This window comes from Psammomys obesus, unplaced genomic scaffold (assembly GCF_907164565.1).
Source record: "Psammomys obesus unplaced genomic scaffold, mPsaObe1.curated_primary_1811, whole genome shotgun sequence".
In the NCBI taxonomy this organism is placed as follows: domain Eukaryota; kingdom Metazoa; phylum Chordata; class Mammalia; order Rodentia; family Muridae; genus Psammomys; species Psammomys obesus.
The window spans coordinates 4,641,458-4,713,546 of record NW_026585580.1 but is presented as its reverse complement, the minus strand read 5'-3'; positions in this window follow the sequence as shown (position 1 = coordinate 4,713,546).

Here is a 72,089-nt window from a genome sequence, read left to right as displayed (position 1 = left end):
AGTTCCCTTCCCTCTACTCTTCCCAATTCCTCTTCACTTCCCCTTCCCCTCCAACCCAGATCTACTCCCTTTCTATTGCTTTTTTAAAAAATAGTAGAGTTCTACGAGATAACAACTAAACATGACAAAAAAAAAAAAAAAAAACTTTTACACCTTAAATCTGAAGAATTCATAGTCTCAACCGAAGTCTGTCTTAAAAGTTTTCTTTTTTTTTTTTTTTCTTTTTTCTTTTTTTTTCTTTTTGGCATGGTAAGAAAATGAAAATTAGGTAAAGAATTTGAGAAATAAGTGCAGTCCATATCTGCACTTGTACCTGTGTGTGTGTGTGTGTGTCTGTGTGTGTGTGTGTGTGTGTGTGTGTGTATAAAGAAGGTTTTAAAATCCATTTTATTCTTTAATTCTTTGGAATTGCACATTTTCTTCTCACAGAGAGAAATCACTACTGTGGCGATGAGCACAGTTCTTCAGGAAAGAGCCATGGGTAGCAAAATGTGTCACGTAATCGTATTAGAGCCACTTCCTTCATAAGCAAAAACTGTCATGACAACTTAGAAATCAAAAGCCTACAATGTATCATACTTTACGGAAGCTTGAGGCAAACAGCCGGATGATGTGTATCATATCAATACCAGTGACTCAGAGTTGACTATATGTTTTCATAAAGAACTAGTAATTGAAGACAAAACACTGTGGCCGCATGATGGATGGTTGAGAGGGTGTATATGGTAAGATGCTAAGTGTCAGCTGGGAGTGTAGAATGAAGAATTCTACAGCAATATCTGTTCCCTCCATAGAGAACATTTGGTACAGGGGATGATCATGAGTATATATGGGGAGGTTATAGAGAAGGCTTCAATACAGGCAGACACAAGCCTCGTCTCAAAAATCTCCCACAAAACTGGACTGTGAAAACAATTTTGTCATGGAATCTTTACTTTGACAACCCATCTTTCTTCCTTCATAGTTTTTACTGGGAAAATCAAATATCAAGGACCAGCAATTCTCCATTAACTCTAAGTCCCATGAGCTATTATAAGACATAGCCTTTGTTTCCAAAATCAGTGTAAAGATGAAGACAACAAATGACAAAGTACATCCCAAGGTATTGGGATGTTAAAATGAGCTTCAGAAACTGATACCTGCTTACTAAGCACAATCTATGCCCAAGTTTCTATTTTTAATACATCTCTTCCCAGTGTTCCCCAAAGTAAGTTGGCATGCTAAGTTTGTGTATGCCCAACACTATTTTGTTACATCTCTTTTTTGATTCTTCAGATGAAGTCTCTTGATTCGTTCTTTATATATTATAGCTCCCTTAAGCAAGTAAACACAGAGCACACAAACTAATTCTGAGGAATCCAGTCTAGACAATTTTTTTTAATTTATATATTTACTTTACATCCTGATTACAGCCCCCTCCTTCCTCTCCTCCTGGTCGCTGCTTACCACCCTCTTCTCTCTATTTCCCCATCTCTTGTCATCAGAAAAGCCCTCCCCCATGCCTACCAAACCCACCCCAGCACATCAAGTTGCATCAGAAGTCCTCATCCATACAGCCAGGCAAGGCAGCCAGGAGAGGGCAAAAAGATTTAAAGCAGGCAATAGAGTCCATTCTGTAGACAGCATCCGCTCAACTAACTAGGAGACCCACAGGAAGATCAAAATGCCCATCGGTTACATATGTGTATGGGGCATAGGTCCAGGCCATGCATGCTCTTTGGTTGCTGCTCCTGTCTCTGTAAAGCCTCCATGGGACTAGGTTAGTTGACTCTGCTGGTCTTCTTGCAGCATTCTTGTCTCCTCTGAGTCCCTCTCTTCTTCCCTTCCACTCTACTACAGGACACCTTGCGCTCTGCCTGATGTTTGGCTGTGAGACTCAGCATCTTATTTGATCGGGTGCTGGCAGAGGTGGTGGGTGGAGTAGAGTGGGGCTATCAGGGAATGATAAAGTTAGGGTCCTGTCTGTAGACATAGCAGAATATTGCTAATGGTGTCAGGGGTTTGGTCTCTCCCATGGGGTGGGTGTCAGGTTAAGCCAGGCATTGCTTAGGCATTCCCTCAGTCTCTGTCTTTATATCTGCACATCTTGTAGGTAGGGTACAATCTTAAGTTACCTTTCCTATCATGGATAACCAATTTTTAAACACGGGTCTTTGGGATTTCTGTTGTTTGTACCTGAGAAAGGAAAATGATATAACATCCCACCACTATCAACTGACACATGCTGGGAAAGGGGATATCTGTTTTCTCCAGTGGAATTTTACTGTGTAAATCAACCACACTGCAGGGTAGCCACCATGCCCAGGAGTAGCTGGCCAACACAAAACAGACTTTTAGTATTTTTTGAGTAAAAGGGTGAACTTTTTGTTGCTTTTGTTTTGGGCCTTTCTTTGTTTGTTCCTTTATTGCTTTTGTCTTACTGGGTTGTTTTGTTTGTTTTTATTTATATTTTTGTATTTTTTTGATATAAAGACAACATAGGTTGGGTGGATAGTAATGAAGAGAATCTGGGAGAAGGGGAGAAGAAAACATGATCAAAATATATTCTATAAAAATTAAATTCAAAGATAGAAAAATTTAAAGAGATAATGATACAGGATTTTTTAGGACTATTTATGTTTGGTTACTTTTTTTTTTTTAATTTCTGTAATTGTTAAGTAGAGCTCAGGTACATACAACAGAAGTTTCCATGGTCAGATGTGTTCATTAGATAGATAGATAGATAGATAGATAGATAGATAGATAGATAGATAGATAGATGATACAGAAAGAGAGAGAGAGAGAGAGAGATAAAACTCAATGTTGTATGGAACGGATTCCTTGGAAGTAGTTACTATAATCTCTATGTAGTTACTTAAGGAAAGTATAGTATTATGGTATATAAATAGTAGCTTCTTATCCTGGTGGTGGTGGTGCATACCTTTAATCCCAGCACTCAGGAGGCAGAGGCAGGTGGATCTTTGAGTTTGAGGCTGGTATGGTCTTCAGAGTGACAGCCAAGGCTACACATAGAAACCATGTCTCAAATTAAAATAATAATAATAATAATAATAATAATAATAATAAATAAAAGCTTCTTGGTTAAGATATCACCTTGTGTCCACTCTACACTCTCTGTACTAGGACCTCATCTGGTTTGAACCTGTGCAGGTCTTGTGCATTCCGCCACAGTGAGTTTTTATGTGACTTCATCAGTCCTGTTGAGTCTAGAAAACACTATTTCTTTGGAGTCATCCCTTACCTCTTGCTCTTTCACTCTGTCTCCTCTTTTGCATAGATTTCTGAGCCTTGAGGGAAGAGGGTAGTTAAAGATATCTCATTTAAAACTGAGTATTCCAGGTCTCATCAGGACTGACTGCAATGTCCTCCTCTGTGGTCTGGCAAGGCTGCTCCTCCCTTGGGGAGCAGGTGATCAAAAAGCCAGCCACTGAGTTCATGTCAGAGACAGTCCCTGTTCCCCTTAATGGGAAACCCACTTAGATACTGAGCTGCCATGGGCTATATCTGAGCAGAGGTTCTAGGTTATATCCATGAATGGATATTGGTTGGAGTATGAGTCTCACAGAAGAGGACATTACAGCCAGTCCTGATGAGACCTGATAAGCTAGGGTCAGATGGAAAGGGAGGAGAACCTCTCCTATCAGTGGACTTAGAGAGGTGCAGGGAGGAGATGAGGGAGGGAGCGTGAGATTGGGAGGGAATGAGAGAGGGTCTACAGCTGGGATACAAAGCGAATAAAATGTAAATAATGTAAAAAATAAAAATTTAATAAAAAACAGTATTCCAAAATTTCTCTTCTCTGTCTGTACATTGTTGTAACATTACATTATTATTATTATTATTATTATTATTGTTGTTGTTGTTGTTATTTTACAATTTATCCATTTGGTATCCCAATTGTAGCCCCCTCCCTCATCCCCTCCTGGTTCCATCCTCCCTCCCTCTTCACCTCTATCCCTCTTCCCTAGTCCCCTGATAGAGTTCTGGATACGATCAAGTGTATTATCTGTTCTTATCAGTGTAACATTATCTTAAATGCCACTTTCTATACTTCATAAATGACTAATTAATTTTCTTGCTTATGTACACCAACATGCAAGTATTGGGGCACATTAAATGAGCAGTAAGTTTGTGCAAGTATCACACACCTGTGGTACTTTTTAAATCGATCTGTGCTTTTCAGAGCCAACCATGGAAACTATGTTCAAGTAATTATCCAATTGCTTCCCTCCTCCAACCAACTTTAGTTGCTGAGAAACTAGTGCTACCTTGCAGATCTGTAAAACATACACTTCCACTATTAAAACCCTCTTATTTATTAATTTTCAGTAGCAAGGTTTTTTGCAAAATTGAGCATTTTGGTTTATATATGAGCATAATAAAATTATTCTTCTTTGTTCTTTGGATACAAATCATTGCTTGTAAGCTTGTTTGTCGATTTATTTTTAACAGATTGCTAAAAGAAGTCATGATAAGTAATATACTATTTAAGATCTTTGCATGTCTAATTCTTATAATTGGTGTCTTCATTAACATCTTAAATGGAATATAGAATGAGCTCAGTGTCCTCTCAATTTCTTTTCTTGTTTCCTTTGAAAGATTAAGGCAGTCTAAGCTTTCACAGTATTACACATAATCTAATAGCTGTATTTATTAGTTATGTAATTTTCTATTAGGGTATCTATTTTAATATTGTTTCATTTTTGATCTGTTAAGCTTCCTTTAAGGTGTGTACTAGCAGTTAAAAAACTTATGAACACATATTTCTACACACACATTTCTTTTCTAATTAAATATCAAAACTAATTGTAAAGCAAAGGTGGGTTTGTGTACATATATTACAGGTTGATTTTATTTTTTCAACTTTAGGAAAACTTCTTTTTATACATAAAACATTTTAAGGTTAGGAAGTATGCTTTGGGTCCATGAACACTTATCAATAAAGTGATGTTAATTTCATCATGCCCTTTCTCAAAACAGTGGTAATGTGTTTAGAGTTTCTGAACTTTATACCTTCTCTACAGACACAGAAAATACTTTGACTTAAAAACTTATGTGATAGGTTGGGTTATTCTATGAACTCATATTATAATAGAACTAAACAATTAGCGTGTTTGGGATACAAAATTAGAAACTATTTTCTTATATCATTAGATACTATGATACAAAAATTTCTTCTCATTGCATGCATTTTATTTTGACTTCATGAATTCTAAAGAAGACTGCTTAACATATAGTTATTTAAAGTATTCAATTTTAATATTACGACTTTACATTTCTGCCAAACATAAGCCACAAATAAAGAAAATCAAATAACAGCTTTATAGGGTCAAAAATAGAAAATAAAAAATAACATTATAAAAATGGTTCTTCAGACATTCAGTCAAATGAATCTGACAGTCTTTTAATATGTTCATTTAGTTTTCAAATATATTATAAATCAATTTTCCTTTAAAGTGTACAACTACATAAAATAAACATCAAAACAGATAATACATAATAATAATAATAATCAAAAAAGAGTTAGCATACATTATAAATTATAAAGATATGTTTCATATTTTATTATGTAAGTATAATTATAAACATACTTTGGTTGTAGGTTTTTACTAAACTTAGGAAATAGTGATAACTAGGTAATAAAACACTGGAAAATTTTATAAAACTTTTCCAATAAAATACTAAAGAAGTAGCAATATTTACCACTTCTTACACTCCCACCATAATTAAAATACTATAAATAAAAGAACAAATTCATATTCTTTCAGAATAACTAGTAAACTTGAACTAGGAGGCGTATTCAGCAGATGTACATGATGTGATGCAGTAGACACGGTGTAGCTGAGGACTCCATAGCCACACTGACCAGGAAAATGAAGTTTGGGTCTGTGACTGTCCCATGGGAATACAATTAATAAGCTTAGTAATGTTAGAAATAGTGAATGATAGGCGAGGTTTGGGGATTGGGGCATTTTTGAAGACCCTGAAGTTAGAAATGCTGCACTTTGGAATTGCTTCCTCTGTAAATCAATAAGGGAAATATCTAAACAACAAATTCATGAGCTTCACCTCACATATAAATGCTACCCCCAGACATTTACAGAATTTTCTCTCCTTGCTTTTCCTATTACACTATTGTACATGAAGCAAATCACTGAAACTAGAAGAATGGCACCCAAGAGATGACTTAGCAATGTCACCATCAAAGGAGGGCTGACTGAAGAACAATTAACAACTATTCCCACCTACAGGCAAGCGATAGTGGGGCAAGAAAACCCAAAGATATAAGCTTGGAATTCAAATGAGTTAAATTTACTCTGGGATTTCAAATCAAACCACCACTAACAATAACAACCAATACAATACCTGACACCAGAGAGATGGAACTGTCTTCTCCTCTGTATTTCTACAACCTAGGAAGCTGCCACAGAGGGCCTCTGAAAGTCTCTGCCCTGCAGACTACCAAAGCAGACGCTGAGACTTATGGCCAACTGTTGGGCAGAGTGCATGGAATCTTACGTAAGAAGTGGGAAATAGTAAGATCTGGAGAGGACAGGAACCCCACAAAGAGAGCAACAGAACCAGAAAATTTGAACACAGGGGTCTTCCCAGAGACTCATACTCCAACCAAGTACCAGACATGGAGATAACCTAGAACCCCTGCACAGATGTACCTCATGGCAGTTTAGTGTCCAAGAGGGTTACATACTAATGGGAAGAGGGACTGCCTCTGACATAATCTGATTGGCCTGCTCTTTGATCACCTCCCCCTGAGGGGGGAGCAGCCTTACCAGGACACAGAAGACAACAATGCACCCACTCCTGATGTGATCTGATAGACTAAGATCAGAAGGAAGGAGAGGAGGACCTCCCTTATCAGTGGACCTGGGAAGGGGCATGCGTGAAGAAGGGAGAGAGGAGGGTGGGATTGGGAGGAGAGGAGGGAGGGGTTTATGGGGGTATACAAAGTGAATAAAGTATAATTAATAAAATAAAATAAAAATTTATAAAAAGAATTCACTAACACCAAAAAAAAAAAAGATACAAAAATGCTTTACCATAAAGACACTTCTTTTTACACATTGTAGTGAACTTTTGAGGGGCCTTGCCCTCATGACTCATCTCTAACTCTGTCCTATCCTAACTCTAACCTCTATTTCTTCCAACTATGACCTCGGGCAGCTTTTCTTCAATAAAAACATGGCCATTCATGTCTCACTTGATGTAAGAAACCTGTCTACCAAAGAAAACACCTGTGTGTCTGTATATGTCGATTTCTTCCAGTGCTTTGCACTTGTTCAATGTTTTTAGGAAAAAAAAATTTCAACAACAAAGCATTCTGTGTGAAATCAGCAATGCTGTGATTTAAGTGTAGAATGCACTGATACACCCCTCTCTCTCTTTCTCTCTCTCATACACACACAAACAAAAGTGCGCACATGCGGTTTCATGTGCCAGATGCATCAATTTCCATACTAATGATATATGCATAGGTTATGACTCCTTTGGAAGGTAAGGCAAGAAAGAGATCACTAGAAGCATCATTACATGGTTATACTTGGTTCCCAGTGCCTTTGTCCGCACCCACGTCTACCCTCAGGTGAGCAACATGTTTTTTTCATGTGCTTCAACAGTAATGTGCACCGTGTCTCAGGTAAGTTCCTAGCTACGGGCAGAAACCTCTGAAAGACTGAGATAAAATAGATTTCTTTAAAATTGTTTTATCAGATATTCTGGTCACACCTATGTAAAAGTAACTAACATAGACATGAAACTGTACAGCTGAATGAGTACACTGTAATTATAGGACAATTACAGTATGAAATCATAGTCAAAGTGGTGTGGACCTGTGTGAAGTAAAACCTTTCATAGGACTTAAATAAATATTTAGGCTCTTCTCATAATTGCACCAGAATGCTCAAGACTTTCTTATTACTCTCTAATCACCAACATAAACAGTGCCTGAATCTGCACAGGAAAATATTTTTAATGACGATAATAATGACTAAACATGTACAAGTCTGTGAGGTTGAAGGTTGAAAAGTCACTGCCTGACATGACACCATTTCCTATCTTGGTTTTTATCCCAAAGATAACAATATATCTAGGAACACCAACAGTACAGGATCTAAGATCAGCAATCAATAAATGGGACCTCATGAAACTGAAAAGCTGTAAAGCAAAGGACACTGTCATCAGAAAAAAATGACATCCTACAGACTGGGAAAGGATCTTCGCCAACCCTGTAGCTGACAGAGGACTAATATCCAGAATAAATAAAGAACTCAAGAAGTTAAAAAGCAACAAATCAAGTAATCCAATTTAAAAATGGGGAACAGAGATAAACAGAGAATTCTCAATAGAGGAATATTGAATGGCAGAAAAACACTTAAAGAAACGCTCAACGTCTTTAGTCACCAGGGAAATGAAAATCAAAACGACCATAAGATTTCACCTTACATGATCAAAATGGCTAAGATCAAAAACTCAAGTGACAACACATGCTGTAGAAGTTGTGGAGAAAGGGAAACCCTCCTCCATTGCTGGTAGTAATGTAAACTTGTACAACCACTTTGGAAATTAATCTGGGGCTTTCTCAGACAATTAGGAATAGCACTTCCCCAAGATCCAGCTATACCACTCTTAGGCATATATCCAAAGGATGCTCAACCATGTGCACAACAAGGACATTTGCTCAACCATGTTTGTAGCAGCTTTATCCCTAATAGCCAAAACCTGGAAACAACCCAGATGTCCCTTAGTTGAAGAATGGATACAGAAATTGTGGTGCTTTTACACAATGGAATACTACTCAGCAATTAAAAACAAGGAAATCTGAAAATTTGCAGGCAAATGGTGGGATCTAGAAAAGATCATCCTGAGTGAGGTATCCAAGAAGCAGAAGGATACACATGGTATATATTCACTTATAAGTGGATACTAAACCTATAAGATAGGATAAACATACTAAAATCTGTACACCTAAAGAAGATAAACAAAAAAAAAAAAAAAGGACCCAGGATAAGATGATCAATCTTCACTAAGAAAGACAAATGGAATGGACATTGGAAATAGGAGAAAACAAGTAACAGGACAGGAGCCTACCACAGAGGGCACCTGAAAGACTCTACCTAGCAGGGTATCAAAGCAAGATGCTGAGACTCATAACCAAACCTTGGGCAGAGTGCAGGGAATCATATGAAAGAAGAGGGAGTTAGTATGACCTGGAAGGGACAGGAGATCCACAAGGACCAAATATATCTGGGCACAGGGGTCTTTTCTGAGACTATTTCTCCAACCAAGGACCATGCATGGATATAACCTAGAACCCCTGCACAAATGTAGCCCATGGCAGCTCAGTATCCAAGTGGGTTCCCTAGTTCTGGGAACAGGGACTGTCCCTGACATGAACTTAATGGCTGGCTCTTTGACCTCTCCCTCAGCCCTGAGGGAGGAGCAGCCTTGCCAGGCCACAGAAGAGGACATTGCAGCCAGTCCTGAAGAGACCTGATAAGCTAGGGTCAGATGAAAGGGGAGGAGCACCTCCCCCATCAGCGGACTTAGAGAGGTGCAGAAAGAAGATTATGGAGGGAGGGCAGGACTGGGAGTGAATGAGGGAGGGGCTATAGCTGGGATACAAAGTGAATAAACTCTAACTAATATAAGAAAATAAATATTTAATAAAAAAGTTAGAATCATATGATTGTATATCAAAATAGAAACTCTCTTACAGAAATTTGAATGAAGAAAAGATATTTTCCGTATATGTTAATAAGAAATAATATTGTATTTATCTGTATCATAACCTGAAAGAGATTATTTCAAGTCATCTCAGACTAAAACAGAAGATGATTTTTGGCAGGAACCTTTCCTTATATTATATAGCACAGATATGATTCCTAATTTAAAATTTCAAAATATCTATTAACATTTTTCTAATTCCCAGTTTTCTTAAATTTAAAATGAAGTGCTTAAAAAGAAGATAAAATTGATATAAACTTTATTGGCTATTTTAAAATTAGACTTTACAGTTTAGAAATGTTAAAGTGATCAAAATTAATTTAAAACAGAAAAAAACATTTAAGCAACCATCCAAAAGAGATCTTATATTTTGTGTAAAATTTTTACAGTATAGAAAAGAATATACGCATCCATACACACATGCATCCATACATACAGACACTGACATATAGACACCTACACACCCAGACACGTACATACACATGTGCAGATATTCACATAAATACACATACACACACAATACTGTTAAGTATTGGAGATTAATGATACACATGAAAATGATTATACATTCACAAGTGGGAAATAATCAGATATAAAAAAAAATGAGAAAGAGCCAAGAGAGGAAAAAATTCTTTCAAGGATCATCCTACAAGCATTTTAAGTAATACTGATTAATATTATATTGAGACTATACCTAAAACATTCCTAGTTTTAATCATATCATGTAGTCATTTAAAAGCATAAGGTTTTTCCTGCTCAGTTTCCAAGTGGGTTTCCTAGTAAGGGGTACAGGGGCTCTCTCTGACATGAACTCAGTGGCTGGTTCTCTGATCACCTACCCCTGGGGAGTGCAGCCTTGTCAGGCCACAGAGGAAGTTGAATCAGCCAGCCTTGATGAGACCTGATAAGCTAGGGTCAGATATAAGGAGAGGAGAACCTCCCCTATCAGGGGACTAGGGAAAGGGCATAGTGGGAGAAGAGGGAGGTGGGTGCACCTGGGAGGAGAAAAGGGAGGGGGCTTCAGAGTGAACACAAAGTGAATACATTGTAATAAATAAATTAATTAAATTGAATTATAAAGAACATAAAATAAAGTATAAGTCTTTATGTGCTAGTACAGTTCATTTTGCTAAAAAGAGGTCACTGATCTCTCATTAAGCATTGGTTGTTGGTATATTGTTTGAATAAATTTTTATGTCAAGAACTTTAAAGCAGAATTAATAATATTAACCCTGGTAATGTAATTGTGTATAAACTCAAAATTACACACACAATTGTGCATATTGAACAAATAGTAATTATTATTAATGGCATTAGTTATGCTCTATAATGTTCCTCTTCTTCTCTTGAGTGCTCACAGTAATTTGTGACAGAGTTGCAGAGCTTTGTGTACACTCTTCAGTATCTTAGAAGAGGAGGTTAAAAGGGTAAGATTAGTCACACTGCTTTTTAAATCAATGGTTATTATGATAAGAGGTAGTGTTTTGGTAGTGAAATTACTGAAGAGTTATAAAATGGCAGTAACAAACAATTAAAAAATTTTAAAATTTTGATTGGTCAAGACATTGAATTGAGAATTTAAATAAATCATACTGAGCAGGTAAGCTGTATATTGACATTAGAAAATGAAAAACTTAATTAGAATTGTGAAGGTAACCATGAAATGAAGGACAAAATGTCAGACTTTTTCCGCTTGGAAAAAAAGAAAATCTGAAATCGAACATTTGAAATGTCTGATTACAGGAGGACGGGGCAGCTGCCAATACAAACACCTATTGCTCTGCAGTGTTTCAGTGACGGCTCTGGGGGACAACACCTGCCGCAGAAGTGGAGAAGCTGAAGTGCCACCGCCCTTGAACAAACAAAAAGAACTACCCTGCCACGGTTTTCAGAGAGAATTAATGAATGAAATTATGCTGAAACACAGCAAATAAGACTCTGGAACATAAGTGAAGTTACAAAATTAGAGCATTTTTAAAACAGTGTTAAGCATGAAATGATGGCTGCACCTGTTTTCAGAATTCAGATTAACCACAGTCTCTCGGTAATAGCCATATTGGCTTTGAGCATTGAAGAGGAGAAGGAAGCGTATTTTCTGGTTGATATTTTCTTAGAAATATTTTTCTTGACTACATCCCATCTACATGGACAAAGTCATTCTTTTGGAGTGGATTTTTTATAAGAATTTGTGTGATGTTTATTATATTTGGGATTCTAAAAATGACTTTGATGTTATAGATAAAAAGAGGGTGGTTCTAATGTGAAATGCATCAAATTATAGAAATATGTAGCAACCACTCTTGAAATGTTTCTCAAATCATAGTCTCACCACTGAAAAGCACATGCATGCAGTGAGAAAGCCAACATATAGGTATATGCCTATTCAAAATCAGAACAGATTTCTGTTGGCATAAGAAAAGTAATGTATTATCTTGTCATATTTCAATAAATATACCACAGAGATTATATTTTTCATGACTTTAGGCTATAGTTTATACTTTGCTTTTGTCTATTTTGTCTATTTGTTTCACATACTCCTGGCTATTCTGGAACTCTCCCACATCTGAGATTGGCCATGAATTTCTGATCTTCCTATAATACCTCTCATGTGTTGGGATAACAGGACCATCTTATTGGCCCTGTGCTTTGTAGAACACGTTACATTAATGTGTAACTAGGGGTCATGAGGAACCTACCTAGGCTGGTGGGTTGTCTCAGCCCAACAACCCAGACAGTGTAAGAAGAAAACTAACATGAGTTGTCTCTTACCTCCACACTCAAGTTGTGGTTTACACACACACACACACACACACACGCACACACTCAGAGAGAGCAAAAAAAATTGCATTAAAACTCTGTTTTTCTAGTCTATCTACACTGTGGAAAGCAGGCTGATGGGAAAAAGTATTAGTGAAACTTCCTTTCTCTCCTTCAGCTTTTAGCAATTTCATTCTAATTTGAAAGTTCCACAAATGGTAGAGACAGGCAGTCGGTGCACATATCCTGCAGATGGGACTGTAGCCATGGCAATCAAGTATGACTTATAAATAATTGATTTTTCAAATTTGAGTGAGGCAGTCCACCCAGGAAGGATGGGCTGAGCTACCACTGCGGCAGGAGGTTTGTACTTCTCCTCCTACCAGAGACATTTTTCCCTGTGCCTCACTCCACTTTACCTTTAGGTTCCTAAGAAAGCCAGCGAAGCAGTCACCAGAGAGCCAGCTTGACTCCATGATAGTTTTAGAAACAAACTAAATTTGCTGGCCCACAAGCACCCAGAGAGTCAGACTAATCATTAAATATTTGGAATATTTTGTTGCTTTGCATAATTTTTTTTCTCCTAATAGATTAATTTGTTTGACAAAACATTTATCACTAGCTTATTTAGCCAGACCTCCTTTTAGTCACTGAGGGGTGCTGTGGGGAGTAAAACAGAAAACCAACAATTTTTAAAAGCTAATGCTGTGCCAAGAGGTCTGTTTAATATCTTGGGCCATGTAAGTTCAGACAATAATAAACCATCAAAAACATAAAATTAACTAAAGGAGTACATAGATACCCACAGTTCATGCCTAAGTGTGGAGACTAAAGTAAAAACAAATCCCTGAGTAGAGTTCATGTTCTTAAATGTTCTTAGAGGTGCGGCAACGTATTGTCAGCATGTTGAGGTAATGGCACAAAGGTGCAAAGTCAAAGGAAAAGGGCCAAGGCTACAACATGTCTTTCTACCTCAAAATAATCTTTCGTATTTTAAGTACAGGTGAGGAGTCTCTATTAATAGCTCAGGGTCTCTGCTGCTGTGATCAGACACGGTGAACAACTGTAACTGGGGGAGGAAATCATTTAATTCATCTTCGAATTTGAGTAACGGGATATCGCTGAGAAGAGTAAGGGCAGGAACTCCCAGCATGCACAGAAGCAGTAGCCATGGAGTAGCACTACTTACTGGCTTGCCCCTTCATGGTTTGCTCAGCTTGTTCTCCTACACCATCAAATGAAAACGCCTTATCACAACATTCATCAATCAAGAAAATGTTCCATAGACTTGCCTATAGGCAATCTGATGGGGGCATTTTTCTCAGTTAAGATCCTCTCTTCTCAGATATGTTTAGGTGTGTGTTAAGCTAACAGAACGAACCAACAAAGTCGCTTTTATTGTCACTGTGACCAGATACATGACACAGAACTTCCAGAAGGAAGGGTTTATTTTGGCTCACAGGTCAGAGCAATCTAGTCCATCGTTGCAAGGAAATCCTGGGAGCACGAGCATGATATCACTGAGTCTCCGTTCAGGAAGCAGAGGGAGATGAATGCTGGGAGGATGCTCACCCTCTCTGTTTCACTGTTTTCTGTGATCTGTGCCCCAGCCTGTGAGTGCTGATGAAGACATCCAGGGTGTCTTCCCTTTTCAGTTAATGCTTTCCAGGAACTGCAGATTAATACAGATGATACAGATAGAAATACAGAGAGCAGTAGAGATAGATAGAGATAGATGACACAGGTAGCAATAGGTGTTACAGGCATAAATTGTGGCTCTCATAAAAACTTAAACCTCAGGCCACAACACAAATTTTAGAGTCCTTTATTTCAATATCTCTTCAATAAAACAACATAGTCAAGTTCCATCATTAGGCTCTTCCTTTTGCTACAGCTGAAGTTCCACTGGGTTAGTGAGATGGGTTACCAGATAATGCTCTGCCTGGCAATACTATCCACCACCTGAAATCAATCCTTCAGACTCAAATGGTGGGAGGAAAGAACTAACTCCTCCAAGTTGTACTTTGACACACCTCCACATTTGTGCAAAAACCACACACTCACCCATACACACACACACACACGAATGAAGATAATAATAGCATATATTAAAAATATGAATGTATATTGACATTGGCTAGGAATATGATACAACCATGGCAAGGCACATTATATTTAACAGGTTGAAGTTTATCATAAAACATAGAATAGGTGGGGAGGAAGCAAGTATATAATCTTTAACATTTTAGAAGAAGGAAATCTAGATTTAGGGTGCCAGTATGGTCATGCTCTTCATGATAGCCTTCATTCTGGGTTACACATAGCAGACTGCTGAGTCTTCTTACTTGGAAAAAAATCTTCTTGGTGTTCTGTTTGTATTCTCTAAATGTATTTGTTATTTTCTGTCACTGTGACAAAATAACGTGACCAAGAAAACTTGCAGAAGAAAGAGTTTATATTGACTTATGGTTTCAGCAAGATGAGATCCATCATGGCTGTAAACATGGCATCACACAAGCATACAGAGCAGGAAGCTGAGGGTTCCTATCCTTAAGCACAATCATGGAGAGAGAGAGAGAGAGAGAGAGAGAGAGAGAGAGAGAGAGAGAGAGAACTTAAGCACAAGCATGCAGAAAGAAAAAAAAGAAACAGATGAAGATGAGAAAGAGACAGAGAAAGAAAACAGGAAGTAGGGCAAGACTATAAATGCTCAAACCAAAACCTACCTCACAGTGATATACTCCTCCTGTTAATTCCCAAATATTCTGCCTCCTACCCAAACACTGCCACCAACTGGTTACCAAGTGTTCAGATACACAAACCGATAGCACACATTTCTTATTCAAACCACCACATTAAGACAGTAATTCCCTTTCAAATGGTGGGAACTAGAATAGATCATCATGACTGAGGTATCCCAGAAACAGAAAGACACACATAGTATATACTCATTTATAAGTGGATATTAGACATATAATATAGGATAATCATACTAAAATCTTTACACCTAAAGGAGCTAATCAAGAAGGAGGACCCTGGGTAAGATGATCAGTCCTTATTCAGAAAGGCAAACTGGATGGACATTGGAAGAGGGAGAAAACAGGGAGCAGGACAGGAGCCTACCACAAAGGGACTCTGAAAACTCTACCCTGCAGGGTATCAAAGCAGAGGCGGAGACTCAGAGCTAAACTTTGGGCAGAATACAGGGTATCTTATGAAAGAAGGGAGTCAGAGAAATACCTGGTGGGGACAGGAGCTCCACAAAGAGAGAGAGAAAAAAATGGGGCACAGGGATCTTTTCTGAGACTGCTACTCCAACCAAGGACCATTCATGGAGATAACATAGAACCTCTGTACAGATGTAGCCCATGGCTGTTTTGTGTCCAAGTGAGTTCCCTAGTAATGGGAACAGGGACTGTCTCTGACATGAACTCAGTGGCTGGCTCTTTGAGGGGGAAGCAGCCTTACCAAGTCACAAAGGAAGTCAGTTCAGCCAGTCCTGATGAGACCTGATAGATGGGGGTCAGAGGAAAGGGAAGAGGACCTCCCCTGTCAGTGGACTTCAGGAGGGGTATAGGAGGATATAAGGAGGAAAGCTAAGATTGGGAGGGATGGAGGGGTTACAGCTGGGATACAAAGTGAATAAACTGTAATTAATAAAAATAAATAAATTTACAAAAAGACAGTAATTCCATCTGTTCTATCAACGCCTGGCCCAACCAAAGACCCACCCTATTGGGGAGTGCCAACACCTGATGCTATGAAGGATACTCTACTAAGCTTGCAGAAAGGTGCCTAACAGAGTTGTCCTCTGAGTCTCTTGCCAGCAGCCCCTCAAAACAGATGTTGAGACTCACAGCCAAACATTGGGTGGCACCTAGGACTTCCTGTGGAAAAGCAGAAGGAAAGAGAATAGGACCTGGAGGTGAACAGAAATATCAACAACAGAAAATCTAGCTGTTTAAATTTATTTCTTTATTTCTGTTTCATAACAATTTTATTACATGTGGCAAGCATTTTACCCTCAATAGGAAAAATAATGCTTTCACTGTCACAAAACTACAACACTAGTTTTATACAAGGAGTTCCCTGTATTTTTTTTTTTCAGGGACTAACAATGTTGCTAGAGAATGTGGTGTTCCTTTGGGCAATAAGAACAGTAAAAGTGGGTCACAGTCCTGATTTTTAATACTAATTCATACTAGTGTCTTTGAATAAAGGATAAGGTTGTGTATGATTAATATCTTAAGTTATTGAGGAAATATCTTTGCTTCTTAAAAGAGGCATAAACTATACTATTATGTTTTGAATTTCCCTAAAGAAATACTGTATAAAAACTTCAAATGTTATTAATTATAGTAATAAATGGAAAAGAGAAAACAGTCTACCAGGACCTCTATAATATTAACGGAAAAAAAAAAAAAGGTCGCCTCTAAAGTCATGTCTGGCCACTTTCTGTCCTTGTTTCTGAAAGATACAATAGCTTCCCTTTCCCTACTAGTTATCCACATGAGAAGGAGATCCTGAGAAATAATAATAATAATAATAATAATAAACCACAGAGGTATTAACTAAGTACTAATTACTTTATTTATAAAATAAAGAATGATCTTTATGTCTGAGTAAAACTGTTTTCTTAAATCTTATCTAATTATGAGAATTCTTTCTATTGGCCAGGGTTTTGTTTTAATAAACTTAAAAGTCTTTCACAGCTGCAACTTGAAATTAATGTTAATAAGTGTGAGAAAGACTGAGTTTAATTACATCACCCATTTTTAGACCTTATTCATAAAGGTCTGTGGTCTACCAGAGGTTTACTGTAGAATAATAGTATACTACCAGAATTTCAATAAAAACCAGATTATGTGATAAAATGTCCTCTGAATTTGACATTTATCTTAGTTTTGGTTGCATATTGTATTCAAAGGTATAATAGATTTATGAAATTATGTATAGAGAAAAAAAGGGCAAGAAAGAATTCCTAACTGAAAATTGAGCTCAATCTTATTTACTTTCTCTGTTCCTATCTTAGTTAAGGTTTCCATTGCTGTGAAGACATACCATGACCAAGGCAACTCTTATAAAGGATAACTTTTTTTATGTTAAAATGTTTTATTAATTCTGCTCATTATACCACAATTAAATTGGAGTAGAAGAAAAATTTTTGGAAGGGTGTGTTCTTTTTTTTATGATTTTCTTTTTTATTTTTTTTTTTCTTCACAATCTATTCATTATATAGAATATATAAAGCATGGCAGCATCCAGGCAGACACAGTGCTCGACGAGGCAAGAATTCTACATCTTGATCCAAAGGCAGCCAGGAGGAGATTGGGTTCCACAGGCAACTAAAAATAGGCTTTCCTTCCACACTGGGCAGAGACTGATCAAAGGAAACCTCAAAGGCCACCTCCACAGCCACACACTTCCCCCAACAACTCCACACCTACTCAGTCAAGGCCACACCTACTCCGTCAAGGCCGCACCTCCTTTAGCGCCATTCTTTGTGGGCCAAGCATTCAAACACTTGAGTCTATGGGAGCCAGATCCATTCAAACCACCACAATCCCCCACAAAAAGAATTGACTTTTCTGGTTATTTCAACGAACAGAGCGGCATGTATCGTCCTCTATAAAATGTGTGTGTGTGTTAAAAACAAACAAACAAAAAACAAGTAAGGTGCCCGTAATCCCAGCAACTCGGGAGGCAGAGGCAGGTGGATCTCTGAGAGTTCTTGGCCAGCCTGGTCTACAAAGTGAATCCAGGACAGAGAAACTCCGTCTCAAATTACTAATTAATGAATTAAAAACCACAAAACAAAACAAACAAACAAACAAACTACAGGGCTGATATGACAAGTAAAATGGGAAATATAATCCAATGGGGGTTTTTTTTGGATATATCACCTCATCTGACATTGGACTCTGCCATATGCAATCTCTGCTCTAACATGCTTGAACAACAAATTGCTGCCTTTGCTTTGTATGTAAATTCTGGCTGCCCAAATTGTGTTAGATGCTATATTAATGCATGTGCTAAAAGTTTTCTTTCTTTTTTTTTTTTTTTCTGAAAGGTTTTGTTTGCTTTTATTCCCCTTTGTGTATCTATGTATGTGTTTGGATGTGAGTGTGTAGTGTGAGAGCTTGTGTGTGTGTGTGTGTGTGTGTGTGTGTGTGTGTGTGTGTGTTTGAGGCATGAGAATCTTCTTGCCCTAGGGCTCTAGCCCTGAGTACTTGCCTGTCTTCTCCCCAGTGATGGGAGGGACTTGAAGCACAAAACATTATTCCCAGCGATTTTATGAGCCTCTGGGGGTCAGATGTATGTCCTCCTTGGAACCACTTTATTACAGGACTGAGCTCACTTCCCAGGTCAGATCTTTTTTGTCTTCATCTAGTTTTGCTTATATATATATATTCAAATCAGCAATTTGAATGGCCATTTTAATGTCGGAATAGCATAATCTGGGTACTGTTAAATGGACCCCCCTCATGAAGGGCAAGTGTGTTGATGTGATTATGTAATGTAGCCCCTTGGCAACATTGTGCTTTCCTGATAAACGTGCCTGCCCATTTTGAAATACAAAATTCCATCAATTAGCCACATTTAAAATTTAACTATTCAGAAAGAAAGTCATTTACATCATTGCTATGCAATTGCACCAAAACTATATGCCTACATCTGCTTGTGCAGTTTTAAATGCATTTTAACAGCAAGTATTTTGTTACGATGTGGTGGTCTGTTGGGCCTGCCATTTCCAGTTCCTTTTTAGAGTTTATGTAGCCCAATAAAATAATCCCAATGAATGCCTAGGGAGCTAAGACACTAGGCAGTATTTCCAAGGATTTTAAATGACTTCATTTTCTTTTCTCCAAGAAAAATGTAAAACGTTCAGCTTTCCCCTTAATCCCACTAGAGATTTGATTCTGCGATGTAGGAACAATGAGAATAATTTTCTCACTTTGCTTAGGATTTTTTTTCCCTCTTAGCTGAACTGGTGGCTAAGAATCTGTTGTAAACTCCTTATTCAAAACTGTGAATATGCTTAAAAATAATTTACTTATTTTCCCAAAATAACCTCATTTTATTTATATCATTTTATTAATTTGTATCAATATAAAATTAAAAGAAGATACTAACTTTAATTTTGAAACTATTTAAAGTAATAATATTAATGCCGTGTAGATACATACAATTTATAGATTTGCATATATGCTTTGCCTTCAACTCACAGATTTTTAACAAAGAGGAAATATTATAAATGATACACCATAGATGTAAAGGGGACTCCCAGATGGCCACGCACTGTGCTCACGCTATCTCACAAGCAGGTGAACAGCGGTTGCTGACCAAGCGTGTAGCATGGCTGTAGAAACAAAAACACCACCGTCTGTGTTTTCCGGAGGCAAAGGAGGCTTCCAGGAACCTAAGGAAACACAGCCCCACACCAGTAGAGTATTTTCGGGCCCAAGGGACATGCGGTCACCCAGCGCCTTCAGCCTACCAGAACACAACTCCTGAATACCTGCTACACCTGGCTCCAAGCTATGCTCACTGTGCCCCCAGACACCAGCGGACAGGATCCCCAGCCTCGGGCCCATTGTTCTACTTGTCTTTCTGTGGAGACAGTAGGAGTGTATAGAATCTGGTCCCAAGATGGTGAAGCCTAGCACCTACAGATTCTGAGAATCTATCCCGAGAGCGACTGCCTGCTCTGCTGACTCCCAGAAGGAGGAGGAGACCAACAGCACCCAGACACAGAAGGATTCAACCTCAGATTTCCCAGCTAACCCGCCATCCAAGGAGGACTCTGGATTCCAGAGACCTTCACATTCAGCCTACAGTTCGCATCTCTTTCAGCTGCCCTGAGCAGACCCTTTGAACCTTAGGGTCACAAAAGGTTCACACCCACACTCTAATCCCCCTGCCTATGGGAACAACTGGGACACAACAAGAAAAGAAAAGCTGCACGTATATCAGCATACAGCCCAGGTAAAGCTTCACCTCCATGCCTGAAAATCCCAGCTGACTCCAAAAATAATCAGCCAACACCAGCGACTCAACGCCAGCATAAGAACACGATCAACAAAAACCAGGGAAATATGGCTCCAGATTCAGCAATGGATCTCCTAATGCAGCTGAAACACAGAAAAAAAAAATGACCTTAAATCTGTGCTTATGAAGATATTAGAGAACTTTAAAGAGGAAACCAATAAACCTCTCAAAGAATGCAGGAAAATACAATCACAGAAATAGAGGCCTTCAAAGACATGCAGGAAAACACAATCAAACTGGTGAAGGAAATGAATGAAATGGGTCAAAACCTGAAAACGAAAACGGATTCAATAAAGAAAACACAAACAGAACATCCTGGAGATGGAAAACTTAGGAGAGAGAACAAGAGCTACAGAGGTAAACACCAACAGAATAGAAGAAACGGAGGAGAGGATTTCAGGCACAGAAGATATAACTGAAGAAATTGCTACGTCTGTCAAAGAAAAAATGAATTTTTAATTTCTGAAACAAAACATCCAAGAAATCCTGGACACAAGGAAAAGATGAAGCCTAAAAATAATAGGAATAGAAGAAAAAGAAGAAGCTCTGCTCCTAGGACCACAAATATTTTTTTAATAAAATCATAGAAGAAAATATCTCCAACCTAAAGAAAGAAATGCCTTTAAACATAAAAGGGGCTTACAGAACACCAAATAGATTAGACCAAGAAAGAAATTCCTTCTGCTACATAATAATCAAAACACTAAATATACAGAGATTATACACACACACACACACACACACACACACATATATATATATATATATATATATATATATATATATATATATATATAAAATGTTAAGCTTCAAGAGAAAAAGGTCAAGTAACATACAAAAGCAGACCAATCATAATCACACCTGACTTCTGGACAGATGTCATGCAGACCCTAAATGAACACAGATATCAGCCCAGACTACTATGCCCAGCAAAACTCTTAATCACCATAGACAGAAAAAAACAAGATATTCCATGACAAAACCAAATTTAAACAATATCTATGCACAAACCCAGCCCTTCAGAACATACTGGCACACTGTGACATCAGAATTGATATAAGTTTTTGTGCTTCATGATTTTTTGCTTAACAAAGCACATGTTGGTGATAACTTCACCGCAGTGCAATACAAGGCAAGCAAATGCACAGTGTTAGCACACTCCTAACAAACATCCCCCTTTATGCAGTAAGGGATTATGGCACATGGCCCACATACACTGATCAGTTTATCTGAAGACAGGTCCTAACAGTGAAATTTTGTGCTCATGTGGTGAATCTATGTAAAGGAAAAAAAATACTTTCTAAAATTAAACTGTCTTGCAAATGTAAAAGTAACTTTTATTTGGCTTTTATAACTGTCATCTCAAAGGCTTACTGCCACCATATGTTAACCTAGGCCTAGTCCTGGAAGCTTTTAGCCACCTTACAATCTAATCTAGGCCTAGAATGTTTTGAGACTCTGAAACTTACTGCTAAATATGTTCACCACTTATAGCTCTTTCTGCACTCTAGTTGGCTGGTTCAACTCAGCTATTCTGACTCAAACTCCTCTCCAAGATGACTGATTCAATCTGGCTTCTCTCAGGTTCTGACTGAATTTCCCTGCTTGGCCTCAAACTAACTGTAGCAATAGCTTCTAATTTTCAGGCTTCTTCTCATTCTCTGGTTGGTTCTGTCTTCACCTGTATCTAGCTTGTTCTCTCTTCAACCTGTTTCTGTAATAATCTCTTGGTAAAACTGCCTTCTTTCTCCCTCGCTCTACTCTCAAGTAGCTTCTCTTCCTGGTCTGTTCTCATGAGAATTGGGGATATCCTGTTCTGTCAAATCTTCTCTGATCCATTGTGCTGTCTGCCTCTCAATTAGAAATTGCTTTGAAACTTGATTGCTTTCTTCTACAAACTAACTTTAATTTCACTGTTTAGGATTAAAGATGTATACTAAGAGTATGTCTGAATTACAGTCAGAGAAATTAAAGGTGTGTGCTAAGGGTGTGTCTGTATTTCAGCCAGTGGAGTGATGTTGCTGGATTAAAATCCCTCTTCATACAAACATCATCATATTTCTGAGATTGAATTCATTGCCTTATATATTTTACCCTGGTTCAAGAAATACTGGTGAGAATTTTGAATTAGTGAAAGTGCACAGGAGAGGAGTCTTCAAACTCATCTCAGAACAATGAATTATCTGAGAGACCATCAATAAAGGATGCCACCTTCTCTTCATTGTGTTCTGGTACCTACACTCTTCCCTCCAGTTTCCTAGCTGGTATTGACTTCCAGGAAGTAACACTGGGTGGTACTGATTCCACCTGACAGCACAGGGCAGCATGGGCGTCCAGGTGGATTCCCTCAGTGGTACTGGTGATATCAAGTGATATCAGTTAGTAGTCTTGAGTACAGGTGGTATCGCTACATGGCTAACTAGGTGCATTGATTTCAGGGAGAACTGCTTGGTGACGTTGGCTTTCAGCTGATGTCACTGCGTAGGATTGATTTCCAAGCAATGTTTCCTTGCTCTGTGTCATTCCTTTTTTCTTCCTTAAGTCAACGCTTGATAAATTGTGTCAGCTCACTCTTGATGTAACCTGTAATTTATATTCTGCTTCAGTCCCGTCTTAAAAGGAAGATAAATGCAGTGTCTTCATAATATATATGGGAGATGTGATAGTACTATATTTATTGCTGGGCCTTCTCGGCTTTAGTCTCTATAACACTCCCTTCTCTTTTAGGATGATTCCTGTTTTGATAATTGATTTACTTAAAGTTAATGGTAAGTAGCTAACATTTACAATTAAAGAGAAATATAGACTCAACATAGCCAAAGTACAATTTAAAAAGCATATTAATATAGTTATATACCTATGTAATAGACACATAAATTTCCATATCTCAAGAAGATGAAACAATATATGGCAGTAAAATGCCTTCTTCTCACTGTAAGATAATGCATAAGTAATAATTTTGTTGATCCCAAATGAAAACTGAAATGACATATTCATAATCATTAATTCCACTTGTTGATAATAAAACTGATAGGGGAGGTCCTCCTCTCCTTCCTTCTGATCTTAGTCTATCAGATCACATCAGGAGTGGCTGCATTGTCATCTTCTGTGGCCTGGTAAGCCTGCTCCCCCCTCAGGGGGAGGTGATCAAAGAGCAGGCCAATCAGATTGTGTCAGAGACCGTCCCTCTTCCCATTACTATGTAACCCACTTGGACACTAAACTGCCATGGGCTACATCTGTGTAGGGGTTCTAGGTTATCTCCATGCCTGGTACTTGGTTGGAGTATGGGTCTCTGGGAAGGCCCCTGTGTTCAAATTTTCTGGTTCTGTTGCTCTCCTTCATAATAAAAACAACTCAATTAAAATACATACTTAATAGCTTATCTCCCCAAACTGTAGCACATCAAAAGTTAAGAGACTAGTAAAATTGGAATTGGAATATATAATTAAATAACATTTCATTAATTTTTTGAGAATTTCATACAATTTATTTTGATACCCTATACCCACTCTCCCCAAACTTCTCTCAGATTCCCCACAACCTCACTATCAATCAATTTTCTGCCCTCTTTTTGTTTTATTTTGTTGATATTTTAAAACTATTGAGTCCCATTTGGGCCACTCAAATCCTCTTTAATATAGGGTTGGCTCTGAGAAATGGCCAACCTATGAGGCAGTCATACCATTACAAAAAACAAAAAATAAATAAACAAACAAACAAAAACAACCAACTTTCCTTTCCTAACAGCTATCAACTGACAATATTTCCTCAGGGATGAGACTTCATGCCCATTCTTCATGATCTGTGATGATTTTTTTTTTCTGGGAATGAGCTTGTGAATATCTTGTACATGGCACAATAACAATGAGATCATATGTGAAACTACCTGATTATCTCCAAAAAACATTATTTCTCTGGCTGCCACAATCTTTCAGTCTTCTCCTCCTCCATAACCCCTGAGACTTGTATGGAGGAATGTGAGACAGATATATTTAAGGTAGAGCATTCTGCAACATCTTATTATCAGTACATTGACCATTTGAAGATCTGTGTGCTAATCCCATCTACTACAAGAAGCTTTCCTGACAAAGTTAAGAGATGCCTTGGTCTGTGGATAAAACAATTATAAGTCACTTTAACAGCATGTCCATTTATCAAATTAATAGTACTACTTTCTTCCTTAGGATCTATCATCCATCTAGACATAAGTTCTTGGTCCTGATAACAGGGCTTCCAGCTCCTGCAGACAGCCTGATATCCAACCAGTAAGTGTGTGGTAACATTCATGACATCTGTGTCGCTATTGTGCCAGTGGTCTTGCCCAAATCATACATTGTTATAACTCATATGTTTCACAGCTGGGTAAAACATATGTTTCTATTTCCTTAATTTCAGCCTTTGTTTTGAATACCTCTTATCATCTACTCTTTTTTAGTTCTGTTTTTGTTGTTGTTGTTGTTTTCCTCAAAGACTTCAGGCACATCATTAAACTATTAATATGAGATTGCTCTATTTTTGAAGTAAGCACTTAGTGCTATAAACTATTTTCTTAGGAATGCCTTAATTGTGCCCCATAGACTTTACGATGTTGTGATTTCATTTCCTTCAATTCTACACATTATTCTTGATTTCTTCCTTGATCCAGTTTTCATTCAATAGTATCTTCTTTAGTTTTCATGCATTTGTGTACCCTTTAAAGTCGCTATTTCTGTTAATATTTAGCTTAAGTTCCTTGTGGTCTGAAAGAATGCAGGATATTATTTAGTTTTCCTAAGTTTTTAGAGACTTGTTTTTTGTCCTAATATGTGATGAATTTTTTTTTTAATTTTTATTTTTCTTTTTAGTTACAATTTAGTTACTCTGTGTCCCAGCTGTATCCCGCTCCCTCATTCCCTCCCCCTCCCCAACTCCCTCCCTGGTCTCCTCCCTGCCCCTTTCCAAGTCCAATGATAGGGGAGGACTTCTTCCCCTTTCATTTGACCTTGTTTTATTAGGTATCTTCAAGGCTGGCTGCAAAGTCCTCCTCTGTGGCCTAACAGGACTGCTCCTCCCCTGGGGGGAGGGGAGGTCAAAGAGCCTGCCCTTGAGATCCTGTTAGAAATAGTCCTTGTTCCACTTACTTTGGAAAACTACTTGGTTACTGAGCTACCACGGGCCACATCCGAGCAGAAGTTCTATGTTATATCCATAGATGGTCCTTGGTTGAGTGTCAGTCTCAGAAAAGACCCTGTGCCCGGATATAATTGGTACTTGTAGAGCTCCTATCCTTTCCATATCATACTAACTCCCCTTCTTTCATATGATTCCCTGCACTCTGCCAAGGTTTGGTTATGAGTCTTAGTGTCTACTTTGAAACTCTGCTAGGTAGAGTCTTTTAGGTGCCTTTTGCGGTAGATTCCTGTCATACATTCAATGCACATCCCATTTGTCTTTCTAAATGAGGATTGATCATCTTCACCCATATCCACTTTCTTGATTATCTTCTTTAGGTGTGTAGATTTCATTATGTTTATCATATCTTGTAGGTCTATATAAGCGAGTATATACCAAGTTTGTCTTTCTCCTTCTGGGATACTTCACTCAGAATGATCTTTTCTAGATCCCACCATTTGCCTGCAAATTTCATGATTTCGTCCTTTTTGATTGCTGAGTAGTATTCCATTGTGTAAAAATACCACAATTTCTGTATCCATTCCTCTGTTGATGGACATCTGGGTTGTTTCCAAGTTCTGGCTATTACAAATAAAGCTGCTATAAACATGGTTGAACAAATGTCCTTGTTGTGTACTTGAGCAAATTTTGGGTATATACCTAGGAGTGGTATAGCTGGGTCTTGAGGTAGCACTACTCCTAATTGTCTGAGAAAGCGCCAGATTGACTTCCAGAGTGGTTGAACCAGTTTACATTCCCACCAGCAATGGAGGAGGGTTCCCCTTTCACCACAACCTCTCCAGCATGTGTTGTCACTTGAGTTTTTGATCTTGGCCATTCTGATGGGTGTAAGGTGAAATCTCAGGGTCGTTTTGATTTGCATTTCCCTAATGGCTAATGAGGTTGAGCATTTCTTTAAGTGTTTCTCTGCTATTTGATGTTCCTTTTTCGAGAATTCTCTGTTTAGCTCCGTTCCCCATTTTTTAATGGGATTACTTGGTTTGTTGCTTTTCTTCTTCTTTAGTTCTTTATATATACTGGATATTAGCCCTCTGTCAGATAAAGGGTTGGTGAAGATTCTTTCCCAATTTGTAGGCAGTCGTTTTGTTTTGATGACTGTGTCTTTTGCTTTACAGAAGCTTTTAAGTTTCATGAGGTCCCATTTATTGATTGTTGCTCTTAGAGCCTGTGCTGTTGGTATTCTGTTCAGGAAGTTGTCTCCTGTGCCAATGAGTTCTAGGCTGTTCCCTACTTTTTTTTCCAACTGATTTAGAGTATCTGGTTTTATGTTGAGGTCCTTGATCCACTTTGACTTTAGTTTTGTGCAGGGTGATAAATGTGGATATATTTTCATTTTTCTGCATGTAGACATCCAGTTGGACCAGCACCATTTGTTGAATATACTGTCTTTTTTCCATTGAATGGATTTGGCTTCTTTGTCAAATACCGAGTATTCATAGATGTGTGGGTTTATTTTGTAGTAAGTAATTTTGTATTCTTCTGAGATGAAAATGTATTCCATGCATGAATAAAATGTTCTGGAAATGCCTTTAGATGTGTTTGACTTATGATATCATTTAATTCCAAAGGTTCTCTATACAGCTTTTGTCAAGATGACTTGTTATATTGGTGAGAGTGATATACTGACATCACCAGCTATCACTGTGTTGAGGTCAATATATGTTTTTAGATCTAATACTGTTTGTTTTATAAAATTGGGTGACTGTGTTTGGTGAGTAAATGTCTATAATTATAATATCTTGTTGGTTATTTTTTTTCCTTTGACAAATATAAAATGTCTCTACCTCTTCTGACTAGTTTAGTTTGAGGCTTATTTCCTCAAAATATTATAATTGCTATTCCTACTTATTTCTTAGTTCCATTTCCTTAGAATACTTTTTTATCATTTTATCCTGTTGTGAATCTATTTTTGATATTCTTGTGTGTTTCTTGTAGATAATTAAAAGATGGATCCTGTATTCTAATTTTATCTGTTCATCTGCTTTCTTTTACTAGAAAATCAAGATGGTTAATATTGAGAGTTATTATTGAATAATCTTTATTAATTTGTTATTTTGTTGTTTTGTTTTTAGAGTCTTAGACCTCTTTGATTAACTGTTCTGAAATTGTTTATTTATTCCTTATGCCCTCTTGAGTATGTTTAATCTTTCCTCAAGAGCAAAATATTCCTTCTAGTATCCTCATTAAGGCTGGCTTAGTGGAAATAAATTACTTAAATATTTTTTTTATCACAGAAAGTGCTTTTCTTTTTGCGGGACTGATAGTTTTCTGAATATAATAATCTAGTTTGTCATCTATAGTATTTTAGAACATGTAAAACATCATACAAAGCTCTTCTGATTTTGAAAACAATTTGAAAGTCAGGCCCTCCTGAATTTCAAAATCCTTTAAAAGTCAGGTGTTATTTAATGTGTAATCTTTCTTCTCTTTTGGCTTTCACTTCCCTTCTTTGTTTTGTAGCGGTAGTGTTTTGATTATTATGTGACATATCCTTTTGGTTTGTGTTCTGTGTTCTTCTTGTATCTTGATAAGTACCTCTTTCCATAGATTTGGGAATTTCCTCTGTGTTTTTGTTGAATGTACTTTCTGTGCCTTTAACCTGAGTTCACTCTCCTTCTTCTATATCTTCTATATCTTCATTTATATATAGGTTTGGTCTTTTAATAGTGTTCCTGATGTACTGTGGGTTCTTGTTTTGTTTTAGATTTGCCGTTTTGTCCAACTGAGTGATTCAATTCCACATTTTTGTCTTTTATTCTACCTGATCCAATCTATTGGTGAAGCTGCCCTCTAATCTTTTATTTAACTTACTGAGTTTTTCATTTTGAGTCATATTTCAGTTTGGCTTTTTTTTTTAGAGATTATTTCTCTTTATTTAATTTTTCCTTCATGCCTAAAGTTGTTTTCATCCTTTCATTCAGCTGCTTATGTTTTTGCAATCTTCACTCAGCTATGTATTTGCATTTTCTCTGAATTTCTTAAACATATGTATAACAAGTATTATAAAACCATAACCTTGTACACTACCAAGTTGTTTTAACTCAGGGAGCATCATATCAGGAACACTAAAGTCAGGAGCAGACACATTGTATTGGTTAGTCGTATTCTTTGTGTTTAGGAAATAAGACCTAGGTATCTGGAGCTAGGTATTTTTTGTTGTTGTTGTTTGGCTGCATTTTGTTCGTTCATTTGTTGGATATCCCGTCTTACATTAGTTGAGTGGATACATGGGTCTTTGCTGTTAACACCATCTTGCCTAGCTGCAGACGAGATGGACGTTGCTTTGGACAGCTCTGGGGTGATGTGATGACGGGATGTCGGGTGGGTGGGATGACAGGCTCTGAGAGTCTCTGGCCAGGTACCACCGCCTAATCTGAAGAGCAGGACACCATGTAATTCTCATTGGTGTGTCACGTAGTATAGGTATGGCAAGCTGATTCTAGGCAGGCACTTCCCAGGAGTTCTGGCTCCCCAGAGCAATACAGTAGGTGGGATTGCTGGCAGGCTAGCGTCTCTAGTGTTCCTACGTGGGAGCGAGTTTGCAGCATGCCAAGCTGTCCATATGTAATGTGGTAAGGAGGAGACTGTCTGGCTGGGGGCCGGAGGAGGACTGTCTCTGGAGGTTCCTACCAGCGGTCATGGTTACAGGGTACTGCACCATCCCTGGGCTACATGGGGGCTTAGATGATTGATAGATGGATGTGTGGACTGGTTCTGGGTATTCCTACGAGGAATTCCGGATTGCAAGACTCCTGTAATATTTATTGAAAACACAGATTTAACCCTTATTCTTATTTTAGGATACTGTAAGAAATACTTGATGGTAAGAACAAATATTATTTCTCCACTGGAATTAAACATTATGTATTGTTATATAATATGTATATGTTATAATTATACTTAGAGCATAAATATATCAATATTTACATACATAAACACCATATATATAGTTATATGTAATTTAAAATTGAACACTGTTCCTCATTCTGACATGGAGAATATATACCATTTCCGGACTATATTACATTTTGTAATTCTGATAAGAGCTTTATCTATATATAGCTCTTCTTCAAATCAAGAATTAAATTGGTTGATTGACTTTCAAGCTCCTCTAACGCCTCATGGAGTGATCATTACACCTTGAAGCTAATGGCTCTGCTCTGTGCAACACATTTTTGAAGTTTTACCTTATGAAAAATTCTGCACCTGATGACCACAAAAAATTCAACATTAATTAGCTAGGATTCTCTGTTATGCGGTATGGTTGCATTTTTGCTGCTTTAATTTAGACATCAAGCCTTGTTTGTCTGTTGTAGTCTTTGTTCTAGAAACCACTCCTATTTCATTTTGCTTTTATTTTACTACTTTTTTCTGTGTGCACATTTGCATGCCTCAATTTATTTTACTTATCTTCAGACAGAAGTGAAAAAATCAGAATGGACTCACTTTTGCATGCTTATTGGACAACTGTACACCTTTTCAGATTTCTCAACTCTTTGAAAGCCAGAAACTCCACATGCAGAAAGGAACACTGACCTGTTGCTTTTCTACCTAACCACATATGAAAACTACTTTCTAAAAGTAAAGCATCAAATTCTCTGAAGATAAAGCAGGAGAGAGAGCTGAAGGAGAATAACTGTTTTCTGATAGTTAAAATTACCACCTAGTATTTAAAATAAGGGATGCTATAGATTTGTACAATCTTTTTATGCTACTCCATCTGAACACTGTTGTGTCCAGCTGCTTTAATTCCACTACATAACCACAACCTAAGGAAATCAGAGCACATGTGTGTGTACTCTGTGACTTAAAGGTGTTCTTAACCTCATTATACAGTAAATGAACAACAGAGTGGAAATGTGGGTGAATAAAAAGTACCTTTAAGCTGCGAGTTGCATCAACTCTTTATATAGGATATTTGCTAAAGAAATCCTCAATTTTTATCTTAATAGTCATAAAACTCCAAGATTTTAGCTCTTTTTTTTCTTTTTCTTTTTCTTTTTTTTAAATTTTTTTTGAATTTTATTTTTTTCTTATCAGTTACATTTTATTAACTCTGTATCCCAGCCGTGTCCTGATCCCTCATTCCCTCCCAGACCCTCCCTCCCTCCCTCATCTCCACCGTGCCCCTTGCCAAGTACACTGATAGGGGGGACCTCCTCCCCATTCATCTGATCCTGTTTTATCAGGTATCTTCAGGACTGGCTGCAAAGCTCTCCTCTGTGGCCTAACAGGACTGCTCCTCCCTTGGGGGGTGGGAAGGCCAAAGAGCCAGTCATTGAGTTCCTGTTAGAAATAGTCCTTGTTCCCTTCACTATGGGAAACCAATTGGTTACTGAGCTACCACAGGCTACATCTGAGCAGAGGTTCTAGGTTACATTCATACATGGTCCTTGGTTGCATGTCAGTCTCAGAAAAGACCCTGTGCCCAGATATATTTGGACCTTGTGGAGCTCCTATCCTTTCCTTATCAGACTAACTCCCCTTCTTTCTTATGATTCCCTGTACTCTGTCAAAGGTTTGGTCATGAGTCTTTGCTTTGAAAACGCTGCTAGTTAGAGTTTTTCAAATGCGCTCAGTAGACTCCTGTCAATGTTCAATGCGCATCCCATCTGTTTTTTTTTCTTTTTTTTTAATTTTATTTTTCTTTTTAGTTACATTTTGTTAACTCTGTGTCCCAGCTGTATCCCGCTCCCTCATTCCCTCCCCAACCCCACACTCCCTCCCTGGTCTCCTCCCTGCCCCTTTCCAAGTCCACTGATAGGGGAGGACCTCCTCCCCTTTCATTTGACCCTGTTTTATCAGGTATCTTCAGGGCTGGCTGCAAAGTCCTCCTCTGTGGCCTAACAGGACTGCTCCTCCCCTGGGGGGGGGATCTTTGAGATCCTGTTAGAAATAGTCCGTCCCATCTGTTTTTCAAAGCGAGGATTGATAATCTCACCGCATGTCTGCTCTCTTGATTATCTTTTTTAGGTGTATAGATTTCATTATGTTTATCATATCTTATAAGAAAGAGGCCTGAATTTTGTCCTGATCTAAAAAGAATTCCAGATTATATGTGTTAGTATTCTCTTAGTATAAGAAATATAAGAGACTATGAATATTCATGAAGTGGATTGGTACATAGTTTCAGAGGATTCTGTTCATGCTCACCTGGCCTATTATCATTGTTTTATCATGGCTACATATGGATGACAGATCAGGGGATCTTCTCACAATGACTCAGAAGGAGAACTACAGGAAGAGAGGCCACATTCCAAACAACACATTCAGGAGCAACACTCCATCTAGCCAGATATTTACAAAGAATCTCTTCATCTTAAACATTCCAATTTCTAGAAATCCAATAGACTGAAGACTAAGCCTTTGAAGACTTAGCAGTATATAACTTTAAGATATTCAATTATAATTTTGCATCTTATTTACAATTATAAGTGAGTCATTTAAATCTCTCAGGTTTACAAACCATTTCTACATTGTTTTAATGCATTGTAGTATCTGCTCTTTAATTATATATGAAAGTTTCCCATACCAATTTTCTCACTGTAGACCATCCATAATGCTATCTCCAGGTTTAAAATGTATATTTCACTTATGACTAATACTGTTCAGTATCTTTTCACACACTTAAGGGCTATGTGACTATCTTCTCCTACAACTTGTCTATTCAACAAATTTGTCAATGATTTATGTGCTACAGTAACTTAGCTATTTAGGATGTTCCTTGTCTAGTAGACATATAAGAAATATTATATGGACTTTTAATCTTGTTGCATATCATTTAGTTTTTGTAAATGTTGCTGAAACTTTCATTGATTTTTTTATTATTTCAATATGTCTGTGTGTATGTATAAGTTTGTTATGGGAAACTGCATGCAGGCACTCACCCAAGCCAAAGAAGAAATACATTCATTAGAACTTTATTTACAGACAGCTGTGAGCCAACATGTGTGTGTGTGTGGGGGGGGGGGGCTGAAGCCAGATCCTCAGCAAGAATTGCAAGTACTCTCATTTTTTTAAATTAAATTTTTTATTTTTTTATATTAATTACAGTTTATTTACTTTGTATCCCAGCTGTAGCCCCCTCCCTCATTCACTCCCAATCCCACCATCCCTCCCTCATTTCCTCCCTGCCCCTCTCTAAATCCACTGATAGGGGAGGTTCTCCTCCCCTTCCATTTGACCCTAGCTTAACAGGTCTCAGCAGGACTAGCTGCATTGTCCTCCTCTGTGGCCTAGCAAGGCTGCTCCTCCCTCGGGGGGGGGGGGTCAACGGGCCAGCCACTGACTTCATGACAGAGACAGTCCCTGTTCCCCTTACTAGCGTACCCACTTGGAGACTGACTGAGCTTCCATGGGCTATGTCCGAGCAGGGGTTCTAGGTTATATCCATACATGGCCCTTGCTTGGAGAATCAGACTCAGGAAAGACCCCTGTGCCCCGATATATTTGGTCCTTGTGGAGCTCCTGTCCTCTCCAGGTCTTACTAACTCCCCCTTCTTTCCTAAGATTTCCTGCACTCTGCCCAAGGTTTGGTTATGGGTCTCAGCATCTGCTTTGATACACTGCTAGGTAGAATTTTTCAGAGGCCCTTTATGGTAGGCTCCTGTTCTGCTTTCAAAAGCCCACTAATATATGTGAAATTGTAAAGTCCATTTTATTCTTTATTGTATCTTTATGAAAATGTTAGATACTGATTCTGCACTGAAATTAAATAATTTCTGCAGCATGTTTTCTGTTATTCACACTATTGAAATTTTAATAGTAATATTTGCTTGTATAATTTTTAAAGGTTGTTATAAAATTGATCATCTCCCTTATTTTAGTATTTCAATGTATTCACCAGCAAAATTATTTATATTTTCAGTGTTGGTTGAAATTAGTATATGTTCAATTTGAAGATTTTACTAAAGAATTTGAGAAGGAAAATAATCCACAGTGATTGGTGTAATGTTTCATGTAGTTAATTAAGTACATGTGCTGGAGACTTGTCGAACTTTTCTCCCATTTCTTTAGCTTTTCTGTCCCTTATGATTATTCAGGGTAAAGTTTTATATCCTACTGTGATTAGAGATCTCTAGTTTTCGCAGCTATTTCTGTGGGTATTTGTCTTAATAGCTTGAAAGAATTACTACTAACTTCTTTAACTTTATGTCTCAGAGTTAGCTCTCTTTTAACATTATAAATTGCAGTCTCTTCTTTGTTAACAGTGTCACTGTATATTACCTAGACAAGTGTCAGAGTCTATAGATCTTTAGATCCTGAGTGCTGAAATTACAGACCACTAAGACAGCTACAAATCGCTATCTTTGTATCTAAGAAACTCCTTGTCTTACAAACTATTGTCCTTGACATTAGCACAGTTACATTCACCTTTAGATTATCTCCCTCTACATTTTGTAGCTTTTATACATTCTTTTGCTCTGAGCCTGTCTGATCTTCACCCTTACAATTAAAGTATAACTCTTATAAATCCTATCAGCTTATTTTTTTTTAACTCATGGTCAGGCAAAAAGCCATCTGCACAGTAGGAAAGAATATGCCATTGAGTTACATGTACCACCATTTTTTTTAACTTTTACTATTGAAACGGAGCCTCTATGTATAGCATAAGCCTGCCTTGAAATCTTTATACCCCAGTGAGACTTTGAACCTGAGATACTCCCTTTCCACGTCCCCATTGATAGGACTATGTGTATTTACAACTTTGCCAACTTGGTCCTTTTTTTTTTTCCAGGCTGTCTGATAATATGCCTCCTAACTGGATTCTATAGCACTATTTTCTTTTAATAATTTATAATTTGCAATAATAAACATTTAATAATAATTTATTTTCTGTTTATCTTTTAATTATGCTCATATATATTTTTAATGATTTGATTTAAGGATTACAGAATGTATCTTAAATTAACACACTCACCTTAGAATTGATATTGTATTCCTTTACACAAATTGCACTTTATTTGACAAAAATTCATAAACTCATAAGATAATTCCCATATTTTGTTTATATTACCAACATTTTTATATATTTTGTAAACGTATTTGCTAAATCTTTATTTATACATATTTATAGTATTAATGCTTTGGTATGACAGTTCACACATGACTATTAATGTGTGTGTGTAATATGAATGTGTTATCCATTATCTTTTCTTGCAGCATTCCCGTTCTCTCTGGTCCTTTTTCCCTTTCCAAATAGTTCCACTGTCTAATGTGTTTTTCCAAATTTACATTCTACAGGTAAGCTCTAACGTAATATTTGCCATCCAAAATCTAGCTTATTCTAATTTAATATAGTGCTCTCTAATGCTATCCAATTCCCCACAAATAATGCATTAAAATGTAGTATATACATTTCTATCATGCATTGCAGCAAATTCTGTAGGATATACTTAGGGGTGGGAGAGATAAATCGTGTTTTAGTTTGGGAACATGAATTGGTGCTATTCTTCCATGGAGGACACTATTGCTCCCACTTTCAGCTTTCCTTAGTTGCCTGCAGTTTATTTTATGGTGTTGAGGACTCCTGAGCTTACCCCCTTCTTTGTGAGCATGTCTATAGGTGTTGTCCTTTTTCAGTCAGGTTGGGGAGACATCGAGGATGTCATTTTCTAAAATCTCTAGAAGAAAAAGTCCTACAGCAAACTCCCTCATCCTTCTCTGCTGCCTTTCTCTGAGTTTTATTTAGGGTTACAAGTTTTACTATATCAGTTAGGGATGAGAGTTACAACTGTATTTGACCAGTTTTAGCTTTCTGTGATGATCTCTGTCTGTTGCAAAAAGAGGTTTCACTGATGATAGGTGAGAACTTACCCTGAACTGTGGTACAAAGATAAATATTTAGAATGTAGTTAGGGTTTGGTGAAGTGGCAGTTGTAGGATCTCCGTGGTTCAGGACTTGACTATTCCTTGGTAGTTGACTAAGTTTCCAGTGCTCAGCATGTTTCCCTTCTTGTTGACTGGATCTTAAGTCCAATTAGGGAACTGCTTGATACAGTCAAGAAATGCACACTATGACTTCATTCTTAGAGTTATCTTGCCAAACTGGTTATTATTATTGTTTGTATCATAGCTTGGTAGGACTATAATTGGTTGTTTCCTTCCTTTCTAAGCTTTATGCTGCCTTCTGGGACCTTGAAATCTAGTCTTCAGGGAGTATCCTTTCAGGATCACATTGACTGGGTTCTCTGTCCAAAGGGTTTTCAGGTATGAGGACTTGCCTTCTACCTCCAAAGGTTAGCCAAGGGTGACTTCAATAGCCTCTAATGTTTTGGGATTTTCTTGGACAGCCCTGAACAACAACTCAACAAAAGGCTTGTAATACCTGGTGTTGTGGTTTTGTTAGATACTCTGTAGCTCACGGGGGATGCATTGTCAGCCCAGATGGGAAATTTTCATCTTAACTATGTATGTATATAACAGAGATATAATGTATTGAAGGTATCTTGGGTAGAGAATTAATAGTATGATTCCTTACGACTTTTTCAAACATCCTTACCATTATTTTACACCCTACCCTTCTTCTGTATTTCCTCAACCCCATCAATGGTTGCCTTTACATTCCTGATTTGTGAAGTTACTGGAAGTTATTTAGATGCATCTGAAGATTTAGAGCAAAGAAAATGAGACGAGAGAGAACATGTGAATTTTACTTTCTGGGGCCGGGTTACCTCACTCAATACTATCTTTTTTTTTTTCTTTTAGTTCCATCTATTTACCTACAAATTTTATGATTTCTATTTTAAACAACTAAATAGTTTTTGATAGTATAGATGTACCACATTTTCATTATCCATTACAAGGTCATAGTAATGAAAACAATACAGTTATTGGCACACAACCGGACATGTAGACCATCAGAAAAGAATCAAAACCCGAACATAGCTACTGTCATTTTAATATTCAACAAAGCCAAAAACATACACTGAAGAAAATAAAGAAATTTTGTCAAGTGGTTCGGGGAAAAATTGATGCCCACAAACAGGGAAATGAAATGAGACCTGCATCTATCACATACACAAAAACTAAATCTGCATGAGCCAAAGAACTAAGCATGAAACCTGAAACACTGACATTGCTGGAAGAAAATACAGACAATATCCTACATGATACAGGTGTAGAAAGGGGCCTTTTGAAAAAAATATCATTTGTACAAGGGTTAAGGCAAAAGTTGACCTTTATGGCCTTATAGAACTTTATAGAAAAATTTCTGCACAGCCAGTCAAGCAAAGAGGAAGACCATAGAATTGGAGAAAATGTTTGTCGACTACATATCACACACAGAACTAATATCCAGAATATATAAAGAACCCATTAAACGAAGACTCAAAAAACAAATAAACAATTCAAAAAATGGGCTTGAGATTTAAAGAGTTATTAAAATAAGAAATAAAAACAGCTAAGAAATACTTCAAATATGTTCATCATCACTACCAATTTTTTTATTATTAATTACACTTTATTCATTTTGTATTCCCCCATAAGCCCCTCCCTCCTCCCCTCCCGATCCCACCCTCCCTCCCCTTTCTGCATGCATGCCCCTCCCCAAGTCCACTGATAGAGAAGGTCCTCCTCTCCTTCTTTCTGATCTTAGTCTATCAGTTCTCATCAGAAGTGGCTGCATTGTCAGGGTTCTAGGTTATCTCCATGGATAGTCCTTGGTTGGAGTATGAGTCTCTGGGAAGTTCCCTGTGTTCAAATTTTCTTGTTCTGTTGCTCTCCTTGTGGAGTTCCTGTCCTCTCCAGCTCTTACTATTTCCCACTTCTTACATAAAATTCCATTCACTACCAATTTTTAAAAAATGAAAATCAAAACTGCTTTGAGATTTCATCTTACTCCAGGCATTTCAGTGAACATTCATTAATTTTTGGTGGGATTGCAAACTAGTTCATTCATTCCCAAAATCAGTATGGAGAATTCTAAAAACAAAACAAAAAAACTAGGAAGAAATCTACCATACAACCAATACCACTGATATATCGCTCAGCAAATACCCAAAGGCCTTCACATGCTATTCTAAGGATACTTGCGCAGCCATGTTCATTGTTGTTCTAGTCACAACAGCTAGGAAATGTAAACGACGAAACAGTGTAAAAGCTTTCCTAAAAATAAAATAATATTCAAATATAGTAATGGAGCAAACAACGAAAGAGAAGGAGCAAGAGAGAAGAGAATAAAACTGACAAGGAATTAGGAAAACTTCCTCCTCCTAAGTCCATGCTGTCTGAATCTGGGCCTATCATTTAGTTATTCAGTTCAAGCGCACTCTCTAGCTTCATTTCTTAGGAGAAATATTACTTAGTTACCTTCCCTTTACTCATCACAGACAGGAAACCCCGCCACAAACCAAAGCATGGATACTACCAACGTTGAACCTGGCGAACCAGAATTTTATTTGCATTCCTTACAGCAGCATGGATGAGAGTTCACATACCGGAGAGGGATGCCGAAAGACAGCTGTGTGGCCAGAAACCCCACCTCAGCATGGGTTTTCCTGAAAGCTGGAAACCCAGAGCGCACAGCAGGTAGCTCAATGGATGGAGAACTCTTGTCTTCTTCCGCCACCTGAGTGATCTGACTACTGCTCCCTCCCAGAGGCTTGGCTCATCTCTGTTTCTTCCGGGTAGCCTGACTTCTCTGAGCCTCTTGTAAACAGATTAGATTGGCTGAGAGAGTTTCTTTCCAGTTTACATATACTTAGGAGGGGAGGGGCCTAGTATGTTCAGTTAGTGTTGGGATTTCTTGAAATCCTTGAGTTGTTTACTCCTGAACTTAATGCGCTTACCTGCTGAAAGATAGACTATTTCACATCCCTAAAGTTTAGAGTATCCTGTAGTTTTACCTCCTTTTTGTGTGTTAAAAAAGCTGCTCTCCCATATAAAAGGTGGTATTCTCAGAAGAAACTGCTACACAAGCGCATTTTCTTTTCTTGATTTCAGGTCTTTTAAGTAGCTTCATCAGAAAGTATAGATTTCTTTTCCCAAAATGACCTGAGGCTTTCACGCTCAGAGATACAAAGACTGGCAAAATGGATTTCTTCTCCAGCACTGACCCGGTACGTGGGAGGAGTCGCTGGTACTCCGAATTCCCACGTGGAAGCTCTGGCCTTTGAGAACTGTGGCTTATCCTGAAAGTACAAATGCAACTGTGTTGTGGGCAGGACTGATTGCCTCCGCTTGTGGCTGTGGCTGCTCTGTTCAGCACTAAGGAGTCAGAATTGGTGCTGCAGACCACTCCAGACATTCTCTGCCTCACAATTCTGTTTCTCCGTGCTCTTTGTTCAGCTGTCCGTAATGCTTCCATGTATTAATGCTGCCAAGGCTTCCGTAATGCCCCATGTATTACCACCACCACTTACCCAAATACTGTTTTTCTTTTGTTACCCTGAGGTTCTCAATCTGGAATCGGTCACCTTTGTAAAAGTGCCTACCTGAGCCACCCCCAAATACATACGGCTTTAACTCAATATTGCAGTTTTTGAATTTTTCTCTTAAATACGTTGCCTTGTAAAACATTAAGGACATGAAAACATAATGTTTTACATCCAGCTACTATCCCCGCCCTCAGTTTCCAGGTTCTTGTTTTCAGAATTGCCTCATTTTAAAAATCTGGAAATATCATACGTAAATAATATGGCAAATTTCAATTTCTCCAGAGCCTCTCCTCAGAGCTTTACTCCAATACAACTGAATGCAGAAAAAAAAAAAAAGTGATGTTTTTATTTCACTCATTCAGGTACATTTAAATTTACATATGATCTCCCAGTTCTATAAATAACTGATGCCAAATTCAGAAGATGATGACTAAGTTTTACAGTTGTAATAATATTTCATATCCTGGGACTAAGATAAGCTTTTAGTGTGTTTCAAATACCTCAGCTTCTTGAGAAAACAGACAGTGTGTCTGCACACTCAAGATTAAATCCTCAGTGTTCAGCCCCAGTATGCAGTAAAGCAAATATGTCACAAACAAATAATTTGATTCTGAAATAATTCATTTCAGTATGCAGTGAAAGAAAGACCATACCTCTTCTACAGTAATTATAATTTCAGTTCAGAGACAGGAGACCTCTGCAGATGTGTCAACAAAAGAATTCTATGTATGAAAGTAAAACACAGAGGAGGCAGGTCCTGTGTATTTAAGCCAAATGGTCCAGATATGTGTTGCCTGACAGCAGTCAGAAACAAATAGCTGAGAATAAAATTATAATCAATATAGTTATTTTTATAACTATACCTGACAATTAAAGTCAATAGTGCCATGACCATCGGGGACATTTAAGGACACTGTGGAGTGGAATTCAGCTGTCGAGATAAAGTATGCCTTATGTCAACACTGAAAGGAAAACACTGAATTAAAAATTTAATAAGCTCTTATTAGGTCAACTCAATTAATCCCAAATATTTCCACTATAACAAAATTATGGCCCCAATCATTTATTATTTCTATTAAAAAGAAGAGTCTGGTCAGATTATCCCTACATACAATTTGTAATTTAAGTCTCTAAATTGAACCTTTCTATTATAAGATTACTCAAACAGGTACGCACCAACGTGAGCAACAGTGTGTGGACTAATCAGCATCATAGCTTGGACTAATTTTACTGATGGCCACCTGGTCAATGCAATATAACAGTTTGCATGGTAAATTAAATCAACTAAAAGCAATAATTCTTAATAAAAACCATTAAATTTGAAATTAAAGTCAAGATATATTTTCTGTATTAATCTATTATATTAGGAAAACCTAAACAAAGTAACAACGCTGGTAAAATAAAGACGAATCACAAGCATGAAGACACACATACACACATACACACAATAATTTTAGGGCATGTTTATTTTATGTTTATGCTTATGATTATGCTTGTAATCACTTACGTAGAAGTAAACCAGCCAATATTTATATAAAAATAGACAACTTTGTTAAAATGTAAGAACTATTTTCTTTTTCTTCTGATGTCCATCCTCTTTGCCTTTCAGGATGGGAATTGAACATTTTAGTTAGGGTCCTCTCTTTTGCTTAGTTTGTTTAGATGTACAGATTTTAGTGGGTTTATTCTATGTTGTATGTCTATATGAGTAATAGGAAACAACCTTGGAACCTGCTACAGAGGGTCTCTGAAAGCCAGAAGAAAACAGGAAACAACCTTGAAACCTGCCACAGAGGGCCTCTGAAAGCTTCTGCAGTATAGACTGTCAAAGCAGATGCTGAGCCTGATGGCCAACTGATGGGCAGAGTGAATGGAATTCTATGTAAGAAGTGGGAAATAGTAAGAGCTGGAGGGGACGGGAACTCTACAAGGAGAGCAACAGAACAAGATAATTTGAACACAGGGAACTTCCCAAAAAATCATACTCCAACCAAGGACTATTCGTGGAGATGACCTGGAACCCCTGCACAGGTGTAGCCCATGGCAGTTCAGTGTCCAAGTGGGTTACATAGTAATGGGAAGAGGGACTGCCTCTGACATAATCTGATTGGCCTGCTCTTTGATCACCTCCCCCTGAAGGGGGAGCAGCCTTACCAGGCCACAGTAGAGGCAATGCAGCCACTTTTGATGAGAACTGATAGACTAAGATCAGAAAGGAGAGGAGAACCTCCCCTATCAGTGGACTTGGGGAGTGGCATGCATGCAGAAAGGGGAGGGAGGGTGGAATCAGGAGGGGAGGAGGGAGGGGCTTATGGGGGGATACAAAATGAATAAAGTGTAATTAATAAAAAATTTAAAAAAAAAGATTTTATTTTAGTTTTTTACGTTCTCCCCGGGCCTCGCTTTTGTGTATGCCTGTGTAAAGTGTGTGCATATACATGAGTTTAGGTCCCCGTAGATGCCAGAAGGAGACGTTTGATCCCCTGAATCATATGGGGCTGCATCATAGTGCTGGCAAATGAACTCAGGTCTCCCGCAAGAACAATGAGCATTCTTAACAACTGAGCTGCGTTTCTATATCTACAGTTGTAATTTCTCAGGATACATGATGACTGGAACCCATCTTTGAGGAAGACACTAAACTCTATATTAAAGGCTATCTAAAAAGTGACTGGTCTATAATCTTCAAAAATGCCAACACCATGAAAATTAAGATGGAAGAAATTGAGATTAAAGTACCTTTAAATATGTTAAAGATACATAACTAACCATTTGGAGGAGAGATTTCTTGAGTTGAAAGGAGGGGGGGAATTTTTTTTTTTTTTTAATGAAGACCATCTCACTGTGTACCCGGATGGCTTCCTAGTGGTTAGATGACCCATTGATCAGCTTTCTGAATGAACATGGCTACAAACATTCTCTACTATGCCAGGTTGGAGATCAGTACTTGACTATAAATTGTATTTTAGGAACAGTAAGTGATTTTTCTAATGGAATCTGTGCCAAAGTCAACACTGGGGTATGATGACGGGGCTGTGGTTATGTAGCTGTGTCCTTCTAAACGCATATTGCATCTTTGAGAGGTGGCGAGAAATGATAGCAGAAGAGACAGATAGATAGTGATGAATGCTATAAAACGCAAATAGTGAGAGCAAAACTGAAGATGCCAAAGCCTGTTACTTTGTATTATTTGTGTCTCTACTTTAAACCTTATGTTCATTTAGTCTGCCAATGCAAGCCCACATGTCTTTAGTAAACATGCTTTCCTTTGCAACTCTGTTCTCTTTCATGATTTTAAGGACTTTGATTTTAATGACTGCAGAATCCATATATTCACTCCAGCACCCACTCCAAAGAACCCCACTAATCTAACACTTCAGATTTACAATCACTTCAGATTTAACACAATCTATTCATTTGTCAATCGAACAAATCGCTGTTAACTTCCTACACAGCAGGCATTGTGCCAGGCACTTAGAATGTTGCTGATCAATGTACTAGAGAGATGGTACGCAGAAGTTTCCTGAAGCCCACAGCTGCCTTGTCATATTCTTTTCAAACTTTCTTTGGCTAAAATCTGTACTTCGTGCAGAACTCTTGGAATTATGCTGTCATTTATGCTTTATCCTATTTCACATGGGTTTTATAACGCAGTGACTTCAATTTGTTTCCTAAGGATTTCTTTGACTGCCTGGCCTATCTTGTCACTGTTCATGCCTTTGCCATCCACTTTTGGCCCTAATTTGCTACAGACTGCCTCTGGACTTCCGCAGAATCTTTTGAATGGATTCTATTACCTATAATTTCGAGCAGTTTAAATCTGATTTAGAACTTACTCATTTTAACTAAAAGTTTAATCATATTCACCTGCAAAAGTGTTACCTTCAGATGCACCAGCAAGCTGGGTGGAGCACCCTAGAGCCTAACACAGGAGGTGGTCTAAACCATAATCCTGTCAAGCTGTGAGCCAAAGGAGAAGAGTCATGTATTTGAAACCAATCTGGAACATGTGATGAGTTCCAGGAGAACCTGAGCAACCTAGCAAGACTCCTTTTCCATGTAAATGCATTAAATTAATTAATAAGTAAATAACCTCTTTAAAATGCTTCCATACATATGTGTTTTTAAATTATATCTTTCCTAGCTAGCATTTATAAATATTTTTACCCAGTGTAAATTGTATCCTTTCTCACTTTATAATTTAAGTTTGTTCAAATCAGCTCTCTGGGTAATTTATAATTTATCAATCTATCATGATTTGCTTCGTCTTCACCATTATGTTTTATAAGTAAATGAATCAATTTCTCTCCTTTGGTCAATGCTGAATCTTCAATGTTTACTTCAGGATTTAAACACCTATTCTGAATTAAGTCAACCTCATTTTATGGGTGAGGGAAACTGAACACAGATATGTTTCAGAAGACTGAAATTATCCTATAGAAGTAATTTCAAGAATGGTAGGAGGCCATTTACTATGACCTCAAAAGCAAGGGTAATTTTAGTTACTGCTCTGCTACTTTGAAACTGGGTTCAGAATTCTGGAAGTCTTTTGGGATTGATAAACATGTTTAATGCTTGAGCTTAATTTGGGAGGGCTTGTGGTTCTATTCTGATACCTCACATATTATACAAATATGCATTATATAAATCCTATAGATAAGTACAAATCAAATGCCATTTAGTAAGATAAATATATATATATAAATATATATATAAATATATATATTATATTATATATATTATTATATATATAATAATATTATATATATTATATTATATATATATAAATATATATATATATATATATATATATATACCAAACTAACAAAACTCACACTACAAACACATAGGAAAATTTTAAAAAGAGTCTGTTTCTTTTTAATTTTGTTTTTTTATACTTACTTTAATTTTTTAGTTATGTGTCTCTGTGGTGGTGGTGATGTAATGTGCATTTGAATTCAGATGTCTACAGAGGCCAGGCATGTCTGACTCTTCTGAAGCAGTAGCTGTAAGTGGCTGTGAGCTACAGAATTTGGATGCTGGGAAGCAAATTCAGCTCCTCTGAAAGAACAGCTCATGCTATTGAGTATATCAGGACAATGGATGAGCTATTTTTTTTCAGTTCCAAATATAAAACTATTATTTTAAAAACCCATGAATATAAGTAGCATAAAAACAACTATTTGGGGCCAGATACTGATAATTATTTTATCCGCTAAAGTAAGTTCAGGTTTTTTTGCTAGGATATTTGGGAATTATCAGGCTTTCTCTGGTCACCCTTTTCCCCAATTCCACAGATTTCTATTAGTAGAAGTTCAAGTTTAGAGAACAATGGGATTAATTTCAACCAGAGGTGGAAAAGCATGCTACATTCAAGAAAGGGAAGCTCTCGATATCCCAAATAGCATTATTAAAGCATTATATATAAATATCATATACAAATATATAAATAGTATTAGTATAGCTGCATCCATTGCTACAGTATAGAAGTACAAGAAGAGGAACAAGTTATTATTTCTCCACTGGTACCAATGATGATAATGGTGTTATATCATACATACACTTGAACTAATTCCTCTTCCTAAAATGTCATGTTGATGATCTGCTTATGTTAAGATATTGTTTAAAAAGTTCATGCATTTTTCTCAGAAAGATGTAGTTTTTAAAAGATAGTGATTACCACAGTGCACCTAAGAAAGCATCAGGAATCTACACACAGAGAACGCCGCAGGCCTAGTGGGTCCAGTTTAACAAAAATAAAGAACTCCATCTCTGAAATGCCTCACTGTTAAGCAGGATGGTGATCTAAGACTTTTTTTTTTTTTCAGCAGTAGAAAATTTACTCATCCTCTACACCATGTGGCTCATTTATATTTCTCAGATAGAAAAGATAATATGACATGCTATACGAATCATTATTTCTTTTACAAAACTGTCTTTTAAGCATAGCCAAAAGTGCACTCAAATCCCAAAGCCTAAAATTGTGTAACAATTTGCAGATAGGTGGATTAGTTTGATAATAAAACTGATCTGTTGCTTCGATGTTTGTTAGGCATGTGCAGTTGCATGAGCTTATTAACCTATTTAAACTCAATTTCAGTTTTCCTTTGAAACAAGGACAATAATGGACCTTGATTTAGAGACAGTCATTGGCTTCAGGAAGTTGATCAGTGTATAATTCTTAGGTTTTGCATTTGACAATTTCCCACTATTTTGATTATTATATCATTGCTCTATTTTTCACTGAGTTCTTCTCAGTGACCTCAATTACTGAAACTTCATAACCACAAAATAAACTTACCCTCAAAATATCAGCTTTTTACAAGATTACAGAAGACAAAGTGAATTCGCTATTTACCTACATCCAAAGAACCATGCGGGATTAAAACAAACTAATAAATGTCCTTCCTTTATGAGGTGGCTCCGTTTTAATGTCTGAGATTAAGTCATTCATCAGTCTGCGTCTCATGGATGGTGTGGACAGATTGCATTTTTTATCTTCCCACCGATGTACAGAGTCACTGTGCACCTGTGTTTCTACTCAAAATGAAGTCAAAGCACAGCTTGTAAAATGAAGTCTGTCCAGGAGCCATCAAAGGGCAGGGAGCCTTAAATCTACACACCATAAAATCATGTGTTTAGCCCCCATAGGATCATATGTTTGAATAATTCTTCATCACTTCGTGGAACTGTTTTGTAATGAATAGGAAGTGTAACCTTGTTGGAGGATATATGTTATGGGACAGGCTTTGAGGTTTCAAGGAATCATACCATTTCCAAGTTACCTAACTTGGTCTCCTACTTAAGAAAGTTAAGAAAGTAAGCTCTCAGCTACTGCTCTGACACAATGCCTGCCTGTCTGCTGTCATGCTTTCCAACAAAATGGTTATGAACTATAACCTCAAGAGGCTTGAGCCCCAAATGAAGGAGGCTCTTTTCTAAGAGGCCTTGGCCGTGATGTGTTATAACAGTGATAAAAATGTGGCTAAAAGAGAGAGGCATTAGCTTCATTCTCACCTGCTAGGAGCTGAAGAAAATGGTACAACAAGAGAACCACAAGTCTGATGTCAGTGGGTGAGTAATTCTGTTGTGCCATGTATCTTCTAGAAGGTTCACTGATAACTCTGAAGCTTCAGCAAATGACTTGATATTCACAGTCTCCTTCTTCCAGCAGCCTGTTTAATAGTGCATAGGTTTTGACGGTAAATTTGAGCTTGCAATGAGCCTAGACATAAAACTCTAAACACACTCGACACACATTCACCAGCTAGTACTTTAGACATCCCCAATGTGTATAAAATTGGCAATTTCAAAAGTACATTTTTTTAAGAGGAAAAACACTCAAAGAAAAAGCCGTCTCATTAAAGTCAGGAAACAGACAGTGCTGTTCACTGTCTTCACTCTTTCAATATAAGGCTGGAAGCACTACATGAAAAAATAATGGAAGAAAAGAAAATTAATAGACATAAAAAGGAAAAGAAGATGCCGAATAATGCCTATTTGCAGATGATATGATATTATATTTTTAAAAAAGCCTCCAAAATTCCACCAAAAAATTTATAGAAACAATTGATAATTTCAGCAAGGTATAAAATCAACTCACAAAAATCAGCAACTTTTCTTACACCAAAACAATACACTGAAAAAGAGATCATGGACACACTCACATTTACAGTAGCTTCAAAGACAATAAAATATCTTGAAATAAGCTTGACCGAAAAGGTTAAAGACCTCTAAAATGACAACTTCAAAAAGTAAACTAGAAAATGGAAAGACCTCTCATGTTCACAGATTAATAGAAATAATATTGTGAAAATGACTATTATACCAAAAGCCGTTTATAGAATAAACTTTATTTGTTTGATAAAGCCTCAAGCAATTATATTATTTATATTTACTTGAAATGATTATATCTATATGTAATATATGGATAATTATATATTACATGTAATCTATAATATATTTTACATATTATATTATACATTGTATATATATTGTAAATTATTCATTATATATGTTATATGTTATACATATTAGATTTTTATAGTATATATGGTGCATATTATATATTATATGTATGATATGTTATATAAATATATTTATATTTGCCTAATTAACATATATATTTATATATAGTAAGATATTATGTATATACATATATTTAGAGAGAGAGAGACAGAGAAACAGAAAGACAGAGAGAGAAGAGAGACATAAAGGAATCTATACCACTTGGGCTGCAATCTAGCTTTCATGGGTCCAACAATACTATGCAAGCTTCAATGCAGGCAAGTGATTAAACAGTCCCACCCAGCTGTGATTGCTACCTGTGAATCAGGACAATTACCATTATAGCAAGATATGTGTAAAGGTGTAGGAAGTGGTGCTCACACATCGTCAGTGGCAGTCAACAACTTTCTAATTGCACTTAGGGACCACCCCACAGGAAGGTGATCACCCCTGGCACTGGAAAACTAGGTGCCTATGGGCTGCAAAAGAAAGAGAATTAGCCTCTTCCTGGGATGAGGCCGCTTACTGGCTGTCCAATTCAGAGTGGTCAGTATTGATCAGTATACATACAAACAGCAAAACAGACTCAACAGAATATATATATATATATATATATATACATATACATATACATATACATATATATGTTATAAACATATACACAAATGCACATGTACATACAAATATAATCAAATAAATAGGGCTTTCAACTTGAGACCTGGGAGGCAACAGTAAAATCAAAAATAGTTTGCCTAAGTGCTCTGATGTGCTGACGCACAGAAAGGACAAGTAGGAAGACCAAGAGTTAAAATGTTAGTTTCAGCTACTCCAAAAGTTTGAGACCAACCTGAGCTACCTTATTCCTTGTCTATAAAACAGAACAACAGTTGAAAAATAGTTTCTGTAAGTACTACAATGTTTTCCTGAATATACTTTGTAATTATAAATTAACTAAAGTCAAATGGGTCTCTTCTTCTAACTTCTGCCCCCCCCCCAAAAAAAAAAAACAGTAAGGTTCTCAGTGTAGACCAGTGTGGAACTCGCTATGTAGCCCAGGCTACCTCAAATTAATAGCAATCCTCTTTTCTCAGCCATCTGAGTGCCTTTTAACATGTAAGTTACTAATTTATGGTTTATATTTAAAGCTTCCTATATTTTCCTGTCTCACAGGTTACATTACTTATTATTAATACTTACCACAGCTATGAATTTAGCATGTTTTTTTTCTAGTATTTTATAAGCTTCTAACTTATTTCCTGTTTATACTTGATATATATATATATATATATATTTTTTTTTTTTTTTTTTTTTCTCCTTAGAAGATGTGTGGGAGACCCTGGCCAGACCACAGGCCACAAAGCTAATCGGGACCAGCAGAGTCTCTTGGTACAAACAGAAAGGAAGTGACTAAAATGAAGAAAGCTGTGATGAGTACCTGACACCACTCCTACTCATGCACAGCATGAGCTTAAATGATAGGAAAGACAAGGTCAATGGATTCCCCCATGTGTCTCCTCATGGCAGACACTTATTTCCAAGGGCCTAGAAATCACCCCACACACTTAATCTTTTTATATAGCCCTTTTCCCTTTCTCTTCTATGTTTGGGAGATTGCTTTTGCCTTGTCCCAGGTACTGGCACTGCAGAGGCTGGATTCACCAACAAGACTGGTATTTGAAACAGTTCTGTGCGCAATATGACATCTGGCTTCAGGCAGAGGCTGTGAACCTGGCAACATTAACTCTAGGCTCTGTATCCTCATTCGCGCTGACTGTAACCAAATAGGATAGAGTGCCATGGCCTCTTGGCTTGGGGCTGGGGTTTGCCAGCCAACATTCCAATAGTGCTCTACAAAACACAGTGATCTTTGCCTTGATGTTACCGATAGCCTTATGAACTTACACGGCGCTGTCTTCTGTGGCACTCTGCATAACACTTGGGATTGCGGAGGGAGCAACGCGTGCCTTCCAACAGAATTAGCGGTTTCAGGAAAGTTTGAAGAAAGTGAGCCGCACTGAGCCCAATCCTCTGGTGGTGGTGTTCAGACTGCTCCAGGAGTCCTGACCATCAGCTGTGCTGTGTAAAGCTGTCTCAGTACATGACAGCAGCAGTCCACCAGCAGAGACACCCCGGGGACATGCTGAACTGCTGGAGGGAGAAGAGCTGAACAGCCTGTGCCTGAGAGGAGAGCCACGGCCATGAACCCATAAGCTGAAGAGCACTTGTGTGGCTCCGTCGTCTGCTGGTAACAACACCGTTAGGAACTAGAGAGAGGATGTGGACCAGTTCATCACCTGCACTGAAAACAAACTGCTCGTCTCCTTGGGTACCTGGCAGCTGCAAGGGGATTTCAGAGCAGACGGCAGGCCTGTAAAATGATGGCCTCAATTTGTGTGGAATAGGGGTTATCTAGTATGAACTTCCTAATGGTATTGCTTGCAGTTTGAATTCATAGGCAGATGAGGGGGAAATCCACTATGAACTTCTGAAAAACATAACTGAACTGGAATTTTGACTTTACATCCAAAATAGGCTGAGAGTGTAACAGCTTGGAGAGCCCTAATAACATCTACACAGTAGGTTACGATGTCGGTATTTCCACGCTGGCAGAGTCCACTGGAGTCACAGCCTGGGAAGCAAAGGAAGCCCGAGGCATCAGGAAAACATGACAGACCTTACTTGGAAGAGGATTCAAGGTTCTCCTGAAGCAGGCAAATGAGGAGCAAACAGGTATTGGGTAGACTCCTGGAGTAGGATCGGTGCTGAAGTGACATTTTTCTAGACCAAACTTCACAGGAGGAAAGAAGCTTTAACGTAGCAGTAGGCTCCCTGGAGTCTCACAGCAGAGATCGAGACTAGAATCCTTTGTAATAGTCCTGAGAGGTGTCAGGTCCGCCAGAGCGCAGCAGCCCACAGCCCAGCCCTGCCTGCCTTCTACAGCCACCCAGAGTACCCACCGCAGACCACCAAACGGAGTTCTAGCCCAACAAGGCCCAGCAGGCTGGGGGTGGTTACACAGAAAAGAAAGACCCGAGAACTGAAGAGGAAGCTCAGTGCTGTGTCTGAGACCGTGTGAAGACTCGTTTGAAGGGAGATAAAGTCATATTGAAAACGTGACCTATGCAACTCATTAACATGAAAGGAACTGCAGTTATTTGTGAAGTGGGACACTTAAGCAAACGTATGCCTGAAAGCCAGGCTCTAGTAATTCCATCGATTATTGTATATGCAAATAGGAAAGCAAACAACTTAACTTTTTCTGATCTGACAAACTGTGGGAATATTGTTTCTCTGGGTAACCACAAATACTTTCTGTTTAGAGAACACTTGGGTTTCAAGGGCCTGCTTCTGGAAACACTCTGGTTCCCTTCTCAGCAGAGGCATAAATGATTAGCTTGCACAAAGTGATTGTTGGTAAACATCTTGTGTGAGGATCCTCTTGGCTCTCCTCTGTACTCAGTCTGGCTTAGAGTGTCTGATGCATAGTCAGGTCTGAAGTTGACAACTGTTGACACCTGACCTAGTTGGTGTCAACAGTTTCAGTGAAACTATAAGGAAAAGTATCAGAAGCCTTCTCCTGGATGCTTCACCTGGATGAGGTCTGGTCCACGTGAACATGGCAGGGCTACTAACTAGGACTGTCCTTTTCCATAAAGCTTTTTTTCCATTTATACATACTTTTTATGTCTATGTTTTAAATATTTATTTTATATTTTTTAATTACAGTTTATTCACTTTGTATCCCAGCTGTAGTTCCCTCTCTCAACCCCTCCCAACCCCACCCAACCTCTTCTTCTCCTATGCTCCTCTCCCAGTCCAATGATACTTTACAAACAAACTAAAGACTTATTTTTAAGAGCAACTGGAAAAATCTCTTCCTCACCATAGGTGTATGTGTGTGTGTGTGTGTGTGTATGTGTGTGTGTGTGTGTGTGTACATATGTATGTATGCCTCAATGTTGGTAAAGCTTTGAAACTGGTACCCAAGTACACTCTGTGCTCCATGTCTTACATTTAATTTTTATTATACTACAATTGTATCATTTTTCCCCTTTTCCCCTCCAAACTCACGCAATACATCTTTTCGTACTCTTCTTCAAATTCATAGCCTTTTATTTTAAAGCAACTAACAGCCTACATAGTGATAATGCCCATAAACCACAATGACCAGCTTGGCACAATATTCCTGAGTTTGCATTCCTATATAACTTGTCAGTAGCCAACAGCTCTCTAATTAGACTTAAGACTTGCCCAGCGAGAGAGAAATCACGCTTGGTACTAGAAAGCTAGGGTAAGTGAGGTGATTGAATCACCCAGGGTTAGTGAAATCATGAATCCTGGAGAAGCACCTACAACCACTGGGTTTTATTGTGGTTATTTTTGTTTGTTTTGAAAGCTTTCTAGAAGCTACCATGAAGTGTCTCATGGCAATCTGCTTTGCAGCACAATTAGCACAGGCTGCGGTAAACACATCTGTGACCGATGATAAGTCTTTCACTACACCGTCTGTATCTCACTTTACGTCCCACTCAGAAAAGTGAGCCACAGAGCCTGAGTCGCCCAGACTGAGAATATGTTTATGATCCCTACCCATTTCTATTCCCCAAAGCAGAGCATCACTTTTTGGGTCTTAACATGTGACCTTGTGCCTTTACAGTCCCTAAAAGTCAAACAATGGAAGAGTTCAGGCTAGGTTTAGAGAAAGTAGTATTGAAAGCATGAGGCCTGTAATTGCATTAATTTGGTGTGACTTTTCACATTTGCCACTTATCAAAATTTACTTTTCATGCTGGTGCGAGTGATTATTTGGTGCAATGAAGCATAGTAGATAACAGAGAGGAGGAGTAACTGTCGCTTTTAATAAGATTAATGTTTGACTGTTTTTATGTATTTGAAATCCTTAAACTGGTTTTGCTGCCTCAGAGTTTTATCCTTGAGATAATACTTGAATGATGGATTCAATGGAAATTCTTGATTTTTTTAATTGAAAGTCAGCAATATAAATGAATGTTAAATCTAGCAAAGAAATTAAGATCTTGGAGAAGAGCAACAACTAGAAATATTGGAAATGGAAAACACAACTCATCAAATCAAAACTATTGTAGAAGGCATCCCTAAAAGACTACATCAAGCAGATGAATATCAGGAGAGAGAAGAAAAAAAAACCACAACTATGGAAACACTATGTTGTTGAGATTTCAATATTATTATAAGGTGCCTGTCTATAGAAGTCAGGAACTCAGAGACATAATCTAAAGAAAAAACCAAGTAACTGCAAAATATGAAGAATGGGATAAAAACTAAAGGCCTTGGAGGTCCACTAATGGAACTAGAAATATCCGCAAATCTGTCAAAGGACATCTACCCTACAGGAATATTTTGAACCCCAAATAGACATGACCAGAAAATAACCTTCATATTGTGCATGATTATCAAGTTGCCAAAACTAAAGACAAAAGAAAAATGTCAAAAGTTAAAGAGAAAAAAAACAACAACCTACACACAGAAGCAGACATACCGGAACAATAGCAGATAATCAGCAAAAAAAAGCTCTAAAATAAGATCAAAAATCAATAAATGGGACCTGATGAAACTGAAAAGTTTCTGTAAAGCAAAAGACACTGTCTTCAAAACAAAACAACAGCCTACAGACTGGGAAAGGATCTTGACCAACTCTATATCTGACAGAGGGCTGATCTCCAGAATATATAAACTCAAGAAATTAAAAAAGAAACAAATCAAGTAATCCAATTAAAAAATGGGTACAGAGCTAAACAAAGAATTCTCTGTAGAGGAATATAGAATGGCAAAGAAACAAATAAAGACATGTTCAATGTCCTTAGTCATCAGGGAGATGTAAATCAAAACATCCCTGAGATTTCACCTGACACCCATTAGAATGGGTAAGATCAAAAACTCAAGTGACAATACATGCTGGAGAGGATGTAGAGAAAGGGGAACCCTCCTTCATTGCTGATGGGAATGTAAACTTGTATAACCGCTTTGGAAATGAATCTAGCACTTTCTCAGACAATTAGGAATAGCACTTTCTCAAGATCCAGTTATACCACTCCTAGGCATATATCAAAAATATGCTCAAGTACACAACAAGGACATCTGTTCAACCATGTTTGTAGCAGCTTTATTCGTAATAGCCAGAACCTGGAAACAACCCAGATGTCCCTCAAAGGAGGAATAGATACAGATTGTGGTACATTTACACAATGGAATACTACTCAGCAATTAAAAACAAGGAATTCATGAAATTTGCAGGCAAATGGTGGGAACTGGAAAAGATCATCCTGAGAGAGGTAATCCAGAAAAACACACATGGTAAACACTCACTCATAAGTGGAGACTAGACCTATAAGACAATAAGACAGGATAAACATACTAAAATCTGTACACCTAAGGAAGCTAAGCAAGAAGGAGGTCTCTGGGTAAGATGATCAATCGTCACTCAGAAAGATAAACTGTATGGACATTGGAAGAAGGAGAAAATGGGGAAAAGGACAGGAGCCTACCACAGAGGGCCTCTGAAACACTCTACCCAACAGAGTATCAAAGCAGATGCTGAGACTCCTAATCAAACTTTAGGCAGAGTGCAGGGAGTCCTATGAAAGAAAGGGGAGATAGTGAGACCTGGAAAGGACAGGCACTCCACAAGGAGAGCAACAGAACCAAAATATCTGGGCACAGGTGTCTTTTCTGAGACTGATACTCCAACCAAGGACCACTCATGGATATAACCTAGAATCCCTGCTCAAATGTAGTCCATGGCATCTCAGTCTCTAAGTGGGTACTCTGGTAAGGGGAACAGGGACTGTCTCTGACATGAAGTCAGTGGAGAGCTCTTTGACCACCATGCCCCCTGAAGGGGAGCAGCTTTGCTAGGCCACAGAGGAAGACAATGCAGCCAGTCCTGATGAGAACTGATAAGCTAGGGTCAGATGAAAGGCGAGGAGGACCTTCCCTATCAGTGGACTTGGAGAGGGAACTGGGAGGAGATGAGAGAGGGATGGATGGATTGGGAGGGAATGAGGGAAGGGACTACAGATGGGATACAAAGTTAATAAACTGTAATTAATATAAAATATTTATATTATTTATATCATTATATTTATATTATTTATATATTTATATAAATATAAAATTTAATCTTAGATCTATTTTTATTTATTATGTGTACAATGTTCTGACTGCATATGTGCCTGCACACCAGCAAAGGGCACCAGGTTTCATTACAGATGATTGGGAGCCACCATGTGGATGCTGGGAATTGAACTCAGGACCTCTGGAAGAACAGGCAGTGCTCTTAATCTATGAGCCATTTCCCTGTTAATTTAAAAAAAAAGCTATACAGTTCAGGAACTCATAGAATAATAGATTTCAAACCACGGAAGTAAATAACTGACTGCCAAGATTGCTTCATCTTGCATTGCATAGCTTAAAATTCACGGAGAAATAAATACCTTTCAAGTGAAGCACAAAGCATACCAGTTCATGAACACATGTTCAGTGTTACCAAAAGTAGTTTGCAGATTCCTGCACACAGAGAAGGAATGCAGTCTCAATCATGGAAATGACTGCAAAAAAAATTATGTGAGAGAAATAGTTTAGCAAGGGTTAAGGAGAAAAGAACTGATCATCTTTAGCACAGTAAATCAGCAAGCCCATCTCAATAATAACCTTAAATGTCAGTGACCTTATTCATTCTAAGAAAGCAAAAAGGCTGGTTGAACTTTAATAAACAAAAAGATGCAACATTTTTTCAACAATAATGCACCTTGCCAATAAAAAGGCACACAGACCGAGTATGAAAGACATGAATTAAATGTTCCAAGAAAATAGAAGCTAGGCCAACCAAAGTTAGCCATCCTTATACCTGATAAAGTAAATTTCAAGCCACAACTTTTCAAAACTGGTAGTGGAAATTAGTGGCCATGTATTTTTAAAAGGAAAAAAAATTCTATGATAATTACATATAATTACATAACAGTAGTAAATATATGAAGAATAGATATTTGGTTTCAAAAAAGAAATACTAATAGACAAAATGGTTAGATTCCATATATACTATGGTAATGGTAGATGAATTAAAACCCTATCATCAATAAATCATCCATTTGATTCATGACAAAGCTGCCAAAATCAGACATTAGAAGGATACTGCCTCTTTTAACAAATGGTCCTGGGAGTCTCAGATGTCTACATGTAGAAGAATAAACTACCTCCACCCTGTACAAAAATCAATTCAAAATTTATCAAAGATATCAATGTAAAACCTGAAACTGAAACAGCTAGAGGAAAATATGTGAGTTACATCAAGATCTTGACCCAGGCAAGGATGTTCTAAACAGACCCCAATAACTCAGGAAATTATTGTAATAATTGACAATGAAATTTCATTCTATTAAAAAGCTTCTGGGTATCAGAGGAGAGAGGCACCAGAAAGAATAGATGGCATGCACAACAGCAGAAAATATTTGTCAATGACACATTCAAATGGGGCTTAATATCTCTACTTTATTACTGACTTAAACTTAAATATCCAAACCAAAGCCCTGCAAGTCAAATAGCCAACTGAACAGCAGCAGAACTAAACAGATAGTTGTCAAAGTAAAAAGCACAAATGACGAATAAATATATATTTTTAAGAACTCACTATTCTTTTGACACCAACAAAACGTGAATTAAAGCTGTATTTGAATTCCATCTTACCCCAATCGGAATGGTTATCATCATGAAAAATCGAAATCAGACAAAGAAAAAAAAGTAAAACATCAAGCACTGAAGAAGTTTAAAGGAACCCTATAGCATTATGATGATGACACAAGCTAGTGTAGTTACTATGCAAACCAATATTGAAATTTTCCAAGGAATAAAACAGAATTATCATATGATGCAACCAAATCACTCCCAAAGAAATCGTAGTCAGTACATCACAGAGGTACATATTCAGAATACTTTAAAAAAGAAAATGAACTAAATGCCCGTGAACAGATAAAAGAGTAAAGAAAGTAGAAAATGTGGTATATATACACCGTATGGTTTTATTCAGACTTCAAGGAAAAAATAAATTGGATTGCTTGAAGTGAAATGGTTGGAAATGAAAGCCATAGTGTTAAGCAGAATGAGGTAGACTCAGACAAATAAGTGAAATACTTCAAGATCTAGACATAGGCAAGGGTATGCCAAACCAACCCCAAATGTGGAACTTATATTAATATATATATATATATATATATATATATATATATATATATATATATACATATATATATATCTCAAAAACATTCATGTATATATGTATATATATATATATATAGTGGACAAATGAAAACAAATCACAATGGTATACATGTATAAAAATAACAATGAAAAAACTTGTTTTACATGCTAACCAAAGACAATAGTTTAAAAATTCAGATTCATTTTATTACAACTTCCATTACCAAACTGTTTCAATGTTTGTCCCACAAGAGCCTGAGGGGTAATTTTAGCCAAGAAACAAAACTTATTTTATTAATCTATGAGGTAAATTCTAAACTGACCTATCAAATTTGAGAGACTTTTATAGATTTCAGGTTAATGACACAGGCCTCATAGAAAGCCAGAACTTTAAGAACAACAGGGAATCTTTAAAATCAATGTTTTTTTTTCCTTCTCAGAGTCCAGAAAAATATTAGAGTGACAAAAGTTGTCTTCCCTCCCACTATCAATTTCAAGCACACCACACACACACACACACACACACACACACACACACACACACACAAACACACACACAATCTCTGCTTGTCAATTTTTAAATTTTTATTTTACCCTTAATTTGAATATAATTACATCATTCCCCCTCTCCTTCTTCTTACCCCACACATAGCTCATACCCTCCCAAATTCACAGCTTCTTTTTGTTTAATTGTTATTTGCACACACACTCACACATTTATATTACATTATATATTATATGTGTTACACCCTGCTGAGTCCATTTAATGTTGCTCATGTGTATCTTCTAGGACTGACCACATAGTATTGGATAACCAATTAAGTGGCCTATTCCTGGAGAAGACCAATTCTCCCTCTCTCAGAATGTGTTAATTCCCTGTAACTCTTAACTGTTGGCTTGAAGATGGGTAAACACAAAACACTGAAAGGTTTATACCAATTTTAGTAACTTCAGTTAACATTATTTCAAGGATGAGCTTCATTTTATAAAAATTTTGCAAAACAGAGCTCCACCAAAATAAGCAACTGTTTTTATTGTCATTTTCATTTTCTCTTTTTACATCCATTTTCTATAAGTAAAGTTTTTAAGATCATCTAAAACATTACTTCTTCCTAACATTTAAATTGCTACCTTTTACTGCCCATTCTAAAAGACATGTTTCCTGACTTTAAAATATGAGCTGAGTGTGGTGTCATACATACTTAATCCCAGGGAGGCAGAAACAGGTAGATCTCTGTAAAACCAAAGCTACTCTGCCTGTTCTGCATTCCTGGCCAGCCAGAGCTACATAGTAAAATCTTGTCAGAAAATAATATGAATGTGTGCATTTTTGTCCCAATTTTGAATGATCTGAGTAGATCAGTTATGTTCAAATGTCACACTTGTTGTTTAGAAAGTTAATCTACTCTATTATTTTATGTAGCTTCCAAAAGTATATTCATATTTTGGATCTCTCAACAGACTCGGCTGGTTGATTGATTAGGTCAGAAAATTTATGACCTTGTTTCCTTTCAAAATTTCCTCACCCTGAGATGTGCTTTATTAGCATCCTAATATTCTCTTAAACCAATAAATATGACAATCATGATTAACAATCACAAAGGTTGCACATACACAGACAGTTACCTCAGTGGGTAATAGACAATGACTTTACTTACATCGATACGCTTTCTAAGGCATGAGTTCCTATTGAAGGCTCTGATTCAGAAGCAATTAACAGAATCTAGTCTACTTCCGTATTGTCGTATTCATGTTTTCACGCCTGTCCTTGAGGGGCCAGCCCCTCCTATCATATGCACTTCATTTGGAAGCTCTGTAATATTTAGAACACACTCTCTGAACTGCTAACCGGGGCACCCATATGAGTGTGGCAGTGACCAACAGCTACAGCCACTCCTTATTCAAAATGAGTTTATATTTGCCTGAGGTAACTTTGTTTTTCAATTTTTCGTTCCTTTTATTGAAAATATATCATTTTCTCATAAAAAAAATTGTCAGTGCCCTCCACTCTTCCCAGTTCTTTCCTACCTCCCCTCCTCACTGGATCCATTCTTTTTCTGTCTCTCATTTGAAAAGGACAGGCTTCTAAGACATAACAACCAAACACAACAAAATAAAATATTAAGATGAAGCACAAAATAAAGATTGTAAGAACAAGGAGGGGATGGAGGACGATGGGAGAACAGGCCTTAGCTATAAGCCCAGCATACATGAGCTCACGGAGACAGCACACTGTAGGTCACATTTCATGTGAGTTGAGAAGTATCCATGGCAGTGACACTCAGAAAAAACTGTTCCCCAGAGATGAGGATGCCATGAACAGTTGACTTTGGCTCTTTTTCAAATAGCTTTGACAAGCTTCTTTTCTTAGACCACACACCAGCCAAAGATGCTTAGGCTTTCCTGTCTTTTTCTTTCTCTTTCAATAGTGATCAGGGAAGACTGCAAAAAAAGGAAAACATATCAAATGGAATTTTCTAAAATGACATCTAGCAAGAAATGAAAAAAAAAAGCCAAGACACAAAGACATCAAAGAACATCACTCAATTGTATAATAACTAAAAGAAATGAATGAAAATGTCAACCAAATCTCTAAAGGAAAGGAAAGCTATGGACAAAAAGATGAAGAAATAATGTCTTCAAAATTACACAAAAATAAAAATAAATAAAAAACTGAAGAAAGAAAACAAAAACACTAGGATGCTCATCAAGATAACAGCCACAGAAAAATAGTATATCATGATAACCATATACAAAGGAAAGGAATATAAATGAATCTAGACAAAGCCCAACACATGTATAGGCAATTTATTTTGACCAAAGACAATTTGTTGGAGAATTGCCTTTTCAAAAGTTTTGAAACAATTCTATATCCACAATCAATAAAGAATTTAGTAAGTAAGTTCTGATGAAAAGAAACTATATATTAAAAAGAGTTTGAAAAAAAGATGTTTAGGATGTTACTAAACTGCAAAATGCAGAGAACACCATAATAGATTTGATCTTAAAACTAGTCTGTTTTTTCAAAAAACACTATGAGGAGAATGAGATGCCAAGCCTCTGATTGTAAAAAGTATTTTACATTTAAACAAAGTATAAAGTACTAACAGTGCCACGTAGCTAGTCCTGGTTAAACTCGGTGAGTCATGAGAACAAACTAAAGTACATGAATGTGGAAAGAAGACTTGTAAGAATCAGGGGACAGCAGGAATAGGAGGGAAGTAGGCAAGAGTGGGTATTGGAGTGACCAGAATTCATTATACACATACATGAAACTGTCAAAGTAAAAACTTATTAAAACTATGCAAAAAATAATCGACTTAAAATGCAATAAAAATAAATCAAACAACCTAAGTTTTAGACGGAACTAATTATTTGAACATTTTATCAAATAAAATATGAGAACTAAAAATAATAATTGAAATCATTTATTTTAACGTATTAGTAACAGCATTAGCTACTACTACACTGTTACTAGAAGGTGAAAATTGAAGAAACAAACCAGTGCCTTTTTGACACAGACAGGACTGAAAGATTCAAATACCTTTGTAGAAGGATAAAACATTTCAACCAGTTCATAAACCAGTGTGCTGGTTTCCTTTATTAAATTCTTTGATTTTTCAAGTTTTTGCTTTTGAATATTGAATATTGTCTGTATTATGAAGTACGATGTAACACTTTGATTCATGAATATATTAGATAATGATCACCTTAACATATCCACCTTTTAAAATTTATTTATAGTGAGCACACTCAAGACTCTTCTAACTCTTAGGAGATCTGTAATGAATTGTTATATTTCCTTTCTGTGCCACAGAAACCAAATTGTCTTTCTTCCTGATGTTTCTAATATTTACCCAGTCTTCTTACTATTCTCCCAGGTTCTAAAAAAGTAAGGCTTGAAAACTGTTTTCTAGTTAGCCCACTCATAACAGTCGCTTGAATGAGCATTATTTATCTGTACAAGGAAACAATTGTGATGTTCTAATCATTTTATAAGGCAGGAAAAGCCATATGTTCATAAGATGGCCGCCTTATAATGTTCTCTCATTTGCCTTTCATGCAGCTGCTTTCCATACTTAACAGGATTTGTAGACTTTAGAAATCTCTTGTGTAACTTTATCCAGACGATTATAATTGTAACACAGGCTGAATTTTAAATTTGTTTTCCTTTTAATTTTATGTCTTGTGTGGATGTACCCATGTGTGTGGCACTGGAGGCCAGATTTTCCACAAGTGGAAATCTTCAGTGATTGCTCTCAGTCTCACTTACTGAGATGGAATCTCTCACTGAACCAAGAGCTCCCTGATTCAGCAGGAGTGGCTGGCCTCCAGCCCCAGGGGTCCTCCAGTCTCCACCTGCCCAGTGCTGGGACGACAGGTGGACACGTGGACCCGCATCCAGAGACCTGTAAGGCAGGAAGGAGATTGACTGACTGGACCATCTCCCCAGCTCTCTAATCGTTACGGATGGAAGACATACTAGAATTAAGAGTCACCTTCAGATTTTCAAAATGCAACGCGAATGTTTGTCTATACGTTTTCCGCTTTGCTCTTCTATTTAGTAACCTCTACCTTTCTATTCTATATCACTAAGACAGTGTTAGTTCATGAATAGCAGGTAGAGCTGTGCAGTGCTTTTGTGTACTTCTAATAGAAATTAATTTTAATCTTTTTATATTTCTCACCAATTGTTAAGATTCCTCATCAATTTTACCATAGCTTTATTGCGTAATACAGTGTTAGAGGGTTTCATCTATTTTAAGTTGCTAAAATCAAACGAAATCTGATAACATAACTGGAATAGTGGCACTGATGTTACCAAGCATGTACTCTCTGTATCCAATTTCCAGCTAATATGAAAGAAAAGAACAGGTCGTTCCGAAAGCAACTTCCTCCAATCACTTTGTACTTTCTTTGAAATAAGAGCATGTGTGTAGCTGCTATCCTTAGAGAAGAAGACGGTAACTCACGCGTCTTGGAATTTCTGCAAGCTGGGAATTTTCAAAATGTTATTACAGAGGAGAGGGAAGAAGCAGGGGCTGTGTGGAGGACTAAGTGTGCTGTACATCGCTCTTTTTTTGTGCTCTAATATTTTTATTTTAAATTAAATTTTATTTTTTAAAGTAATTACAGTTTATTCAATGTGTATCTCAGCTGCATCCCCCTGCCTCATTCCCTCCCATTCCCACATTCCCTCCCTCATCTTCTTTCATGCCCCTCTCTAAGTCCACTGATAGGGGAGGTCCTCCTCCCCTTCCATCTGACCCTAGCTTATGAGGTCTCATCAGGACTGGCTGCATTGTCTTCTCTCTGTGGCCTGGCAAAGTTGCTCCCCCCTCAGGCAGATGGTAGTCAAAGAGCCCTCCACTGACTTCATGTCAGAGACAGTCCCTGTTCCCCTTACTAGGGAACCCAATTGGAGACTGAGCTGCTATGGGCTATATCTGAGCAGGGGTTCTAGGTTATATCCATAAATGGTCCTTGGTTGGAGTATCAGTCTCAGAAAAGATCCCTATGGCAAGATATTTTGATTCTGTTGCTCTCCTTGTGGAGTGCCTGTCCTTTCCAGGCCTCACTATCTCTCATTTCTTTCATAGGATTTCTTGCTCTTTGCCCAAAGTTTAGTTAAGAATTTCAGCATCTGCTTTGATACACTGCTGGGTAGAGTCTTTCAGAGGCCTTCTGTGGTAGGCTCCTGTCCTGTTTCCTGTTTTCTCCTTCTTCCAATGTCCATACAGTCTGTCTTTCTGAGTGAGGATTGATCATCTTACCCAGGGACCTCCTTCTTGCTTAGCTTCTTTAGGTGTACAGAGTTTAGTATGTTCATCCTATGTTATAGGTCTAGTACCCACTTCAATACTAGATCATGTTTTGTTTAGTTGTTTTTCAATATATTTCAATGTTTATTTTGAGGCAAAAATAAAATCACTGCTACTGTAAGGTTAAAAAATGTAATTTAATTTTTGATCTGAGTCATATTGCTAGGTCTATATAAAACTACATTTTTTAATTTCTCCTTTTTATTTATTCTGTTACACACACACACACTCATACATACACATCACATGCCCCCAACACACACACATATAAATGCATTAAGTAGACTTTCTGTCTTGGCTAAGAGACTCAGAAAATCTACATCTGCTTTTCAGTCTGAATTAAACAAAATTTTGATTGATCTAAGTAGCTGAGTGGCTTCATTAGCACTTCAGATAAAATAGTATATCGCATTCAAATATGCCAGGCTATGTTGAGTACTACTACTGATCTTCACAAAATTACACGCAGATGTGATCCCGGAGTGATGGAGCTGCCACGTCGGTGTTCATTTCAAGTGAATTTCAAAGCAGAGTGCTAAAACACTTTTCATTTCACATGTCTAATATTTTCAGGGAGCTAATAAACTAAAAACAAGGCCAGCTAATCATTCTTTTCCATAGTGCTTTCGGTGTTCTAGGCATCATAGAAAATGAGATGTTTATCATGGAAATGTATTGATGTGAACATAATATATGTTTTATTCAAAGCTATGATATCTAAATAGATGCTTTATTATTTCAGACACTCTCCTTAGGACATTAAGACTAAAGAAGTGTGGGGAAATGAAATTCTTCCTCTTTATTCAATGAGATTCATGGGCCACTGGTGCTATAAGCATACAGTTTTGCAGTTAAGTTAAAGGAAAATACAAGTATGAAATAAACTATATACCTTATATATGTCAGCTAATTTTGAATGCCTTGAAGAAAATTAGCTTAAGTGTTCAATGCCATTTTCTTCCCAATGAGAAACACACACAATATTACCCCCAGTATTCTTTCTCTATTGTTCAATAGACATTTATAGGCTCTATCTATTCCAAAACCACAATAACAGATGTTAGCAAATACTTGAATATATATTTCCAATAACTGTTCTTTCAAATGTGTTTTTGCTTTAGGGAAATTCAACATTTTTATTAGTTCCAAACTATATTAAAGATTAATTAAAAACTGTACCATTACCAACCATGTCTCTTATTATTCTGACAGTATATAAATTCAATGGTATATTAAAATTCTCATTGCTAGTACAAGACACATGAGAAATTTAATGAGTTTCAAAATAGGAGTTTTATTACTAACAAAAATAACTAAAGGCTAGTGAAGAATCTGTACATGGGCCTCAGAAAGCCAGTATACAATGCAAAACTCTTCCCAGGATCATGGATATATATGTTATTTTATATTTACAGTACAATATTATTCACCTTTATAAATAAAATACTTACAATTTGGGACAATGTTGATAATTCTGTAGATACCACCTAAGTGAAATCAGTCATACCAGAAGAAAAAATGTATCTTGACACACTTAAACTCTCAACTCTGAAAGCTTAAAGAAGCTGAGGAATAAGAAACAAAAGAACGCAATTGTTACCAACCTGATAGGGAAAAGAAGTTGATTAAAGGATACAAAATTGCTGTTAGGTAGAATGGATAAATGTGTCAATAAGCAGAGTGTTGTTGGTCACTAGTTTCTATCAACATCAACGGACTCAACTCCCCAATTAAAAGACACAGACTAACAGAATGGTTGCGGAAACAGGATCCAACATTCTGTTGCATCCAAGAAACACACCTATGCAACAAAGATAAACACTACCTCAGAGTAAAGGGCTGGAAAAATGTCTTTCAAGCAAATGGTTCCAGAAAACAAGTGGCAGTAGCCATCCTAATATATAATAAAATAGACTTTCAACCCAAGTTAATCAAAAAAGATAAGGACGGCCACTATATTCTCATCAAAGGAAAAATCCACCAAGAGGACATCACAATTTTGAATATCTATGCCCCAAATACAAGAGCACCTACATTCGTAAATGAAACAATATTAAAGCTTAAATCACACATTGATCCTAAAACCCTAATAGTGGGAGACTTCAACACTCCACTCTCACCAAGGGACAGATCAACTAGAGAGAAAACAAATAGGGAAATAAAAACACTTACAGAGACCCTAAATCAAATGGACCTAATAGACATCTACAGATCTTTTCATCCAAACTCAAAAGAGTATACCTTCTTTTCAGCACCGCATGGAACCTTCTCCAAAATAGACCATATAATTGGTCATAAAGAAAGCCTCAACAGATACAAAAAGATTGAAATAATCCCTTGTATTCTATCTGACCACCACGGACTTAAGCTGGACCTCAACAACAACAGAAATAACAAACAGCCTACACGCACATGGAAACTGAACAACCTGTTACTCAACGACAGCTGGGTTAAGGAAGAAATAAAGAAAGAAATTAAAGACTTCCTAGAATTCAATGAAAATGAAGGCACAACATACCCAAATTTATGGGACACATTGAAAGCAGTGCTCAGGGGAAAAGTTATAGCACTAAGTGCCTACAAGAAGAAATTCGTAACATCACATACAAACAACTTAATGGCCCAACTGAAAAACCTAGAAAAAAAAGAAGCAGATACACCCAAGAGGAGCAGAAGGCTGGAAATAATCAAACTCAGGGCTGAAATCAATCAATTAGAAACAAATAAAACTATTCAAAGAATCAATGAAACAAAAAGCTGGTTCTTTGAGAAAATCAACAAGATAGACAAACCCTTAGCCAAACTAACTAAAAAGCAGAGGGAATATATCCAAATCAACAAAATCAGAGATGAAAAGGGTGACATAACTACAGACACAGAGGAAATTCAAACAATCATTAGGTCATACTACAAAAGCCTATATGTCACAAAATTTGAAAATCTAAATGAAATGGATAACTTTCTTGACAGATTCCATCTACCAAAATTAAGTCAAGATCAGGTAGAAAGACTGAATAGTCCTATATCTCCCAAGGAAATTGAAGCAGTCATTAACAGTCTCCCCTCCAAAAAAAAGCCCTGGACCAGATGGCTTCAGCACACAATTCTACAAGACCTTCAAAGAAGTACTAACACCAATTCTCCTCAAACTATTCCATAAAATAGAAACAGAAGGAACACTACCAAACTCATTCTATGAAGCCATAGTCACTTTGATACCTAAACCACACAAAGATCCAACCAAAAAAGAGAACTTCAGACCTATCTCTCTTATGAACATTGATGCAAAAATACTCAATAAAATACTTGCAAACCGAATCCAAGAACACATCAAAGATATCATCCACCATGACCAAGTAGGCTTCATCCCAGGAATGCAAGGGTGGTTCAACATACGGAAATCCATCAATGTAATCCACCACATAAACAAAATGAAGGAGAAAAACCACATGATCATCTCCTTAGATGCTGAAAAAGCATTTGACAAAGTCCAGCACCCATTTATGTTTAAAGTCTTGGAGAGATCAGGGATACAAGGCACATACCTAAAGATAGTAAAGGCAATACACAGCAAGCCTATAGCCAACATCAAACTCAATGGAGAGAAATTTAAATCAATCCCACTGAAATCAGGGACAAGACAAGGATGCCCACTCTCTCCCTACCTCTTCAACATAGTACTTGAAGTCCTAGCCAGAGCAATAAGACAACTAAAGGACATCAAGGGGATACAAATCAGAAAGGAAGAGGTCAAAGTGTCACTATTCGCAGATGATATGATAATATATATGAGCGACCCCAAGAATTCAACCAGAGAACTCCTCCAGTTGATAAACACCTTCAGCAAAGTGGCAGGATACAAAATCAACTCAAAAAATTAGAAGCCCTCCTGTATACCAAAGACAAAATGGCCGAGAAAGAAATTAGGGAAACAACACCCTTCACAATAGCCACTAACCACATAAAGTACCTTGGGGTGACACTAACCAAGCAAGTGAAAGACCTGTTTCAGAAAAACTTCAAGTCTCTGAAGAAAGAAATTGAAGAAGATCTCAGAAGATGGAAAGATCTCCCGTGCACATGGATTGGTAGGATTAACATTGTGAAAATGGCCATCCTGCCAAAGCAATCTACAGATTCAATGCAATTCCCATCAAAATACCAACTCAATTCTTTACAGACCTTGAAAAAAAGATGCTCAGCTTCATATGGACAAACAAAAAACCCAGAATCTCCAAAACGATCCTGTACAACAACAGATCATTTGGAGGTATCTCCATCCCTGATCTCAAGTTGTACTACAGAGCAATAGTAATAAAAACTGCATGGTATTGGCATAAAAACAGAAAGGAGGATCAATGGAACCGCATAGAAGACCCAGAAATAAACCCACACACCTATGAATACTCGATTTTTGACAAAGAAGCCAAAACCATTCAATGTAAAAAAGACAGCATCTTCAACAAATGGTGCTGGTCCAACTGGATGTCCACATGCAGAAAAATGAAAATAGATCTCTATTTATCACCCTGCACAAAACTAAAGTCCAAGTGGATCAAAGACCTCAACATAAAACCAGATACTCTAAATCTGTTAGAAGAAAAAGTGGGGAACAGCCTAGAACTCATTGGCACAGGAGACAACTTCCTGAACAGAACACCAACAGCACAGGCTCTAAGAGCAACAATCAATAAATGGGACCTCATGAAACTGAAAAGCTTCTGTAAAGCAAAGGACAATGTCATCAAAACAAAACACCTGCCTACAGATTGGGAAAGAATCTTCACTAACCCTTTATCTGACAGAGGATTAATATCGAGTATATACAAAGAACTAAAGAAAATGAAAAGCAACAAACCAAGTAATCCAATTAAAAAATGGGGAACAGAGCTAAACAGAGAATTCTCGACAGAGGAATATCGAATGACAGAGAAACACTTAAAGAAATGCTCATCCTCATTAGCCATCAGGGAAATGCAAATCAAAACGACCCTGAGATATCACCTTACACCCATCAGAATGGCCAAAATGAAAAACTCAAGGGACAACACATGCTGGAGAGGTTGTGGAGAAAGGGGAACCCTCCTCCACTGCTGGTGGGAATGTAAACTGGTTCAACCACTCTGGAAATCTATCTGGTGCTTTCTAAGACAATTAGGAATAGTGCTTCCTCAAGACCCAGCTATACCACTGCTAGGTATATACCCAAAGTTTGCTCAAGTACACAAAAGAGATATTTGCTCAACCATGTTTATAGCAGCTTTATTTGTAATAGCCAGAACCTGGAAACAACCCAGATGTCCATCAACGGAGGAATGGGTTCAGAAATTGTGGTAATTTTACACAATGGAATACTACTCAGCAATCAAAAAGGAGGAAATCATGAAATTTGCAGGCAAATGGTGGGACCTAGAAAAGATCATCCTGAGTGAAATATCCCAGAAGGAGAAAGACAAACATGGCATATACTCACTTATATAGATCTATAAGATATGATAAACATAATGAAATCTATACACCTAAAAAAGATAATCAAGAGAGCAGACATGGGGTAAGATTATCAATCCTCGTTTTGAAAGACAGATGGGATGCACATTAAACATTGACAGGAGTCTACTGAGCGCATTTGAAAAACTCTAACTAGCAGTGTTTTCAAAGCAAAGACTCGTGACCAAACCTTTGGCAGAGTACAGGGAATCATAAGAAAGAAGGGGAGCTAGTCTGATGAGGAAAGGATAGGAGCTCCACAAGGACCAAACATATCTGGGCACAGGGTCTTTTCTGAGGCTGACATGCAACCAAGGACCATGTATGAATGTAACCTAGAACCTCTGCTCAGATGTAGCCTGTGGTAACTCAGTAACCAATTGAACAGGAACTCAATGACTGGCTCTTTGGCCTCCCCACCCCCCAAGGGAGGAGCAGTCCTTTTAGGCCACAGAGGAGAGCTTTGCAGCAAGTCCTGAAGATACCTGATAAAACAGGATCGGATGAATGGGGAGGAGTTTCCCCCTATCAGTGGACTTGGCAAGGGGCACAATGGAGATGAGGGAGGGAGGGAGGGACTGGGAGGGAATGAGGGATCGGGACATGGCTGGGATACAGAGTTAATAAAATGTAACTGATAAGAAAAAAATAAAATTAAAAAATAAATAAATAAATAAATAAATAAATAAAAATAAGCAGAGTGTTATAGTTAATAACATTTTGTTCTATGATGTAGAATTGTATAAAAATATATTTAACATAATCTTGGCAGAAAAAAACATTGCCTATTTGTTAGACCAGCATAATTCCTTACTGAATTCAAAATCTTATTCTTACACCCACAGAGAAGTGGGGCTACCACCCATAACTAAAAGCCTTCTCTTTAAAGGGAATACAAGTGACAAAAAAAAAAAAAAAGAGAGAGAGAGATCAACAGATCGATCGTGGGGAGCCTAGCCCCCAGTGGATATGCCCACATGCAGCTCAGAGAAAGATTTTGAGAGTAAGAATACCAGGAAGTCTGCCATGAAACTGTCTCTCCTGGAAATGAGAAACGGAATGTTACTGTCCCTGGGAAATTAACCTCTCCCAAGGAATGAGGCCCCTCTTAGGGTATGTGAACATACAAACAACTAAAACAGACTCGGTAGGTTGAGTTTATACATGTATGCATGCATGCGTGTGCCTGTGATAATAAAATATAATAATATTAATAATAATAATAATAATAATAAAAGGAAAATCTATCAAACTGAGGGGATCATGGAAGGATTAGGGAAAAGTATTTCTGAGAGGGGCTTGAGAGAGAAAAGGATGAAAGGAAGTGATGTCGTTCTATTTCAATTAAAATGACTGAAAATAAACGATGAGAGGGCTCTAATACAGACCTCCACAACTGGACAATAGGTGGGGAGTGAGAGACTCTAGGACACTCAGTTCCTTGATCTCTGAGAGGAAGGGTTTGATGAAGAATTCTCATTTGGTACTATGAAAAGGAGGAGGCAGAAGAATTTTGAAAGCCGTGGGGTGAAAGACACCAAGGAGACAGTATCTCTCAGACACAGCAGGACATATACAAATTTACAGACATGGAAGCAGCATGCATAGGGTAAGGATGAGACTGTAGCCCTAAGAGGCAGAAGCATCCATCCCTAACCAGGAAGTTATCTCTGTTCCACAACTGTTGAAAAGCAAATATTAGGTTTCCCTTTTATTTTATTTATTTCTATTTATTCACTCTGTATCCCAGCTGCAGCCCCCTCCTTCATCTCCTCCCAGTCCCACCCACCCTTGCTCTTCTCCCCATATGCCCCTTCCCTAGTTCCCTGATAGGGGAGGACTATCTGACCCTAGCTTATCAGGTCTCATCAAGACTGGTTGCATTGTCTTCCTCTGTGGCCTGGCAAGGCTGTACCCCCCCAAGGGGGAGGTAATCAATAGCAGGCCACTAAGTTCATGTCAGAGACAGGTCCTGTACCCCTTACTAGGGATTCTCACTTGGAAAATGAGCAGTATATGGGCTTCCTTTAACAAAGAGCTTAGGTCTTCTCCATGCTTGGTCTTTGGTTGGAGTATCAGTCTCTGCATGCCTCCCTGGGCCCAGGTATTTTGCTCTCTTCTTCTCCTTGTGGAGTTCTTGTCCCCTCTAGGTCTTTTCCCCTCCTCTTCTATAAGGATTCTAGCACTCTGCCCAAAATTTGGCTATGAGTCCTAGTATCCCAGTATCTCCTTCTCTAATAGTCTCATTGGCTATACTAACCATGCTTATGAGTAAGTCCTATAACTCACAGTAGATGGCCAACACAAAGTGAACTAAATACCATTTTTTGGTAGAAATTTTGTCTCATGTGCTTTGTGAATTTTTTATCTTAAAATCTTTTGCTTATATATCATGGTTTCTGGTTTTGTGTTTAAATGGTTGCAGGGAAGCTGTGCTTTACTTTTCCTTTTTAAATTTGGTTTTCATTGTTGCTGTTTTGTTATTGTTGTTTGCCTGCGGTCTTCTGAAGAGAGAGAAAGGAGACGCATAGTTTGATTGCTGGGGAGGTTGGAAGGATCTTGGACAAAGGTGCAGTGAAGTCATGATCAGAATATAACATAAAATATATTTTCAAGGAAAAAAGTAAACGAGAAAAACAAATGAATAATGAAAATTTCAAAAGATGAAGGTAATTATACAAGACGAGAAGCAACTTAATCTCCTTTACTAAGCTGATAACTTCACCACATGGAAAAGAATGTCAGCACATGTTTTGTACCTTTATTATATGTACAGTGAAATTATTTAACACTTAATCTAGATATACATCATACTCGTGGCTTAGAAACATTTTAAATAACTCAAAATTTCCCAGATTATCCTTTACATTCAAAATAATCTCAGTCATACTGCTATCAGCTTTTTGAATTTCAATTTGTTTGTTTTAGGCTAAATCTAAAATTAGTTTAAGAAGCAGAAAGACAGAGTTCGAAAAAATAAAGCATTGGAAAAAACAAGTTAAAAAATCACAATTATTATTGAAAATTTTAACAAACAGTGTTCAGGAAATACAGTAACTTGTCTCTTAATAATGGTGGAAATAAGCAGAATGACTGCTGACAGTAAGTAATCAAGCTAACAATTTTCCCTCTATGGAAAAGCTAATGATCATTATCAAGCTATCAGTTTATTTTCCTAAGGAACAGGAATTTCACTTCTGGATAATTACCTAAGATAAAAAATATATGCCCATATGCCATGTGCAAAATTATTTTGATGATCGTGTCAATCTGGAAGAAAGTGAGGAACGTCAGTGAGGGAACAGGTACAAAGCCCTGTGTGTCAGTGCTTTGAAAGAATGGTCAATTATGAGAGCTTGCTGTTTTTTCATGGAATCCAAGATCGATTCCTAGCACTCACTTGGTGCCTCACCAGCATCTGTAACTCTAGATGGAGGGCGTCTGGCTCCCTCTTCTGGCTTCAAACTGCACCAGGCATGGAAAGATTTTGAAAAGATGCCACTGACTAGGACTATCATAGAGAGCTTGCAGCACCAAATGTTCTAGGTGATGGTAACGAACCAGGCAATGCAAATTTGGGGCAAAATTCATCAGAACATGCACATCATACTCATACATATTACTTCAGTTTGATTCTCAAAGAAAGATTGCCAACAAATACTAAAATATGTGTAGTAATAATAATACACATTCCAAAATATTCATAATGATTTTTATTTGAGATTGTAGATTAATTTGAAATTCTACAAAATAGTAAACTGGATTGATAGGCCAATGCTAAACCAGTTTTAATAACACATAAGTAACAAGAGTATAACAGCAATTATGTAGAGACTCAATAATTTTGTTTGTTTGAAAATTCCTATAATAGAACATTGGAAAATCAAGTTTGAAAACCAATACTTATGAAGACTGTTTGTAGATGTTTGGTGCTAAGAGCTACAAGTCAGAAATGAGTCTAAATTCAATTTGCTTGTGACTGGGAAACAATCTGTGGTATTTTTTTTTTCAAAAAGGGTATATCAATGCTAGACAGGCACCAACAGTATCAGACAAAGGTCAAAGTGCAGTTTGCTATGCAAATGAAGCTGCCTCCAGAAAGGTGGACTGTGCTCTTCTGTTTACGGAAGCATCTAGAAAAAGAAAAATATAATCTGTTAAGGCATAAAGCAAGTCGTTTTGAAACAAAGGAAATTTACTATTAACTAAATGAAACGGTTTTAGATTTAGATTATGACACACATACTCTGTACTTTGATCACACTACTATGAGTATGTTTTGAACTAATTGAAATTTACCTCTCAAACTGGTAGATTATTATTCTTCAATAAAACAGATAAACAAAAACTGTATTTTTATGCTGATATGAAGTGCAACTTTTCTGAGAATATTATAAGCAGTTCTAGTCTTGGTGTGACAGTCAGTACTCCATCAGGTTGACAT